The 72,089-nt window shown below is 28.0% G+C and overlaps 2 protein-coding genes across 3 annotated transcripts; both read right to left on the reverse strand.

Moving 5' to 3' along the window:
* Positions 1 to 21,672: 21,672 nt before the first annotated feature.
* Positions 21,673 to 50,494, reverse strand: LOC100202906 (heterogeneous nuclear ribonucleoprotein A/B). Of its 2 annotated transcripts, XR_010638154.1 has the most exons (12): positions 50,212 to 50,494; positions 47,567 to 47,607; positions 33,387 to 33,471; positions 29,650 to 29,737; positions 29,540 to 29,572; positions 28,994 to 29,089; positions 27,591 to 27,642; positions 24,465 to 24,547; positions 24,162 to 24,210; positions 23,310 to 23,573; positions 22,395 to 23,170; positions 21,673 to 22,063 (listed from the first exon to the last, which is right to left on the reverse strand). XR_010638154.1 is itself a non-coding variant. In XM_065795926.1 (11 exons), the coding sequence occupies exons 1-11, from the start codon at positions 50,310 to 50,312 to the stop codon at positions 21,993 to 21,995; spliced, it is 963 nt and encodes a 320-aa protein (XP_065651998.1). In that variant the 5' UTR covers positions 50,313 to 50,443; the 3' UTR covers positions 21,673 to 21,992. The 2 variants fall into 2 exon arrangements, 1 of the variants encoding a protein (XP_065651998.1); XM_065795926.1 differs by lacking the exon at positions 22,395 to 23,170 and having other exon boundaries at positions 50,212 to 50,443.
* Positions 50,495 to 53,275: 2,781 nt separating this feature from the next.
* On the reverse strand, positions 53,276 to 58,352 carry LOC136079308 (uncharacterized). The gene is made up of 2 exons (XM_065795042.1): positions 57,927 to 58,352; positions 53,276 to 53,413 (listed from the first exon to the last, which is right to left on the reverse strand). The coding sequence occupies exons 1-2, from the start codon at positions 58,350 to 58,352 to the stop codon at positions 53,276 to 53,278; spliced, it is 564 nt and encodes a 187-aa protein (XP_065651114.1).
* Positions 58,353 to 72,089: the final 13,737 nt, after the last annotated feature.

Here is a 72,089-nt window from a genome sequence, read left to right on the forward strand (position 1 = left end):
GGTGGCGAACGAAGCCACAGCCATGGGCGGCAAATTAGCAAGGCGGCAAATTTCAAAATTTAATAAACATTTTTTAATACATGAAATGTTTTAAAGACGTTTCAAAACCAAAATAATTTTAGTTTGCGTTTCAAAATCTTTGGACACGCCTCATCATTTTTTTCGCACCTTCATGCAAATTAAAATAATTTCCAATGTGAAATTAAAACATTAATTAAAAAAAATTAAATAATTAAAACAAAATCTGAAAGGCAGTGGAATATATATTAACGAAGATTTCACTAAAGAAACTATTGAAGAGAGGAAGAAACTATGGGAAGAAGTAAAAAAACTGCGCAATCAAGGTAAATACGCAACGACTAAATATAACTAAATTAATTGTCGCGAATTTAAAAAATAACTTAATTTTTTTTTTAAGCGTAAGAATTAATTACTCTTACAAATGGCTAAACAAACAATAGATTTTGGAACGCAACTCTTAAATGTTTTCAAAACTACAAATAATGTTTTACTTAATGACTTTTACGACCCAGATTTTTGTAATGAAAATAATTTTAATTCGCAATTTTTTGACTTGAGAACTTTTAAAAAAGAAATCGAGGCAAAATAATTGCATTTGTATTTAGTGATTACACCTAGTTGCACACAGAAACTTTCATTCTTTCTTTGTCAAGAAAAGTAAAATATTTTGAAATAAAAGTTTTAAAATCTATTATGTCACCATCAAAAAAAAGAATAAAGCTATCTGGTTCAGCTTTCAAAAAATTGAAAAATCAACGACTTGAAAGTGACAAAAAATTACAAAAGGTGTTTGCAAAATGGATTAAAAAAAGCGAAGATCAAACAGAACAACCAGGTAAAAATATTTTTATTGATGGATTTTCAAGTCAAAATCACAAATAAATTTAATTTGTTTATTATCGAGGCAGTTTATATGTGTTGGACATATTCGCTCTAAGATTATAGCTATCATTTTTATTTATTTTAAACTTGTTATTAAAGCTTATAGGAGAGATATTGTGATTATAACGATACATGAAAATTAAATGCTGGTAGATATTAATTTCAAACACATTCATCATTTTCATATCTTTCATTAAGGGCTTAGCGTGTTCACGCCTATTTTTTGAGTAAATGATTCTGCAGGCATGTTTTTGTAGACTATAAATTTTTTTAATCTTTGCCGCTTGAGTACTTGCCCATGAAATGTTTGCATAGCTGATGAAGCTATGAATTAGCCCAAAGTAGATTAATTTAAGACTATTTTTATTGACGTAGGAGCGAACTCGATACATCAAACCTATTATTTTGGTGATTTTTGACTGGATATATATTATATGTGGAAGCCAGGATAATTTTTCATCAACAATGATTCCTAAGAATTTTATATTGGATTGCTTATTTACTAGTTTATCTAGTTTAATTAAAAGACTAGTTTAATTAAAAAACTTAGCATACTAAACCATGTCATTTGCAATATTACAATGAAAAAAATGTTGATAAAGTTTATTTTTATTTTTACAGCGCAAGAAAGTCCAGTTTTTATTCGATGTGATGATGAACAGTTACTGCAAAACAATGAAGTCAACCAAAATGCAGTTACAACAAATCTGTTAGAATTCAAGTTTGATAATCCACCAACTTGGCCTAAAATTAATGACAGTCTAAGATGTTCTTTGGTTGAACATGGTGCTAAACAAGACAAGAGAGAAGTCTATCCTACCACATCAACATCATCAGAAAACAGACATTTCAGTTCTAGTTGGTTTGAAAAAAATCTTCCTATTGGGGAAAAAGTTAATCTTCAATGGCTGTTATACAGTGCATCAAAAAATTCTTTGTTTTGCTTTCCATGTATCCTTTTTTCAAACACAAAGACAAGCAAGTTTGCAGATACATCAAAAGGTTTTTCAGAATGGAAACAACTAAACCTTCGAATCCCTGAACACGAGAATAGCTGTAAACATAGAAAGTGTTTCACTTCATGGAAAGAAATAGAAAAAAAATCTGAGAGGGGGAAGATCTTTAGACAAGGACATTCAAAATGCCATCCAAACTGAAAAAGAAAAGTGGTGAAATATTCTAAAAGTTGTTATAGATTCAATTATGTTCTGCGCTAAGAACAATTTGGCTTTTCGAGGCAGTTCCAATATTATTGGTGACCCAAACAGTGGAATCTTTCACAACACATTTGAACTAATAGCACGCTATTATTATCCTTTAGCAGAACATATAACGAATGTTAAACTTAAGCAGAAATCTGTTAGTTACTTTCCCCACAAATTCAGAATGAACTAATTGAACTTCTTGGCAGAAAGGTGAAAAGCGAGATAATCACGAGAATTAAAAAGCCAAATATTATTCCACTTTATTTGATTGCACTCCTGATCTCTCCCACAAAGAACAAATGTCAGAAATAATCCGATATGTTTGTGTCACTGATGGAGAATGTTCTATTGAAGAGAGTTTTCTGGATTTCATTGAGTCTCATCAAAAAACCGGAGTTGGTCTGGCTTCAGAAATATTATTAAGCTTAAATAAAGATGATTTAAACATCGAAGATTGCCGAGGTCAGGGTTATGACAATGGAGCTAACATGTCTGAAAATATTCTGGTGTTCAAGCCCAAATAACTGCAAAAAATGATTTAGCACGGTATGTGCCTTGCGCAGCTCACACTCTAAATCTTGTAGGAGTCCATTCAGCAGAAGTTTCCCCATTTATGATTACATTTTTTGGAAAGGTTCAAAAAATATTCAATTTCTTCTCAAGTTTTACTACCAGATGGGACAAACTGATGAAACAACTTGAAATCACCCTAAAAGGTCAAAATGAAACACGCTGGTCTGCCAAAAAGGAGGCTATCCATTCACTAAATAATCAAATCACGAATGTTTGCAATGTTTTACAAGAAATTAGTAATGATTCTCTGCTAAATGCTGAAACAAGGTCCGGAGCTAGAGAGATTTTGATTCAAGTTGATTTTGAGTTTCTTTGCTGGCTTGACCTTTGGAACATGATACTTACATTAATTGACAAAGAGAATCGCAGCTTACAATCAAAAAATATAACAATTGATATTGCATCAAAAAAAATTGTTGGTCTGATTGTTTCTATACAAAATCTTCGAAAGCAAAAAGGATGTTTGATGATGAAACAAAGGAAGAAAGTTCACACATACCTCCAGAAAAAGATTTTGAAATTAATTATAGTATAGTCTTTGACAGTATAATTACACAATTACACAGGAGATTTGAAACAATGGCTGAGATTTCATCAGATTTTGAGTTTCTAAATGGTAACTCTCTTGCAAGTATGTCAGTTGAAGATCTGAAGAAATGTGGAGATAAGCTTTAAGTTTTAAGCCAGTGTCCTGATTCCAGTCTTAAAAAACGCAAATCCATTGAAAATCTTGCAATTTATGCACACCTATTCTTTGACTGAGGCATACCCTTTTATTGAAATTGCTCTTAGAATCTTTCTCACTCTACCCGTCACTGTGGCATCATGTGAACGTAGCTTTAGCAAACTTAAGCTTTTGAAAAATTATCTAAGATCCTCCATGGGTCAAGAACGTTTGACTAATCTTGCCATTTTGTCAATTGAAAATCCCCAGGCAAAATTCTCTGTGTTACAATGAAATTATTGATAACTTTGCATCATTGAAAGCTAGAAAAATAAGTTTTGTTTGAATTTGTCCAATTTTAATATTTATTAAAAATACTAATGTCTGGTAATTTTTTCAATGACTTTCAACCACAAAACACTATTTAAAGTTGATTTTAAATGTGCTTTAAGTAGGTTTATTCAAATTTGAATCAAGTTAAACATTAAAAAAATTATTGAATTTTAGGCAGCATTTTTTCTCCATGCCTGAAAGAATTTTTGATCTCACTACGGCCCTGATTATGATATCTGAATAACTCTGCATATTTGTTATATTAGACGCTACTGCTGTTTCCCCCCCCCCCCCCCTAAATTTTTTTTTTTCATTTCAGAATATGATATAGAATTTTATGCTGATTAAGAATCGTATAAAAATATTGATCTGAAAACCAACAAAAAGTGCTCTAAATCGCTGTTGAAGTTTAAAAAATTACACTAAAAAAACGCTAATTTCGCCATTTTTTCATACTCGGTTATAAATAAAATTCTTTTCAACGATGAATTTTAAAAAGCCTGGTTTCTATCAAATATATAAAGCAAAACTGTTAAAAAATGCTGAGCGCATCATTTTCTGATTTATCTCTGGCCCAAACCAAACCCTGTCTCAAATCATGTACTTTTAATCGCGCCAATCCCTATTTGTCAGTCGATGTATGTACATTCAATTGCGCCAATCCCTATTTTTCAGTCGATGCATTTACATTTAATTGCGCCAATCACTATTTGTCAGTCGATTTATGTACATTTAAAAAGCAAAATCTTAAATTGATTTTTAAAAAATTAATTAAAAATATATAAAATATATTAATAAAAACATTTAACTTAATTTAAATGTAATTTAATTTTGAAGACAATAAAAACCGGGTTGTGGAATTAAAAAAAGATTTTCTAAGCGATTGATTTCAAAATGTAACTTCGATGTAAAACGTTTTAAAAAAATGACGAAAATTAGCGTTATTTAGTGTAATTTTTTAAACTTCAACAGCGATTTAGAGCACTTTTTGTTGGTTTTCAGACCTATGTTTTTATACGATTCTTAATCAGCATAAAATTCTCTATCATAATCAGCAATAAAAAAAAAAAAAATGGGGGGGGGGGGAGTTATTAGTTTTTTTATTAAATTTATGTTATTAAAGTTATGTTTATTAAATTTTAAATTTGTCTGGTTTTTATTCTGCATTTTTTTTTGAATACTCGTATTGTAACTTCATAAAATATTTTTATGAAGGATAAATTTTTTACTTGGTTACATATTAATAACTTATTATTAAGTTACTATTAAATTGATAAACATTTTTATTATTGAATTTTATTATTGATTACGACAGTTTTATTATTGAAAGACCTTCAGGAATGTTAAAACTGGTACTACTGTGAATAAAATGTATAAACAGCTACAAAAAAGTATTTTAGGAATTATAATTAATATATTCAAACGGCTATTTGAATATGTTACATTATATGAGTAATGAACTGAAGTGTTCACAAATTTTCTATTTTTACAGATTTAAATGTTTTATATTAATAATTTTTCTTACAAGCGTTGATGAATATCTTAAAAAAATGTATTTTTCTCATTTATATTCACTAATATCCATTTATATGTTGCATGTTCAAAAACAAAAACTATTTGTAGTTTTTTTTTCAAAGTTGATAAACATCTGACACAAGGTATCAGATATACTTTGTATGAAGTTATAGTAATCTGATACAAGGTATCAGATTATTAAAAACCTTGATGTTTGTGTTAAGGTTATCTAAGTAAAGCCATGATCCAAGCAGGGATTTGGAGTCCCAAAAGGACTCCATATTTGTATGTCACAAAAAGATTACTTCAAGTATTGTGAATTTCAAAATAGGTATCACAGATGTAGTAACTTGCAAGGCTGCTCAGTCTTATGGTTTTTTATCAAAAATTTTGTGCTGGCAAACATCAAAAAGAATGTACAAACAATAAATTTTTTGGTTTCAATTTATTTCTAAAAATCCTTTTGCATTTTGATTATATCTAATATTATCTTAATATATATAAAGGGCAATGTGTGTGTGTTTGTTTGTTTGTTCTCTATAGAAATCCAAACCGCCGGACCGATCTCGATGAAATTTGGCATGGGGTAGTCCTCGAGGGGAAGAAGGTTCTTAGCTGGGTTTTGACCCCGTACCCCAACCCCCAGGGTCAAGGGGTCCAAAAATGGGCCACTCTGACCCCTGGGTCAGGGGGGACCATTTTTTGGGCCCATTTTTGGGCCCATTTTTGTGTACAGATATCAGGTAAGCCAGTTTAAATATTGGCCCGGGCAACTCCGGGTAACTCCAGCTATCTTATCTTCTTATCTTATCTTAATCTTCTTAGTATATATAAAGGGCAATGTGTGTTTGTGTGAGTGTTTGTTTGTTTGTTCTCTATAGAAATCCACCGATCTCGATGAAATTTGGCATGGGGGTAGTCCTCGAGGGGGAGAAGATTCTTAGCTGGGTTTTGACCCCGTACCCCGACCCCCAGGGTCAGGGGGGACCATTTTTTGGGCCCATTTTTGTGTACAGATATCAGGTTAGCCAGTTTAAATATTGGCCCGGGCAACGCCGGGTAACTCCAGCTAGTCTGTTATAAAAATATCAATTAAACACCTTTCTTAAAGTTAAGCTTTTCATTATTATTTTTTTAATAAATTAAGGTGTAGATATAGATAATAGTTCTATTGGTTTAAGGTTAAGTTTTTATATTGGTTTAAGAATAAATTATTCTATTGGTTTAAGATTAAGTTAAGGTTAGCTATTTAATCCACAACATATCTAAAGCTAGACTGTTCAACAAGCAAATTACAGTGTGTGTAAATTTATGAAATAGAGTTTAAAAATTGAATGAAAATAGCACAATGAATGATAAATTAATGGAACAGTAGTCATTTTTTGTTATTTAGGTATTGGCAGGCTGTACTTTCCTGCAACGAAATCATAAGAAACTTCAATTGCAAACCAATTTAAAATAATTTTTATAGCAGCATTTTCTAAGAAGAATTTTCCCTTAATTTTATTTGCTAGATTACTTATATTTCATAATTTCTTTAAATTATTTTAGGAGATTGTTTAATTCTCGTGTTCTACAAATTTTAAGTTTAAAAAATTATTTTACATAAAGATTTTTAGTTTTTTATTACTTAATTTTATTTAGAAGTACAATTATAATTGTCCAATTTTTGTAATACTTTTTCTGCAAATATCAATTTGATATTATGTTATCAATGTAAAAGTATAATCTCAAGATATAAATTTAAAATATGTTAGGATGAGGTACATAAACAAACGCTTTGTTTTCTTATAAATAAAATTCAAGTTTAGCGCAAAATGTCTGTACCGATAGAAACCACTCGCAAAACCTTTCGATTTTGGTCTATTAAATTTTACTGTTATTACACGGTTTCCATTTACTACGACTGTGATAAAGTGTGATAACACGCGCAAACTGGCAATCGGGAGATTTTTGAACAAAAATTAACGCCGCGTACAGATATGTGAATAAATACAAGTTACGACGAAAAACCATGCGGCAAAACATGATAAAAATGATAAAGAGAACTTTTGAATAGATTTTAACTATAATTTGTTTTTGCCCCAAACTTAACCTGTTTTAAAGTTTCATGTGCTAACTTTTTTTTATTTGCATTTTTTCAAATTAGTCTTTTTTCACACGTTGGCCATTATATCTCAAGAACCATTTTACTGATTTTGAGGAGTGGTTTCTCTCTTGGAGGAGTGGTTTCTCTCATTATAAACTACGTTTTAATAGAACTTTTTAATTTAGAATTTTTTAATCTGAGGTTTAATTTGTTATTTTTAATATTCTTATATTTAAAATATTTTTGACATCTTTAAATGTGCACATAGCGCTTAGATTTTTAGTTACGGGAAAATATTGAAAAATAGGGATGGCTTATTTGCTCACTTTTTTTTTACTTACGCGAGTAAGTTAATTTTTATCAAAAAGTAAATTACATAAGTAATTTTAAAAGTTTAATGTAAGTTTACATTTCCGTATGAGTAACTAATTTTTTTGAAACGACTTTTACTTTATAATGTAAGCTTTTTCACTTTCAAAAATAAGTTATGTAAAAGAAGATTACATCAAAAAGAAAGTCACATGAAAAAGCTGTTTACTTTCACATTTAAAATTTAATTAGGGGAGAGTTGCCTTAATTGGAACACTTTAGGAAAAAATACTTATTAACCAAAGATGGCTTAACTATGAAAACATTTATGAATTAAATAATATAGATATACAACCCTACTATGCTTTTATTAATGATTCGACTCTATTGATCGCACCCTTATTGGATATAAACTTTGATTTTTCAAGGCACCATTTTGTTCCAATAAAGGCAACTGGTCTCCTTGAATGGAACACATATATTCTTTAATTAGAACAGTTCTAATATTTGAATAAATTACAGCTATAAAACTTATGGCTCAAAGGAAAAATTAATTGATTAGCTTTTTAATAAAAGATATTTAAAAGATATAATAACAAATAAAAATTACAACAAATATTTAATCCTTTTTTTGCAATTCATAAGTCTTTTTTTCTTGCAGCTTCTGCACTTGGGATGGTAGTGGTGATATGTGGTGTGCTGTGGTGGCGATGGTGATTTTATTTGATGTGCTCAATTTCATTTGGTCCATGGTGATTGAGTCAACTGCTACTTTGCTTTCCTGTGGTTTTTGCAATAGTTTGGCAGTTATTGGATTTAGTGTGAGCTTTTTTTTTGTAGATTTTTTAATTTGTTTGGAAGCTATTTGATTTAATGTGTGCTTTTGATTTCTTGGTGTAATTTCTAGAGCATGTCTATATGGGGAGCTTGTAAGATCAGCTGCCTGAGTTGTTCGTGATCTTCTTTTTTTGTTTTTTAATTCAAGTGAAACCACTGGCAAAAGAGACAAAGTTGAAACTGAAACATGACATTTTAATTTTTTTTCACTTGATTTATCTGTAGATAGTTTTGTCATCCCATCTATACTTTCAGATGACTGAAGATTGTTTGAAGGACCAACATCAGTAAATGAAGAGGCTGTAAAATCAGTGAATACATTTATGTCCAAAGGCCACAACCCACTAGCCTGAAATCCTTTCATAGCAATTCTCAATGATGCTGCCTGACTATATGCGTCACCAAATAATTCTGCAACTTGCCAAGTTGTTACTGGTTGTGATATATGTGACCGCATCCATTTTCGCATAGCTTCATCATAGTATGTACCAAGTGGTCCAAAGAACGCAACGTCTAATGGTTGCAGTCTGTGTGTAGTATGGGGAGGTAGTGATACCATACGCACTCCAGCATTTCATGCTAGATATATCGCTGCCAAATTTTTTGAATGTGTAACATGACCATCAAGTATCAACAAAACTTTTGATTGTTTTAAAGGTTTAACAACTTTAATGAAATGATTGAGCCAATCTAAAAAACCTTCATTTAACATCCATCCTTTCTCTTGAGTACTAAATACAGTTCCTGGAGGTGCACCATTTGTTATTTCTGGCTTCATTCTTTTGCGTTTATATATTAACATTGGTGGAACATAAAATCCTGCTGCAGATACACAAACTACAGCTGTTACTGAATTTCCTCGTTCACTACTAGTCATAATTCCAACTCGTTTTTTGCCCCTTGCACTAATAATTTTTATCTGACCATCTTGTACTGTTGATAAACTAGTTTCATTCATATTATTTTTTCCTGCGATTCGTGTTTGTTTGTTAAAATTATGTGTGATGTTGTTAGCTTCCGCAATATCAAATGCTAGACGACGAAGATCATCAATCCTTAATCCAAAGTACATCGATTCTAATAATAAACAGTGATCAGCTAGTTCTGTTTCAATTTCATTAGGTAAGGTGGTAAGTCGACCATGAAATTTCACATTTGCAACAGCAACTTTGTTTTTTTCATTTATATGCCTTGACAAAGTTGCTTTTGGAATACAAAATTCATAAGCGGCTTCATTTAAGCTGATTTCTCCTTGTTTTATTGCTTCAACAGCCTTTTTCAAGTTTTCTACTTTTCATTTTCCATATTTTCGTGGTGTTTGCATCTAAAATAAAAGCAAATTACTATGAAGATACATAAGGAGAGTTTTATAATCTTATTACAGGCTTATTTTTTCATATATTTATTTGTTATTCATATATGATTAAGTTAATTATATACTCATTATATAATCATTATTTTTCATCATTTTTGTTTAGTTAATCATTAACTATATAAATCAAAATCTATATAAACTATATAAAGTTTGCAACTTTATATATTAACTTCTATATAAAGTAAAAAAATTATGCTGGGTATATACTTTATGTTGTCTTACAAGTTTATCCGTTAAATAGAAATGTATAACTTTTGTAAAACTTTTACATTTTATTTTTTACTAAAAGATAAAATGATTTGTTAATTAAAGTATACGATGTTTACAATCAACTTTATATCCTTAGACTATGATTAGACTTTAGACTATGAAAAAAATTTTGTGAAAAATCATTTCATACTATAAAGCAAGACTAAATACCAATTCCAAAAAAGCAACAAATGTCTAACTATAATACTATGTCTTTAAAAGAAATTCGCTTTAAAAAATATTATACAGTCGGACAAATGAAATTTTCTGATAATTCGGACGTCAAGTAGCGTGTTATGAGATGACATCGTTTCAATTACGGCAACTTTTAAAGTTCCATTCTGGGCAACATAGGACCATGGTGTTGTAGCAAAATATTTACATACAAGTAACAACTTACGATATAAGCTCTTAATATCACATAGACTTGAAACCCTTAAAATTTAAAATTTAAAAAAAACTATCATCAAACTCAATATCGTTAAGCTTCTGTAATCGTTTAAATGCAACGATAAAATTAGATCGCAAAAAAATTTTTCTTTAAAAAAAAGTAATTTTATTCACATACGTGCAGTTTTTAAGTTTAAATACTAGAAGTTTCAAAAAATAAAGAAAATTATTTTCTTTACAAGAAAAAATATTCATGAAAGTAGAATAAGTTCCAGTTTCTAAATAAAGCTAAGTGTTCCAATTAAGGAGCTGTTCCAATTTCGGCAGCTCTTCCCTACTTTTGAAAATTACATTACATGATATAAAAGTTCCTCAAACTGTAATTGGCAATTATCTAAAAAAGTAACTAATTAAAAAAAAATTATATTAAATAAAAAATCCATATGAAAGTAAATTACGTAAAAGTAATATGCTACCAAATGTAAACTAAATTTACAAATAAAATAATATTTTTTAAGTAGGATTTTTTATTCTAAAAGTAATAACAAATCTTTATTAAAAATAAATTATATAAAAAAAAAATTTAAATTACATAAGCTTAAATTGTATATAATTTTTAAAGTAAATTAAAAATAATTTATGTAAAGTAAGTAAATTTACTTATATTCTACAATAACTTTGAAAGGACCTTGTACAACAGTAATGCAAAAAAGTTCTAGAATTCAGACAAAGTAATCTTGAGGATCTTATACAATAGTAATGCAAAAAAGTAATAGAATTCAGACTAAGTAATCTTCAGGATTTTGTACAAAAGTTATGCAAAAAAAGTCTAAAATTAAGACAAAGCTGAAACATGGCAGTGAGAAAGCGATATACCCAAGAGAGACTCAGAAAGGGTAGACTATTTGAAAGGCATAATAAACATAATTGTTAGTTCTTTTTACAGGTTTTTTGCATAAAAGTTTTTATTATTGAAAAGGAAGGAAAATTTAACTATTTCTGGATTATGGGGGCTGCAACCGTATGTCCCGCAGATTTAGGAGCTCCGAAATTTTTAAGAGGATGTTTTTTTTTTTGTAAGATTTTATTGCCACTTCAATAAGAATAATAGCCACTTGTTCGAAAATATCCCCAGAATCTGCAAGTTTTAATTCAACACTGGTTATAAGAACTAAGGTTTTTTATGGGCGTGAAAAATTTAGAACTATTTATGTAAATATCTTTATCTGCGTGAAGTATCAGTGGCCTAATGACAGCTAGGCCAGTGTAAGCAATACTTACTGTCCCTCAAACAACTAGGCCCAGGGCCGCGAGGTTTAGGAGCCTTAAGATGTATTAAAGAGGTTTTTTTTGTTTTTTTAGTAAAAGATATGGTTCCTGAGAAACAGAAATTGGGCACCTGGATTAGTATGCCTACTGACCAAAAGTATTTTTCTACGCCACTGTGTAATATACACATAACCCGAGCAGTAGCCAAGCAATAATTTATACGCAGATTAAGAAATAAAGCTTGTGATGATGGGAGATTTAAAAAAAAAAAAACCTAAAATATTTGCCATCCTTACCCCAAATGTGAGGGCAACAAATTAGTATCTTTTATATTTTATTTTCTAACACTAAACTTAAGTCGACAGGTTTTAAAATACAGAATTAAAAGCTTATGATTATATAAAGTTTACATCCGAACCGAATAAGGTGGTTTTTTTAACATTTTCCTAAAAATTCTTATGTGATATAAATAAAAACATACTTAAGTTTGGTACTTAAGTTTGTTTAATTTACCTAAAGTATATTTATTAACCAAATCATTGGTTTTTCATAGTTATATTAATATTACATCTCAAAATTTACGCAAGTAGACATCGTTATATTATTGGTTAACATAAAGTCTTAAATGAGTTTAATATGGTTTTTAACAACACATTAAAAGACTTCATTTGTACGTAACTACTAATAATACTATTAGTTAAAAATGCTGTTGATTAAGCAATTCTAATCGGTATGGTGAAAAAGGGAATCGCTGCATTTTTAAATTTTGAAACCTTTTTACATTGCTTTTGACGTAGTATAATACCACGCAGTACTTGTATTTAAATCAATTTAAAATTAAATCTTGTATTTGTGTAATTTACATTTTAATGGATAATATTTTTTTAAACCATTTTATTTAAATGTTAAAAAAATATTTTAAATTTGTGTTATTTATGCAATATTTCTTCTGTTTTAGTATGTTATTTTAGAAAAAGGTTTCACTTTTTTTTAGATAACATGCTAAAAATACAGGAAAGTTTGGTATTTCAACAATTTATATATTAATTTTTTAGGTATATTCTCAAAAAATACAAAACTATAATTGTCAACTAAAATAATCTTATTAAACTCGAACTTCAGAAAAACACACGATCAATTTTTAATGACAAGTTTTTAATGACTTTATTATGTACGATATTTAGGGGCTTGGCGATAAGACTATTTTTGTCTTCTTCTTGCCCCGCCATTTGTATATTTTACAAAAGAAAAGTAATTAACTATTACGGCAAATTTAGCAAAATTAAAATTATAAAAATTAAAAATCAGCCACTGCATTAAAGAATGTCTTTATGTAATAAAAAAAAAAATAATCAACTTGAAAAATAAATTAAAACACCTCATACTTAATATCAACAATTATATTGACATGTATTAAACTTAGCAACAAAATTTATACTAAAATATTTATGTGTATCACTGACTGTATACTGTTTAACCACTTCTGATTATATATAAATATAAAATAGACTTTATTTAACCACTTAAAGAGGTACTCGATGATAAGTCTTCTAAGACTTCTACGAGTTTTCCTTTACAACAACATGTTTTTATGATAAGAAACACTATTAGTTTACGTTATACTTAGTTATATTTGTTAAACCACTTTTTATTATGATACGTGGTAATATTATGTTATATATAATTTTATTTTTTACGTTGCATTATATTATATTATGTAATTGTAACGTAACGATGTGTAAATATATTGAAGTTGTATTTAAATTGTGTAAAAATATTGAAGTTGTATAAAAAATAAAAAATAAAAATAAAATAATCAATGCCCTAATAAATTTGAAAAAAAAATGAATTTGATAATATTGTTTGAAAAATACAAATAATCTTTTACATCAAAGCGACTTATAAAAACTTAATTTTCTTCCTTATTCTTCGACAAATTTTAACGATGAAGTCCGCGTTGTTTGATTATTTATTCACGAAAAAAGAGTTAAATTAATTTTCACTCCGAACTTTTGAATAAGGAACAGAATTTGATAGTCATACGAACTTATAACTTGATTAAAGATAATATTTTGAATCCCCTAAATCATTTAGGATGTTGCTCAAAATTTATATGATCATAGTTTTTGAATACTAAGAGATTGTTGCATGACAAAGTAGACTTGTTAATGAACTTAAATTTAGTTTTAAATGTTAAAAAAAATGTATAGATAAATGATATAAACTCGTCGCTCTCACGCTAATGGCATGAAAGAGAGGTAAACATTTTAGGGGTTTATCGTTAACAGAATCCGATTATCGCAAAACTTTTGAAAAGCTTTACATAAACATGAATATATAAATGTTTGGAGTTTGCTCCATGTCGTTACATAAAGTTAAATTCTCAATCAAAAACAAATAGCCTGCTACGGGCCTGATTTTAAATATGTGATTTGAATCTGGTTATTTAAATATTGTTATTTACACTTTTGTTAATTTTTTAACTTTTAAATTTTTGAAAATTTAAAGAAAAAAAAGTAACAAAAATTTACTGAAAAATAGAAGAACTTGATATTATTTCATCTATATAATGAAATAACATCAAGACAATTTTCTACACAATCGACCATAATATTTTAAATTTGAAAGTGTGCTTTTTTGAACCACCCTAATAAACTTGCTTTATTAAATTAAAAAAGCGGCTATTGTCGTTATGAAAATTTTTTTTAAGTATATTACTTTTACGTTATTTAACTTCAGCTTTTTTTTTCTTTTTAATTATTCTTGATGTTATTTAAATCAATTATTTAAAAACCAATCTAACAAAAATGAAAGTTATTTCTGGAAAGAACTAACTTGAATAATTGTTTTCTGGAATAGACTAATTGAAATTAGTTAATTCCAGACATTAATAGCTATTAATAAATAAACAAACAAACAAAAAATTAATTTTCATTTCTGTTAGAGTGGTTGCTGGGGTGGAGGAGGTATTCCCTTCCCCCAAGCTGTTATATATGCATTTGAGTTAGCACATTTGTACCTTTTAGCATTTTAAGTGCGTAAATAAATTAAAAAAATAAAGGTATGACAAACCTTGCCCAGGAAACAAATTTACTCGCATGTTCATCGGGACTTAACAAATGCTGTCAAGATAAAGTAAAATCAAAGTAAAGTCTGAAAGATAAAGTAAAATCAAAAAAAAAAAAAAAAGATTCAAAAAAGTGGAGTTCTCCAGTTGGCTCTGAAAACAATTTTAAGATGTACTTTTATTAAATTTACACAAATGCTGGAAGTCTCAGAGCTCTTGCTAGTCTGAAAGGTAGTGAAAAATTAATCGCAAGATTCTGGGACAACTGATAGCCTACAATCAACTTGTGAAGTCAAACTAACGTTTGAAAAAATATTACAAGTTTATTCTAAAGCACTATTTTAATTGAATAAGATTTTATTTTTCTAATCATCTTTCTTTATTTTCTAATCATCTAATCAACAAAAAGAAGGTTATCAGGGTGCCCACAATCTATAGTAGAAGATTGAACAGTTTTCCTTACCATCTTTTTTCAAACAGATTATATATGGTAAAACGCAATAAAGGATTATATCTGATAAACACTCCTTTAATCATATAAACTATATCAGATAGTTTAAATGACTTATAATTTTTTGAAAACTGTTTTAGCAGTCAATGTCTTTGCGGATTCCAAAAATGTTATATTGCGTCATATTACCATAACAAACTACTTAATTGAAAAGGCAAATACCAACAAAAAAACTGGAGAAAAAGCGCGCTCTAACGAGCAGTGACCTGGTCAAGGTTTACACATGCATGAATAACCTATAGCTTAGAAATTAAGCCCCCTAACCCCTCTTCCCTCTTCCCCGCCAAATTTTCATTACGGTTACTAACCTATTACTGCTCAACAAAAAAAAAATTAATTATTAATTAGCAGCCCCTATTAGCACTCATTCGGCAGGGAGCCTGCTTCTACACTACTGGTATACCCGCATGATGACTATTTTTGTCCCTAATTATAATAGAACTACCCTATATGATGTACCTGAAAAAAATTCTTTCCCGATGTCCCACCACAAATACTGCTCATATACTTCAAAGTATTACCTGAAGTATTGCCCATAAGTGCCCTCAAACAGGAAATGGATTTGAATACGCTACCTATATCAAAATTTATGTTAAATCAACATGAAATAACTGTTCTTTTACTTACTCACAAAGTAAAGTATAAAATTTCAAAGAAAAAAATTAATTTTTATTTGTAATTGTAAATAACAATTTTTTTCAAATTACTTTTATGTAAGCTGTTTTTGTTAATTAGTTACTTTCACACGTAAAATTAATTTGCTGTTAGGATGTAGTTTTATTTTACATACGTGTTATGTCTTTTAAATATTATATTACGTAAGTTTACTTTATAAATAATCTTATGAAGTAAACTTAAAAAAATTTACATCGAAAAGTAAATTACATTTCGATGTAAATTTTTTACATAATTATAACCATAATTACTTTTCAAAGTAATTTACTTTCCACGACATACCATTAAAAGTAAGTTACATTAACAAGTAAAAGTAAAAATGCAAATAATTGTTACTTGAAAAAGTAAATTACTTTTTCAAGTAAAAGTTACTCATTTAATAACTTAACTTACGGAATTAAGTTTTACACGTTATATAATTTATGTAAAAAAAAATGAAGTACCCCTATTACAATTGGTTACAATTGGTTACAATTGGTAACAAGGTTACTTTCTCTGACTTTTAATTAAATATTAAGCAAATAAACTTGATAATGCAGTATATGTTTGTTTATCGTTACCGTATTGCTAAATACTGTCCTATATTTTATTTTTATTGTAAAATAGCTTCGTTACAATTGGTTACCTTGTCACGAAAAAAATATAAAGTCTCAATATGCAACGTTGCGTCTCAAATATTTTTTTTTTGAACTTTATAAAGTGTAACTAATTGAGACTTAACGCAACGTAACTAAATATAGATTTGAGACGTAACTAAAATATGTCTCAAACATAGATTTTTTTATTTTCATATATCTTATTTTTTTATATTTTATATTTGTGACGTATTTTATTTGCGTTAACGTAATTAAAATAAGTCAGTTAAATGCATTTAAGAATTAAAACGTTGTAATTCTAAAATGTTTTACGTTACGTTACATCCGATAGGTTATACTTTTAAAGGTAATAAGTACCTTAGATTGCTTAACCGATACGTAAGTTATTTTAAAATTTAAAGGTACTTTCTTCTTTTTTTGTTTTTCGTTACGTTACTTTTAAAGCTTTAAAAGTTGTATTTACCTTTAATAAGCATTTTTTTTTTTTTTAAAACACAAGCATGGATTAATTTTTTTAAATACTTTTTTAATTACAATATTTTTGAGAAACGTGTTTTCAAAAATCAAATACATAAATTATCAAATACCTAAATAATTAAAGTAAATTTTGTAAAATACCGTAATTCATGATCATGAATTACGGTATTTAACAATGCGTTTGTCGAGACATTTGTAACTAAAAATATTTTTTTTTAAACTGCTAAATATTATTGTTTATTTTAATTGTAAAATAGATTCGTCTTCATTAGTTAATATTTTTTTTGTAACTAATTTGTCGCGAAAAAAAAGAAAGTTTCAACTCGCAAAGTTACGTTTCTTTAACTGAAACGTAAATTAACATTGAAAAAGACTATATTTTAGGCGTATTTGAACTACGTCTCATATCTAGATTTTGTTACGTTGCGTTTTTTTTTTTTTGATCAATAATACAAGCGTAACACTTTACGAGTTTTTATAAACCCACAAGCAAAAATATGTATAAAATTTAACCTTTCTTTTGAATTCGTGTTCATATAATGAACGTATTAGGCATAAGCCAGTATCGTGTATAGTGGCACAATGAAATATTTCTACACTATCTGACTTGGCTTCACTTTTTTCTCTATGTTCAAATAGGTCTCTGCATATAGTAGCGTTCTCTCTACACCTGTACAGTTTACAGGAAAAAAAAAATTATATGGATAGATACTATAGATTACAGTGCTACGTGTCAATAAGTCTAAATGCTACTTGTTGTTACGCAACACTATTCACGTAGCGTTATGTTACAATATTACGTCTCGGTTACGTAAAAAAAACGGACATTTTGCAAGTAACGTTACGTTACAGTGTTACGTATTGTTACGCAAAATGTTACGTCTCGGTTACGTAAAAAGTAACGGACATTTTGCACGTAACGTAACGAATCCCGTTTACGTTACAATACGTAACGTAACTTTAAAATGTTATAGGGGTTACTTTTAAATGTAAGTAAATTATATATTTTTATACGAGTCATGTAAAGTAATTTACGCTTAAAAGAAATTTTTTGTTTTCATATCAAAATAAGTTTAAGTGCCATTCCTATTTGTTAAAAGGTTATTAAGGCCTCCTTGGTTATTAAGGTTATTATAAGGACCCTCAATAATTTAAAAAAAGTTTTAATTTTTTTTCAAAAAATTAAAAAACAAAAATTTTAAAAACTATTATTGTTTTTAAATCAAAATTTAACGTAGGTTCCAAATTTCGACAATTTAAAACTTATATTTATGTAGTTTTCTCTCTTTATATTTATGTAGAATTCTTTTACGAGAGTAATCACCAATATTTGCTTCACTGCTCGAAAATCCCTATAAAAATGAATAAAGTTTATAACTGAAAAATAGGGTTCACTTATTAAGGTTTATGATTGCAAAATATTTTGAAAATTTTACTATGGGAAAGAGAGCAAACAAACTAAAAGACGTTTATGTATTTGTAAAAGAAAATTCAATAGAAATATGTATACAAAATCGTTTGAAACAACTGCTGAAAGTCTATTTGAACAGCAACAAAATGCCAGTGTTGCTCCTTATCAAGGCTCTTTGTTTCTGAGGCAAGTGCGCTGCCATTGCGCCACGGCTGCTAATTACTTATGCATTGCGCACTATTGATTCAGACAATGCCTAAACCTACAACGATTTATAGCAATGACGAATATGCCTAAAACAATTAAAAAAAAAATATTTATGATAAACTTTCAAAACTTTGTGGAAAAGCATGTGAAACTATTGCTGAAAAGCCAATGACTGCTGTAGCTGAAAAAATAAAATCTCAGGTTGGTACCAAAATTGGGGAATCAAATGGTGGATCATGGCAGCGTAGAGGCTAATCTTCTCTTAACGGTGTTATCACTGCCATATCTGTTGATTCTGAAAAAATTTTAGGTGTTGATCAGCATGAAGTAATGTCTAAAACATGCAAGCCGTGTGAGTTTTATAAGAAAATTAAAGGAATTGAACATGTTAAATATGACTCCTCGAAAGCTACTTATGTTTGCGTCATCAATTATTGTGGTTTCGGGCCTGCTTTGGAACCTGAAGGTACTAAAAATATATTTGAGCGGTCAATGGTCTCGAATACACAAAAAACATGGTCTCAAATACACAAAATTTTATGGTAATGGAGACAGCGAATCTCATAAATTAATTGAAAATGGTCATGGATCGGATATAAAAACTGAGCGTCTGCATTGTGTAAGCCACATTCAGAAAAGAGTAGGGAATTGACTTCGCAATCTATGCAAAAAGGTTAAAGGAATTAGCGGTAAATACCAACTAACATTGAGTATGATAGATCGTTTACAAATCTATTATGGTATTGATAAGGCAAAATATAGGTGACTTAATAGGCATGAAAAAAGCTATATTTGCTGGCTTGTTCCATGTAGCATTATCCAAAATAAACCAGTGGTCCGATCATTGCTCTAAAAACAAAAACAGCTGGTGCTCATTTCAGCGAGATAAAATAAACAAAACAACAATATACAAACTGGGTTATGGATTGCCTCTGTCTATAATAAGTTAAGTAAAACCTATTTACAAAGATCTTAGTGATGACAGTCTTTTATCGACGTATCTTTATGGATTAACACAGAATGCCAATGAGTCTTTCAATTCTTTGATTTAGGAACGTGCCCCTAAGAGTCGATTTGTTGGTTTTGAAAAGCTAAAATTTGGAGTTTTTGATGCTGTGGCCAGCTTTAACATTGGTAGTAAAGCATCTTTACAAATTATGCAGATATTGAACCTGACCCCTTATAATTATACAACAAAAGGATGCATCAATATTAGCAAATGCAGACTTTGTCAAGCACAGCACAAAAGTACTGACAATGCTAAGTGTCGTAGAAAAATCATCCAAGGGAAGAAAAAGTTGTTTGATGACAAAAATATTCAAAAAGAGGGACTACTTTTGAGTCTGGAGCTTTTATATAACATTTTTCTTTATATATGAATATTTTTGTATGTTATGTTTAAAGCCGAAGTGGTTTTACACACAATTTTAAGTTCTTTTACTCAAAATGAGTGCTTTTTTGGCGACCCAGTTTTAGCAAAAGATATCTTTTAAACTATAGATGGTAGAGTGATCAAATCTTCAGGGTATGTTTATATAAATTTTTCTTTGAGCGGTGAATTAAATGGGAAAAAATGTATTTGCAACTAAAGCTAAAAATATTAGAGTTTTAACTTTTAAATCAAGAAGTATTCGTGCTTGAATTTTACTAAAATTTTCGATCGAATATTTGAGATATTCGAGCCAAAAATTATGTTTTTTTCTTGTAACTTGTAGACCTTGCTTTTAAGAGTCTTGCACCAAAGTTTAGTTTGGAAATATATAACAGTTCTTAAATTATCATCTGCTAAAATCATAGACTTTTTCCTCAATTGCTGCCATTGTAGATATTTGCCATGAATTTTTTTTTTTTTAATTCATTTGCAGAAATTTTTTAAGATCTCTTAGAAAATATATAGTTTTATTACATGCAATACGGAATTATTTACTTTTACTGCATGTAACACATTTTTTGTCCTCTACTATTTTTTTTGTAGTTGCTATGGCATTTAAAAACTTTTTAATGGATTTTGTTTATTCATATTATGTTGATATTTTAAATTCCTGATTTAGTTTTAAATGTTTAATTCCTCTGTCTAGGGGAGGGGCGGACTTACCCCCTGAATAAAATTCAGGCATTTGTACAAACTCTGGGTATGATATCGTATAACACACACGTGCTATACGATTTATATCAGGTATAAATTGCAACTATTGAAACATTTCTTTTAGAAATTTCATTGTCATCCATTTCTAGATTATTTGAGAATCTACAAAACGCGGTAAGTCACAAAAATAAAAATTATGAGTTAATTTCATTCCCACATTCTAAAAAGTGACATCTAATTAAAAATTTGAGCAATTGGAAGATTTTGTCCTAAAAATAGACAAAGAAAATATCAATTTCTGTCGATGTACAAATCAGTTTACTGAGACTTAGCGCATTTCTAAGTTTTGACTCGCAGATGGTAGAAGTATTAGCTTATAAGGAGTCATCCATAAATAACGCCAGGCTATAAATAAGGGTTGGGGTTTAGCGGTTTTGTGACGATTCATACGAAAATTATTACGTTAAGGAGGAGGAGCGGGAGTCAAAACAGGTCAAAAATTAAAAAAGCGTGACGTAAATTTGTGGACTATTCGGAAATTGATTAATTTAACCGATTAATATGAACACATACTTTGTTTGAGAAAACAGATTAAAAGTGATCTTTCGCTTTTTGGAATCTTTGGTATACAAAACTTTGTTTTTTCTCATCGATCAGCCGTTTCACGTTAAAGTGTTTAATTTCAATCATTTGCCTAGTATTACTATGTAAATTAAAGCACAACTTTTGATTTTCAACATAGATAGATATGGTTTTAGAATAATTATAGTTCGAAGATAGTAGTTTTTTTTTTAATTTTTACAGCCCAAGCGTTTAACAAGACTTGAAAACGAAAATGACATATAATAACTTACGAATTTAATTTGGATGGATAACTGTCTTTCTTTATTTAATCTTAGAATATTTCGGAAAAATATAAACAAAACATCTATCGCTTCACAACTTTTTCTTCGCAATATAAAATGATAAAGCAATTAGATCAATAAAACATTACACATGTTTTCTACAATAAATAGATCACTATATGAAAAAACCTAAAAGCTCTTTGACATTTTGTTTTGAAAGCAAAAAAAAAAAAAAAAAAAAAAAGCATAAAAAGCACTCAGCTTTTTTAAATCTAAGTACAAAACATCTTTTATGAGCAGTAAAAGTCTATACTTAAAAGAATATAACTCTTTTAAGTAGGAAAAAAAAACGCCGAGAAGTTATTATGTAATAAAAATGCTAGCTAATCAAGTAAGCCATATAAATTTAAAACTTTCTTGGATAGGGTTCAGGTCTTTTAGCGTAAGCTGATGGTACTGTGCCACGTGCTGGTTGCCCTTAATATATAAAAATATATATCAAAATCAAATTAAATCTTGGTAGATAATTTATGAATACTGTATTTACATTACTTTTTATAAACTAATTTTTATTCACTATTACATTACTTCTTTTTATTAACATGATACACAGATATGCATAAATACCCTTTAAAAAATCCTAATGTACGGGATATTGCAAGAATTATTTGATGAAAATTAATTCTAATTTAAAAATAAACTAGATTATTGCACAACTTTAAATATTTATGTGAGGAATTAATATAACTTATTTATATTTAAATAAAACACAAAAGCTCTCTACTTCAATTTTGCTTTCGTTACTTACCACTGAACTTAAGTAGCCAATCCTATGCCAATACTCGAGTAATGCATCGTCCATTATTCGTCGAATATTTTTAGGGAAAAAGGGTAGAATTGAGGGATATTTAGCGGATATTTAAAATTATAACTTTTATGACACATTAATAATTTACCATTTAAATTATTATTTGTATAATATACATGTAGAAAAATAGCCATATGTACAGGAATTTTATGTAAAAACAGTCGCAATTAAATAATTCTCAACGTATATATGTATACTTTATACACATAAATCTTACAAAGTTATAAAGCTTTATATTTTTTGGAGTTGATTTCTCTATGCAAACATTATGTTGCATATATACAGATTTGCTAGAAAAGGTCCATAAAACCGAAACCCATCAGAGAAAAATATTTTATTCGTTAACGATATATAAAAAGCATCATTGAAATATTTTGTGGATTTCAGCTTTTTGGACATGTAATAAATAGATTAAATTTACACCTATAACTTAAAAAAAAAAGGAGATTATAAATGTACAACTCACAATATTATCTACAGGAAAAAAAAAAAAATTAATATTAAGTACACACAAATGGGTTATTAAACAGCAATTAACTATTACATAAACCCACATTTTATAGTTGTATATAACTATATAGTGCATTTATATGAAGAAATTAAGTACGTTATTTTTTATAGTGTAAAGGGGGAAAGGATTGATATAAAAAAAGGTCGCTAAGAGTAGGACCCTTTGGAAAGGCGTGGCGGATGAAATCTCCACACAGGATAACCAACTAAAATAACGAAACAAATATAAAAAAAACAAAATCAGGAGATTTTTTACCCAAACAGAAAACAAAAATAAATGATTCTTAGAAAATGCAAGATACCCATGAAAATGATAATACGGCCACTTTAAGATAATAAACTTACCATGTCTAACATCTCGTCCTCCATAGGGTGTATATAATGATTCCATAGGTGATTGCGTGTATCCACCTTGAAGATGGGGGTAAGCTCCAGTCATACCTGATATACCACCAAGAGCAGCACTTGGATAAGCAGTAGAAAGACTATCAGGGTGAATGTAAATGACAGGTTGAGCATATGGTGATGGATATGGAGGCACAGACATACCAGGATAACCAGGTATTGCAGGATTTCCACCTCTGTAACGACTGCCAAGTAAGCCAGCATCTAATTTAAAAGAGATGTTAGGATTTAAAAAACATGTTCCAAAATCTCTCTAGATGCCGCAAGATTGTTCTTAAAAATGGTATTGAATTAAACATAAATACCAATAAGAACCAATAACATAAAACATAAGTACCAATAAGAAGCCTTAAACATATAGAAAATTTTAACAGGCTTGTAAGATGCAGATTTTTCGAAAACTTACAACTATAATTTTTATAATGATATTGAATTACCTTTGAAAGATTGCATACTTCACTCCTTTTAATACCCAAGATTTTGAAATGCTTTAGGTTATATGGAATTTAAGAGGAAAAAAAGGTAACAAAAAATGTCCCTTAAATCATTTATAAAAAATTAATGGGTGTACAAACTCATCTTTTTGTTTATTTCGAAATTTTCAAGATATACTTAATCGAGTAGGAAAAATTTGAACCATTTTCTGGCTGAAATATATCCAGGATCTTGGTTGCCTGAAATTAAGTCATAAATGACCCCACATTTTTGGTTGCGCAACTAGTTAAAATAGTTTTACTTATGTTCTTATTTGATTTTAATTATTGAAAACATCATTTTTTATTAAAAAAATACCTTTCATTTCCTCCTGCTGCTGTTTACTAAGAGCACGTTTTGTTTCAAGCTAATAAAAAACATAACAAACACCAGTTTTAAAAAACATATTTATTAGGTTTAACACAACTTTTTCATTTTACATTTCTCCTTTTTTTTTTATAATACATATCTTAGATGTTTTTAACACAACTTTTAAATTTCTTTTTGAGATAGATATATGCTCTTTAACCCTTAAACATGTTACATCAAAAAACCATTTCAAATTTATAGTGTCATTTTTATCTCGCACAAACATAAAGATAAAAAAATAAATTAACTAACTCTTCTTCCGGCTATTTCATGGAATTTATCTTTAACAATTTTGTCAACAACACTTTCATTAGCAAACTCGATGAAGCAAAAACCTGTTTTAGAATAAATAATAATGATAATTTTATATATATATATATATATATATATATATATATATATATATATGAACTCAATCATTGCACTAAAACTGTTGTAGGTATATTTTAAGTAGTTAAAACTTTTAAATTAAACTTAGTTGTATTGAAAATGAAAAAATTAAATAATGGAGTAAAATTCATTAGTCAACTAGTCATTAAATTGTGGGCAAACTAAAAGACTTAATTTGCAGGTCTTTTTTAATTTTTCTTTTAATTAAGATGAATCTTTTGTAGTGACTTTTATTAGGAAAAAAATTTCCATCACTAATATTGCTTTTTATTACATTTATTTTGTTTGATAGGTTTAAATAAAAATTTATTTTACTAATGAAAAACAATATGTTCAACATTAATGATTTACATGCTTATTCAAGTGATTCAAAATGTGACTTTTAAAATAAGCATTTTGAATTGAAAGAAAATTATAGTGAATTTTGAAAAAATTTTTGATAATTATATTGAATTCAGAGAAAAGCACAATTCAAATTGCAACTGTAATGTTAAAGTTTTTTTTTTGCAATATTTTAAAAAACAGTATAGTTGTGACTTTGTGATAAAGCCTGTCACCTACTTAAGCAATCTCACAAGAAACACACACGTGTTTCTTGTGAGAAAACAAACAACAGAAAATTAAAGACTTCCGGGTATAAACAACACTTGCTAACCTAATAACAAATATAAAACCTAAATAAAAGCTTGTTTTAAGAATTTGAGAGAAAACTATTACTTGATTTCATATAAAGTTTTGATGAAGATAAAACTGTTTAATCAAGCAGTTATGTTTGCATATTATTATATATATATTTCAAGCCTTTCCAGAAAATGTGAGGTTTTTTGTCTTGTATGACCACACACGAGTATTTTATTTTAAACAACTTGGTCACGGCTGTTTGCAAGTTTCATTATATTAATCATTGTGTAAAAAACTGTTTCAAAATCAAAACAAGCAAAAAAAATAGGTAATAAAAATAAAATTAAATGGAAAAAAATAAAAATAAATTAATAATTTAAATAATTTGTGTACTGTTTTTATTTTTTGTTTCTTTAGAGTGGTTGTTATTTTTCAGTAAAAAAAATTAGATAAGGTAAAGCAAAAAAAAAAACTCATTAGTTTTAAGTCGACATTAAAAAGATGAAAGCGAAAATATAAATTGTCATCAGTTTCTAAAACATATTTGTATAACTTTAATGTAACAAGTATATATTATCCCTATATGAAAACATCTATGTAATGCAAGCATATACTTTTATGTAAAATTTTTGTATTATATAATTATACTTATCTATTAACATGTATACGAAAGCTTAGCTTGTTCAGATAAGACATTTCCCTTCATAAACAGAATGTCAGTGGTTCAAAACCTATCTATTTATACATCCCCCCCCACCACACACACATGCACAGAGCCAGCAATAAATAAACAAACTGAAAAGAAAGCAAGTTAATTAAAATAATGTAAAAACGATTGGGGATAAAAAATGTACAAGAAAAGAAAGGTAATATGAAACAATTAAGGCTATGTAAAAAATGTGTAGACAGTATGGCCTATTCGAAGCTTAAAAACTATGATATGTGTGGACCTTACTTAGAAAATATACTGAAAGGCTTAAATGGTATAAGAAAGATGAGGTGTGTATTATTCAAACACTTACAAATAAAGATTTTTATTATATACAAATAAGAAAAGATAAATGGTTACAAAGCAAACATATGACCAGCAGTATTTAAATAAAAAACAAAAAGAATTGAACAGTCATAGGAATCAATCAAAGACAATTTCCTCTATGAAGTTAACGCCTTATCCAAATAAGCTAAATGTGCTTATACTTAGTATCAAACAAATTATATAATACAATAAAGTATATGCATTAAAATTATACAAATATATTTTACAAACAGATAGCAATTCATATTTTCGCTTTCCTCCTTTAAAAAAAAAAAAAAAAAAAGAAACATAAAAAAATCATTCTTTTTAATGTCGACTTATAACTGTTTGCTTTTTTCGCTTTGACTTACCAGGTTTTGTTGCTCTCTAAAAAAACAAAAATAAAAACAGTACACAAATTATTTAAATTATCAAATTTTTATTCAAGTTTATTTTATTCTCCTATTTTGTTAGTTTTGCTTTCTTTGTTTTTGAAATTTTTTGCGCAACACTTAATATAATAAAACTTGCGAATAGCTGTGACCAAGTGTAAATATATCAGGGGTAAATATATCAAGACTGTTTTCGACAGCATCGATCATATTTGGGGGCTGCCCAATTTAAAGCTTAAGGACCTTTTTTTTCTTATGTTTCATAGAAAAGTTTATAAGTTTTACTAATGCTTTAATGGCGATAAAACATTAAACATGAATTTATTTCAAACAATTTAAATGTAATAATTTTAAAAAAGTCATTAAATAAAGAAATACTAAAGCAGTTAACTGTTACATAAGGTAACATGATTTTAAGAGTTCAAAACAATAACAAATAGTAAACAAAAGCAATTTTTTAACACCAATGTAATGTAATCATGAGAAGTATATTTATATTTTAAAAATTATTCTTAAAATATAATATTTATATATAATACCATACCAAAAACAATTTAAGAAAAAATTTAATAGTATGTTTCAATCTACAATTAACTATTTTATATATAAAGCTAAAAGAAATAATTACTAATAACAAGAAAGGATAAAACTTTTTACGACATTTTGATCATACACATTTTAATTTACAAATTGACCATAACTATTTGCATTAACAAAGTTGTCTACTTTATATACTACTATATATATACTTCACATACTTATGTATGCATAAGTATATATATATATGTATATATATATATATATATATATATATATATATATATATATATATATATATATATATATATATATATATATATATATATATATATACACACACACACACAAAAATAATTACCACTTATATTTACAATTTATATAACAATTTGTGACAATTATTAAATAAGTAATAATATATACCTCTTCGTTTTTTAGTATTATGGTCGACAGCAAATTCAATATTATTTTTAATCTTAAAAAAAAAAAAATACTAATAATAACAACAAAATTACAAATAATACAAATATTTATTTTCATTTTAAATAATATTTTAAACTGCAATATTTTAAAATAATTGCTAAATAATAATTTTGTTTTTATTTTCAATTTAAAACGGTATGTTAATTTAATGTTTAATTTTTATATATATTTTTAAAATTTATTCTTAATAAAGGTACAAGCAACCTTAATCTGGGAATTAAGTGGTTAACAGAAAGCAAAGGAGAGAGTAAAAAAGTTAAATAAAAAAGAATGCATTTTGGATGAATTCTGAATGATGAGTAACGTGAGACTGTGTATTAATTCATGGAACATAAGATTAAGAGAAAAACAATCAAAAGACATAAAAGACTAAAGAGCAAACTTAATAAGGAAAAAGATCAAAGATTTAGTGAAATCACAGCATGATCTGAACCACATAACTTTAAAAAAGCAGAAACTGAGCACAGTATAGGGTCAGACACAAGACGCAAAACATGGTAAGTGATAAGGACCGAGTCACAAAGTTAACTCTTAGTAAGAGACTAAGAAATACAAAAAATTTAAGCTTTAGTGGGAGCATAGTAATACAGACAAGCCATCCATTGTGAGAAGCAAGTCACCAAGAACAACAACATTGGCAAATAAATAAAGAGATAGGAATCTGTATCTAGTTATTTAATGATCAGAAAATAATTAGTTAACTAGATAATAATTAGTTAACTAAATACAGAATTAAAAATAAAATAAATAGATGCTACCTTATAAATGAATATAATAGAGCAAAATTTAATTGTATATTCAAGCAGCAAATTAATACTAAATTGTCACATTTCTTAGACTTTAATCTCTGGTTTCAACAAACAAATATAAATGTTGTTAACTGTCAAGCTATATGTATAAATGTTGTAACCTGTCAACACGGATTTCTGGATTATTTATAGATTTTAATAAATAGTTACACGCACAAAAATTTTGCCAGACATTTTTTCCAAATTAAATCATTTTTTAAAGAATCTTAAACATAAATAATGGTTGGGTTCTGAAGCAAATTTTCAAAAAGTAAATAAAAAATAAGTTTATAACTTAAATATATGTGATTAATATTTACAAACAAAAACTGGATTAGGATTTCACAGCTCTGACGGTCTAAAACAATTTTTTTCATTCATTGTGTACAAAAGTGGTAACAATAGTTTTTAAAATAAAGACAACTATTGCATGACAATTTAATGATTAACAAGGAAAGATAAAAATGATAAACTTTTCTGCTGACAAAAATTTTGATTTATTAATTGGCAAATGATTTAATTTTGTTAAAAAATAGGTCTGTGTAATAAGCTTACTTCACCAAATTGTGAGAAATATTCTCTAAGTTTTTCTTCTGTTGTTTCAGTTTGCAAGCCACCAACAAATATTTTTTTAGTTCGTTGTTCAGGTTTCTAAAATAGATAAAAAATAAAGTTTAACAAAAATTTTGTATTAATATTTATTATTAATATTTATTTATTTTATATTATTAATTTTTATTAATATTTATTATTAGGAAAAAAGATGAATTACAAGGCTAAAAGTAGAAAACCTATGAATACAGATTTTATAGGGATACCAAGATAAAAAAAATACACACAAAAGTTTTGTGTTGGCATAATATAAAACAGGCATTATATAAAAGGTATTATATAAAACAGGCATTATATAAAAGGTATTATATAACAGGCATTATATAAAAGGTATTATATAAAACAGACATTATATAAAATGTATTATATAAAACAGGCATTATATAAACAGGTATTATATGAAACAGGTATATATATTGGCATTATATAAAACAGACCAACTTGTGAAAGAAGAGACGAGCAATGAATTAAGAAAAATCCTTTACTTACAACTCCCATTGGACATGCAGACTTTGGATCAATCTAAAAATTTTTGATTAAAAGTTTAAATGCTCATCCAAATTTATTTATTAATAGCAAAAATTAAAAGAAATCCTCACTTTTGATCCATCTAATATATGGGGTTCAGCTTGGTTAAGAACTTCATCAGCAGATTCTTGTGTAACAAATTTTACAAATGCAAAACCTCTAATTGTATAAAAAATATAAAAACAGTTTACCACACACAGTGTAAGAAAAAAAACCTATCAAAAATAAATTTAAAACAGTAGGTAGTAGTAAATTTCTTAAGCACGAAACAATATTACTCTATTTTAAAATCATTCAAACTGTTTTTTAAAAACTCATTTAAACTCTTTCTGTTTAATATTATGTTCTTTTATCATCATCATCATCATCATCATCATCATCATCATCATCATCATCATCATCATCATCATCATCATCATCATCATCATCATCAACAACCATTATTATTATTATCACATATATACGAAGCTATAAAAGTATGACTTATGTCATGAACTTCTATGTAACTTTAACATCTGTTTGTAGTTTCAAAATATACTCTTTAGAACTATTTATGAGTAGAGCAAAGTTGATACTTTGCCTGTAAAAAAAAAAAAAAAAAAGGACTAAAAATGAACACTTGGAGGGGTTATATTGGACCATAAACATTTTAAACAGTAATTAAGAGCTTTGTTAGGTAAATTTAAAAAAATGAAATGCCATAAAAGTTATCAAAACAGAATAGATAGGTAGGCAATTTAAATCTTTTGGGAATGAAAGTAGTGGCATACAGGATGCTTTTTTCATAAGAAAATAAAACCGCAAAAAAAAAAACATTTTTACCCTAATTTTTTATAACTACCACCTTAAATTACAAGACTTTAAATCAAATATGATTTTTAAAATTAAAAATTTTAATTTAGTTTTGAAGTAATGTAAAATAGTAAAACCTAGAATGTAAAACTTAGTTTCAAAAGAATGTAAATTAGTTTTGCAATATTAATAAAAAAGAAATTTTTTTGCTAACTAATTCATTGTCTGCTAACTAATTCGTTAAGTAAAAGTAAATGTTTTTAAAAAGCTTAGGTATTTGTAAAAGTTCCTAAAGTTTTTAATAATATTTAAATACTTACTTTATATTTTCTAGATGCTTATCTACTTTTGTTAAAGTTTGGAATTAATTTTGTTTGAACAAAGAACGAACTTTAAAAGTTACTTTTGCAGTTAGTAACTAGAATGTTGTTACTTTTGCAGTCATAGGTTTATTGTTTTATTTTTTATAGCTTTTTCTCTTACAAACTTATAATTATTTGCTCCTTATAAATTAAGTATACAGCTTTGCATAAACTAAAATTAAAAAAAATCATTAGTTTCTCCCAAGAAAAAAAAAAAAAAAAAAGCTTTTACACTGGATTTTAAATTGGAAAAACATGCATGGAGTATGCATACATCAAGGTTAGGGTTAAAATAAAATTACTAATTCTAACTAAAGTCTTTAGTCAGTGTGTGTTCACTCTATATGTTCTCCCTATTTAAGTCATTTACTGTATGTACACACCTTGCACATTCCCTATTTATATTCATGTATGTATATTCTATGTATCTAGAAATACTCTGTGAATGTCTGTGGTGCACCCATCAGTGTTTTCCCAGTCGCCCTGTGGGCGACTGAAACAGTTTTTATTTCTCATTTGAATTGTCCGCTATGATAATCCAGAAAGGGAGTCAATGTATGAACACTCAATGGTGATAATTTATTCGGTTCAAAACATCAATTAAAAATTAAAAATATCATAGTTGATATTACCACACAGTAAAAAATCATCAAAAAAACTTTGATTTTTGTCACTGCAAAAATATCAGGCAACAAAATATCAAAACTCATGCAGCTCAATAAAGATGAAAACTATTATTAACTAAAAATAACAAACAAAAAAAACTGTAATAACTGTATATGTAAAGAAAATCATGTTAAGTTTACCTTTGGTAATTCTTTTGTAACAAACAAAAATCTAAACTAACTTGTCAACAATCAAAAAGGGGTCAGTCAGAGAAAAATAGGTATTAAATTCGGTGTAAATCAATCGACAATTGGTCGTCAGTTAAAAAAAATGAATATTAAATATAGAAAGCATGAAAAGACTCAAAAATACACTATAGAACAATAAATAAAGGCAAAGAAAAGAAGCAGGAAACTAGTTAACCAACTCTATAACACAAAACCGCTTCTAGTCATCGATGACGAAAAATACTTTTGTTTTGCAGGGGACAACATGCCTGGTAATTCTGGATACTACACAAATAACAAAAAGACATGCCCAGAAAGTGTTTTTTTTATAGGAAAAGAGAAATTTCCAAAAAAGTTATTAAAAAGCTATTTCACAAAAAGCGATATCCTAAACTAACTGTTTATGTAAAATAAGCGTAATTGTACAAATACTCTGATTCTTAAAAGAAAATACTTGTGTTTTTTAATACTAAATACTTACAAACTTTCACAATACTTATTTTGGAAACTAAAAATTTCATAAATTTATATTGACATGAAAAAAAGATCCCATCAAAAATCAGAAGAAAAAAGAACTAAAGATAACGTTTATAAAGATGAAGAAAATTTTTCATAATAAAAGATAAACCAGAGATTTTTGTAATTTTAATGTAAGGATAAAAGTTAATATATATATATATATATATATATATATATATATATATATATATATATATATATATATATATATATATATGTATTAACTTTAATTATTCTTACATTAAAATTCGTTAAAAAGACTTTCGTTGTCATAGAATGTCATCGTTTATAAAAATGAAACAATTTTTTATTTTTAATAACGTTTATTATAAAAAATGCACACTTAAACAATTTATATATCATAAATTAAAAAAAATATATACAACTGCCAATTATACATAAAAAAAACAAACCATTATCAGTAAATTGTTACTTTATTTAAAAGTATTTTACTAATATAAAAACATTTGTTCAAAGTTTTGACTTTTATTTTACTTGAGGTATAATTCAGAATATTTTTCATTCTGCGCGTTTTTAAAATGTTTTTTGAAATTGCAGCGGTCAAATAGTCAAAGCAAAATATAATTTGCCTGGTCATATTAAGACGCGCGATTGCACATCTTCCTGTGAAAGACTAATGTATATATTCATAGAAAAGGTCAAAACTTAGATCTTAAAGGGAAGCTTATTTTGATGAAGATTACAGCCTCTGGTGTAAAAAAATTGTCCGAGTTTTTTTTTAACTTTTACAATTCTGTATTCACAAGAGAGCTAAAACTTTGACAAAATATGTTTCTCGTGATATTAGGTGTTTTATTCTTGTTTGAAACTCTCTCTTTAATCTTTTAAAACTTTATTCATTTCATTATAAATATAGCTATCGTGGCATTCTTCAACTTGGTGTGAAAATATTGTTGGCGTTAAAAAAACTTATCTATTCTTAAAATTACATTAACTTAAAATAAACTTCTTAAAAACAAGGCCAATAATGTTTTCTTACTTAATAAACAAATCAATATATTACAAAAGATTTCAAAATCAAACTGCCCTAATAACCAATAAATTGAATAATAACTAGTAACCAATATCTGTTGATAGAAGATTAACAAAAATATGTTAATATTTCATAAAATAATTTAACATCACAAATATTATATACTCACAAATATACATCATCTACCCATAAGTGCTTAATTTTTTACCTTCAATAAAAAATTAACTACTATTCAAAAGAAATATCCTATTTCCTGAAAAATAAATAAAAAACAAAAAATTTTTAAAAAAACTTGCTGAAATTTTTACCTATGTTTGTTTAAATCTTCTTTGTTTCGTTTTAAATTGACGCTTTCAACCTCACCGAACTTTTCAAAATAGTTTCGAAGAGACTCTAAAGAAAATAAAAAAAAGGCTTGTTGATAAGATAGTATATTAAATATAGAATTAAAAGAATATCCATATAGAGTATTTATCAAATAGTCACTTTATTATAGAAAGAATTAGAAAAAGTCCTCATCATTTTTTAAAAGGGGATAAATAAATTGAATGCCTGTATACCATAAAGCAAAAAACTTAAACAAAAATTATATATAGGGATCAAAAGCCGCAAATGGGCTTTTGATCCCCATCAAAAGCCCATTTTGATCAAAATCCGGCTTCAAATCTGTTTATTCCTGGTTTCTGATGTCCAGGAACTCTAAAATATTGGGTGACTTACGATCTGCAATAATAATAAAAAATCACAAGGTTTAATGATTTAGAACTTATTTTAAGCATGGAGTGCTAGAGTCTTTACCACCATTATATACAAGGTTTCCAGGTTCAAAAATTATTCAATATAAAATTATTATTCAATAAACAATGGGTTCCTTAACAAATTCAAAACATGTTATATATATATTGCCTTATAATAGGCAAATTTATTTTGTTAATTAAAAGTTAATATAAATTACAAATTAATTAAACTAAATGCAATTACTATGCATTTATTAAAAAATCTTTGGATAGATAACTAGTAGATAAAGAAATATTGAAAAATGAAATAAACGAATATTACCTTAGATAAATGGATGTAATATATTTAATATTTAAAATGTTTATACACAGTGACAAGTTTGTGTTCTTGTCAATTAAGCAACAAATTATCTATCAGTCTCAATCTTACAGCTTAAATATTCAACAAACTTGAACAAATGTTAAACAAATATAACTTTATAAAATAATATTTGAAAAAACTTAATATTAGTAAATTTGTATTGCACTCATTTGATACCAGTTATATGGATTCACCAATTAAAAAAGATTTGTTTCAAGCAAAGTAAAAGATTGCTTTTATAAATATCATTTTTATATTTACGCTTTGAAAGAGAATGTAATTTTAAATGGATATCTTTTTCCTTTAATTAAACTTTCTTCCTCCTCCTCATATTTATCAATGAATATATTTAAAAAAGTTTATTTAACTATTTTAAATTTAAATTTCAACTATAAAAATAAAATACAATTTTTATGTCATAATTTTTAATAAGAGAATATTGTACAAAATTTAAAACCCATGGATAAATATAACTTTATTTTAAAATACTTTATCAGCTTGTTGCTCTCACACTTGGGGCAGGACAAAATTTTTTTCGATCCTTGGCTTCAATGGTTGCAATTTTTTGCAAAGCATCCTTATTTGAACTATTAACATATATTTTTTTGGACATTGTTTTATGTCTGTATGTTAATCCTTATAGCTATATGACTGCGCGTAAAATAACAAACTAGGATCATGATCAATTAAAAGAGTATAAAATAAAAACTACTAGTCAGAATTTTACAAATAAGACCTTTCTTTTTTGTTAAAGAAGTGACTTTCAGAATATTAAAAAATTCAAAAATTTTTATATTATCTTAGTAATCAAAAATGTCAAAATTAACAAAAATAGTTTAATTATGTAACCATAAACAAATAAGTAAGAATACATAAACATATCATTTTCGATATAAAATAAATGAGGAACTTATAGTGGTGATCAAACAAAAAAAAATCTCCACCACTATCATTGAAAAAATATCAAGGATCTCATTTATATCAGTATAATTTAATCTATTTTTAATAATTTTTTAAAATTGATTTTTGAGCGATTGATAAAAGCAATTAACAATCGGTTTGATGCATTAGCTTAAGAAATTATTTTCATTTCAAAGATAAGTTAAAAGTTTTCCCCTATTGCTATAGATCTTTTTAAATATTTAAAATTGTTTATGAAACACCACGCAGGTCACTCACCATTTAATAACAAATTTTATGAACTGCCGAACAAGTCACTTGTCATGAAAGGGTCAACATTTCAAAACACAGATAGAACAGCATAGTGACAACCAGTTAAAAAAGCACTAAATGGCTTTTAACTCTCTAGAGCTGTTTAACGATATTCATGTTTCAGTTTTGAAAAATATTTTGATTGCTTTTTAACCAATCAAAATAGATGTGGAAGCATTAGGTGATGGAAATTTGCTAACTGCTGATGCAATTTTAAATTTTTTATTTGATTTTTTGTTTCATGATGCAATTTCAAAGGAGCATTTGATCGATATACCTATTATCATTCAAGAACAAAGAAATCAAGAACTTGCGATTTTGATTAAATACCTCTAAATGCCAAAACCTGATTTCCCAGAACATTTAATAAAATTCTGGCCGTAACGTGAAATATATTTATGTAATTTTTCCTCTTCAAGATTAAATCTGAAAGTTTGCACCACAGCATCGTGGCTACATAATATTATTTATAACCTACAATATAAATATATATATATATATATAAATATATATATCTATATATCTATATACAGGGCTTGTGATGAAGAAAATCGTCAAGCGTGTTATATCGCGCTTGTAAAATTAGAATACGTTTTCATTGAGCGTGATTATGTGTGCTTGAAATAACGTCGGCGAGCGCGATCATGAAAATTGCTGAAGATGATGCTCATAAAAAGCTTTTTATTTTTTTATATCTTTTTTTATTTGTTACATAATTCTTTCGTCAAAAAATGTTTGAATTAGTATCACACTCATGAAACTACTTCAACGAATTATATTTTTATACTTCCAAACTTCTTGTATATTGTCAGATCGCGATTTTATTTTTAACTATTTATGTTATAAAAAAATAATATCAAACAAAAACGCAACTTCTTATTGATTTAGTATTCAAGTATAATTTAATGATTTAGTTTTGCTTCGTTGTTTTGATATATGTATTTTAAAATGTTAGGCTGTAAACTTAATTAACGGTTAATGGTTTTTATATTTCTTGATATTTTTTATTCAAATTATTTATTTGATTTTTTTCTAAAATTTCTTTTTTAAATTACATTTTTTTTATCTTAAAAAAATAACACAAGAAATATTTGAAATAATAATAAATTAGAATAATAATAACTTTCCATTTAATTAATGTTGACGTCATTACTTTGTTTCCTTTTCGAATGTGATTGCGAACATTTTAAACAACAGAATTGTTTTAAATTTGAGTTAAAATAAATAATAGTTAATAAAAAACCTATTCTATAAACAAAAACTAATTTAAAAATTACTCTATTATTATTATTTATTTTTATTATAAACGATGTGTGGAATATTACAAACAATAAATCAAATAAATCTTACTTGATATTTTCACAAGATTAATAATACTCTGCAGTTTCAATTTTCTTATAGCGGTTTTCTAATTGTCTATTCTTATTTTATTTGCGCATTTTTGTATTCACATTGTGTTACCACGTGCACATTCCATAATTGAAATTAGTGACTATTAACGACTTCAAACTGCTCATTCATTACGTTAGTGCAAAAGAGAACGACGTAGTGCTTTTTATATTTTATATCTTTAATAAAAAATCTTTTTTTAATATTTTATGAAAATAAAAAAATGATCCCGAACTATTGGACGAGCGTTATTTTATACGCTCATTATAAGCTGAACGAGCGTTGTTTATCGCGCCTAGAACGTTCGAAGATACCGTTTACGGGCGCGTTTTACGAGCGGAGCGCGATCGTGCTCGCTTCATCATAAGCCCTGTATATATATATATATATATATATATATATATATATATATATATATATATATATATATATATATATATATATAGTTATATATATATATATATATAGTTCGATACTTATTATGCCCCAAGTTTGATCCCTATCATGTCCCTGGTAGTACCGTGCTCAACTTGTTTCTCCGTACAGCGGCCTTGTTCAGCCTCCTCATCTGTAGTGGTCTTCTCGGCCTTAAGGAGGTGAATAACAAAAAATATATATATTCATATATATATACACACTGGCAAACAAAAAAAAGTGAACAGCGACTGCTTACGCATAAAATGAAAGAGCTCTGGACAGAAACTCATACAAGCTTGTTTATTTTTGATCGTACTATCAAAGAATTTACGTTTATCTTTCAAAGAAAATATAAACAAACTTCTAAACATTAGATATGAATACAGTGAACGTTGTCAGCAAAATCTGTAGTATCTGTCTGATATTAGAGCGTGGGTGAAATAGGACGTATTATCGCTATATTATTATTATAAAAAATAAAAGGAACAAAATGTCTCCAAATAAAAGGTTATTTTTTTTATTTTTATTTTGGTTATTATTTATGCCTCTAACTTATTTAAAATGAAAAATCCCCTTTAATTTTGATGTTATTGGATTTTTATGAAGAAAAAAAAAATTCATTTAGAATACATAGTTTATCATTAAATAAATATTTTCTTCATATATTAATCTAAAAATTGTATCATTTTTCTTTCTCAGAGGACCTCATTTAACAATGGAACAAAAAGGAATCATTGTTGGAATGAGTGCGTCCGGTAAATCGATACGCCAAATTATTCAAATTATGAAAGCTCAAGGTGTAAACATTAGTGTTGGTGGAGTTCACAAGATACTTTCACGTCAAAAAAACAATAAAACAACAGCTAGAAAAAAAGGTTCTAGCAAACCAAGAAAAATGACGGAAAGAGAATGTCACAAGTTAAAACTGAATGTTTTAAAAAATTGAAAAACCACTATGACGCATATTGCAGAAACTTTTACGTGTTCTGATGATAAAAAGGTTAGCCGATGGACAATTTCGAGGCGTCTTAAAGATCAGGGATTCAAAATACACCCATGTAAAAAAGTACCTCTTCTTACAGCACGCCATAAAAAGGCAAGGTTAGCTTGGGTAAAATATAATGAAAACACAGACTGGACAAAAATATTATGGTCAGATGGATCACGATTTATTTGCATTCAGATCATCCACAGATGTGCATTAGACGTAAGAACGAACAATTAAATCCAGATTGTATTCACCAAACGGTAAAGGGTAATCTTGGAATTATGGTTTGGGGTTGTTTATCTGCCAAAGGTGTAGGCAGATTGCATAGAGTCGAAGATGGATTACGAATAAATTCCTAAGAATACATTAGTATTCTACAAAAATCTTTGCTGCCCACACTGGAAGAATTAGAAGAGGATGAAATTAAATTTCAACATGACAATGCTCCTTGCCATACGTCTAAACAAGTTAAAAAATGGCTTAAGGATAACAATATCTTCCTTTTTGAAAATTAGCCTGCCCAAAGTCCAGACCTTAATCCCATTGAAAATTTGTGGGACTATATGGATAAAGAGGTCCATAAAAATAATATTTCATCTTTGGATGATCTTTGGGCAGCCATAAATTAAGTTTGGGTTACAAACCTGACCGTTTGATAGCAAATTTAATTAAATTGATGACGCGTCGATTAAATGAAGTGATGAAAAATGGTGGTGGCCACAAAAAATATTAATTTTTTTTTCTAAAATGAGTCATATATATGTGAATGTATATGTATTTAACATAAGTGATATGTTATATTTTATGCATTATATTTTTAATTGAATAAGAATACATAATTTACTGAAAAATTGTACTGCTCACTTATTTTTGGTCGCCAGTGTGTGTGTGTGTGTATATATATATATATATATATATATATATATATATATATATATATATATGTATATATATATATATATATATATATATATATACATACACACACACATATATATGTAATTGATATGGATTTCAATCTTCTCGTTCTACAGCTGATTTGCTAACAGTAATAACTGACAGGTTTTATTGTGCATTAGATGAAGGTGGAGAGGTTAAGGCAATCGCTCTTGACATTTCAAAAGCTTTTGATAAAGTTTAGCATGCTGGTCTTCTCCATAAGCTTTCTTCTTATGGTGTATCCGGCAACATCTTTAAGATCATTAAATTCTTCCGTTCCAATCGTAGCATAAAAGTTGTCCTCGATGGAAAACACTCTTCCTCTTATTCTGTAACTTTAGGGGTTCCTCATGGTTCTACCCTTGGCCCTATACTCTTTTTAATTTACATCAACGATCTTCCAGATATTCTGACATCTAAGGTTCTGACATTCCAGATATTCTGACATCTATTGTTTGCTGATGATACTACCATTTATTCTTGTCGTGATAAGAAACCAACACTCTCTGATTGCTTGGAGGGGGCATTTAAGCTTGAAAAGGATCTCACTTCTGCTACAGCATGGGGCTCACAGTGGATGGTGAACTTTAATTCAGATAAAACTCAATTTTTTTCAGCCGATCGTTATCGCAATAATTTAGATCTTCCTATATTTATGAACGGTGATGTACTCAAAAAAAAATTCTGCCCTGAAATATTGTAAATTGGGCCGGAACCGGAATGACCTAAAAGTCACAAATTCCAATCAGAATTCCAGCCGGAACTGAATTCTGTTACAACCCTAGTTACAAGAAAGACTCAAAAAAGATATCAAAAAGAAATTTTAAATGTATGATAATATGGAAAACATAAGTAATTTAAAAAATCTGCTAGATGCCAAAACTTGCATACAACTAACCACAATAGAAAGCAAGAAAGTGTTTTCATTGTTGTCTAATTTCTGTACAAGATAAAGAATGTCACTTAGCAATTTATCTCTAGACTGCCTCACAATTTTATAAAGTTGCTTCTTAACTAAATAAGTTCAAAAAACGTTTATTAGTTCAAAGAAATTATTTTTTCTCAAAATAGTATATATAGAGTAAAGCCGGGTCAAATTGCACACCATCTCATTCCATACACTGATGGAATTTATCAAATAAAAACTAAATTGATATGGCTATGAAAAAAATAAAAATAGATTCAAATACAGAACTATCTTCTCTATTCGAATTGATAAAATTATATGCCAACTCAACTCCATTTTTTTCTATTTTTATACAACTTTAACAGGGAGTCAAATATTTTTATATACTTTTTATCGTTGCAAACAAAATAGCACTTGAACCAAAACTGATATGAAAATAACTTTAGCACTATCTTGTTGAAATTTAATTTTAACTCTGATAGTATCATTTTTATGCAGCTAGAACAAAAAGTTGAATAAATAATCAAAAAAGTAAAAAAAAAACTTTTTTTCTGATAAAACCGCACACTCGATAAATTATTTAGTTGAGTTTTTCGCAAGTGACTGAGCGCCTATCTTTATCTTATTAACTTAGTGTTAATTCAGAATTAATTAAAAATGAACTATAATGTTATTTGTTAACATAATCATCTCTTACTCATTAAAAACCAATTATTATATTATTTCTCAATATAATCATTACTCACTCGATTCAATTTAACTCACTCACTTTAACATGTCAACTAAAAAACAAATGCATAAAAGAAAGACGATATACTAGCCACATTAACTGATATGAAAGTAAAACATCACTGAGAAAAGCTGCATTCAAACATGGCGTTCCAGTCTCAACGCTCAAAGATCGCAAAAATAACAACAACAAAAGCTTCCATGGCTCAGGTACAACAACGGTACTCTCAAACAAAACAGAAAGATTTATGGTGCATGCATTCCAATTACTTGGTAACTAGGGTTATGGTTTACCCCAAATGAAATCCTAGAATTTGTAGAATTTGTACCTTAAACACAAAGATCAATTGCACTTATTCAAAAATGGCAAGCCTGGTAAAGTTTTAAGCCTTTATGAAGAGATGGTCACTAGAAATTTCAACAAGAAAAGCGTATAACTTAGCATCTAAAAGAGCCGCTTCTTGTACGCCAGAAATAATTGATCGTTATTTTGAATGAGTCGCCAAGCAATATCAACACCCTGGTACAACTTCTGGGTTGCATATTTGGAACTTTGATAAAACAGGTTTTTTGGGTGATCAAGGCAAAGCAACCATAGCGTGTTGAAAAGTGCATTTAAACTTATTGGCAACAATGAAAAAATTCATTATACTGTAAACAATTGCTGCAACGCTGATGGGCATTTTGCACCACCATTTGTGATACACAAAGGCAAAAGAAGCTTTTGTCCTGACTGGGCGAGAGGTGGTCCAGTTGGCACCAGATATTCAATTTCAAAATCAGGTTGGATGAGGCACAACACGTTTATCGAATGGCAGAAAGAAGTATTCATACCCGAAACTCAGCAAATTGGTGGCATTCATATTTTAGTATGAGATGGGAATACAACTCACATAACTTTGGAAGTGGTATTGCTGTGCAAAAAACACGATATAATCTTGATTTGTCTACCAGAGCATTCTTCACATATTCTACAACCATTGGACAGAGGTGTCTATTGTCATGTCAAACAAGCATGGAAAGAAATTCTTACAAAGTATTACAAAGACTCAAAATGTAAGAATTTAGATAAACAAAATTTTCCACCATTGCTCAAACTGCTGTACGAGAGTGGTAAATGTTTTACGCGCTTGCATGCAATTGCTGGTTTCCAGTACACTAGCTTATTTCCACTTAATAAAAACAATATAAATCATAAGACATTAGCAATCACACAAACATTCAATCCACCTTCATCAATTTTAGCAGCCTCTGCAGCATCTACACCATCTTGCTCAGACACAGCTTTATCATTTTCAACAGCCGCCGTAGCACCTACTCCAACTACACACCGATTACCATCTTTTTTAACTACACCAGTTTCGAGGTTTGATAGGTATCAAGCATATGTTAAGCGTTGCAAAAACAGTATCAAGATAGAGTTGAAGCAGTTTTTTCAAGCCAGAAATCAATTGCATGTTAAGAAATCAAAGCAGTGAAACATGTCAAATTTTGGCGGAAAATGTATTACCGAAGAAAATGTGATAGAGTTCCTCAAACAAAAAGAAGAAAAAGCAACAAAGGAAGCCATGAAAGTTGCTAAACTTAACGCAAAGCATAGACCTTCTATGCCAAGTACTCAAATGCCTGAGCATAACAATGCTGAGGAACCAAAAACAATAAAAAAAAAACAAAAATGAAGCAAAACAATAATGAAGTACGAGCAGCTAAACAATTAAAAGTAGCAAAATTCCTAGTAAACCAAGAAATACCTTTAAATTTCCTGTTTCTGGGATCAAAAAAATTTCAGAAATTAATACCCTGTAGTCCTTTTATTTTTATATATATACTTATACCTCTTTTATTTTATATATATTTATCTCTCCATATACTTTATATACCTCCTTTATTGTATATATATATCTTCCTTATTATATATATATATATTCAGGGCTTGTGATGAAGCGAGCGCGATCGCGCTCCGCTCGTAAAACGCGCCCGTAAACGGTATTTTCAAATGTTCTAGGCGCGATAAACAACGCTCGTTCAGCTTATAACGAGCGTATAAAATAACGCTCGTCCAATAGGGATTATTTTTTTATTTTCATAAAATATTTAAAAAAGATTTTTTATTAAAGATATTCTATTATCAAAGCACTAATATAAAATATAAAAAGCACAACGTCGTTCTCTTTTGCACTAACGCAATGAATGAGCAGTTTGAAGTCGTTAATAGTCACTAATTTCAATAATAGAATGTGCACGTGGAAACACAACGTGAATACAAAAATGCGCAAATAAAATAAGAATAGAAAATTAGAAAACCACTATAAGAAAATTGAAACTGCAGAGTATTTTTAATCTTATGAAAATATCAAGTAAGATTTATTTCATTTATTGTTTGTAATATTCCACACATAGTTTATAATAAAAATAAATATTAATAATAGAGCAATTTTTAAAATTAGTTTTTGTTTATATTAGGTAACCAAAAAAGTTCGTGCGGTTTTTGGTAATTGAATTGTTTTTAGCATTTTTTACAACACCCACATCGCACAAGGCAAGTAGCTTTGTTGCGTAATAGAACGTGTGTGTCATGCGCAGTTGCTGCATATATAGTGTAGGCTTGTAACGAGCTTACAGGAAAGGTTTTGTGTAAAGAAAGGATGGCAACCCAACCAACGATTATTCGATCTTGCTTACTTTACGAGTTCAAACTTGGAAGGAATGCAACACAAACGGCCAAAAACATCTGCACAGCATTTGGAGAAGGTACAGTAAGTGAACGCACAGCACAGAAGTGGTTTCAGCGATTCTCTTCGGGAGATGAGTCCATTGAAGACCTGCCGCGTTCTGGACGCCCATTGTTGGTTGATGAGGATGAACTGAAGGACGCTGTCGAGTCTGACTCTAGCCAAACTTGCCAAGAACTTGCAGTGAGGTTTGCTGTGAGTGTTGAAACCATCCGCCTGCATCTGCATGCGATTGGGAAAGCGTGGAAGCTGAGTCGGTGGGTTCCGCACAAATTGTCGATCGACAACAAGAAGCAACGGCTTACGATCTGCACATCACTCTTATCACGCCACAATGTTGAGCCTTTTCTTGATCGTTTATTGACATGCGACGAAAAATGGATTGTGTACAACAATACCAAGCGTTGCTACCATTGGTTGTCCCCCGATGACCCCATCCCAGAGACACCCAAGCCCAATCTCCACGAGTGGAAGGTTTTGCTCTACATTTGGTGGACTACAGCTGGTGTGGTGCATTACGAGCTGCTCCCAACAGGCCAAACCATTACTGGACTGGTCTACTCAGCACAGCTGCAACGAGTTCACAACCTGTTGCTTGTAAAGCAGCCTGCACTGGAGCACAGGAGAGGAGTTCTGCTTCTCCACGACAACGCGAGACCGCACACCGCTCACGTGACTCAGGACAAGCTCCAAAGCCTTGATTGGGAGAGTTTGCCTCATCCACCATACTCGCCAGACCTCTCCCCTACTGATTTCCATTTTTTCCTTTCCCTGGGAAATCATTTAAAAGGACAGCAGTTCCGAGACCAGGACGCGGTTGAAATGGAGTTGAAAGCTTTTATAGACTCAAGGGACCGAGAATTTTTTAGAAGTGGAATAAATAAGCTTGTTTTACGTTGGGAAAAGGTTTTAGATGCTAATGGTGACTATTTTGATGAATAAATGTACTTACTTTTGTCGTTTTGTGTGTTTTTATTATATACGGAAAAACCGCACGAACTTTTTTGGTTACCTGATAGTATAGGTTTTTTATTAACTATTATTTATTTTAACTCAAATTTAAAACGATTCTGTTGTTTAGAATGGTCGCAATCGCATTCGAAAAGGAAACGAAGTAATGACGTCAACATTTATTAAATGGAAAGTTATTATTCTAATTTATTATTATTTCAAATTATTCTTGTGTTATTTTTTTAAGATAAAAAAAAAAACGTAATTTAAAAAAGAAATTTTAGAAAAAAATTAAATAATTAATTTGAATAAAAAATATCAAGAAATATAAAAACCATTTTATATTTAACCGTTAATTAAGTTTACAGCGTAACATTTTAAAATACATATATCAAAACAACGAATCAAAACCAAAAGCCACTAAATTATACTTTAATACAAAATCAGTAAGAAGTTGCGTTTTTGTTTGATATTATTTTTTTATAACAAATAGTTAAAAATAAAATCGTGATCTGACAATATACAAGAAGTTTGGAAGTATAAAAATCTACTTCGTTGAAGTAGTTTCATGAGTGTGATACTAATTCAAACATTTTTTGACGAAAGAATTATGTAACAAATAAAAAAAGATGTAAAAAAATAAAAAGCTTTTTATGAGCATCGCCTTTGGCAATTTTCATGATCGCGCTCGTCGACGTTATTTCGAGCGCATATAATCACTCTCGATGAAAACTTATTCTAATTTTACGAGCGCGATATAACACGTTTGACAATTTTCTTCATCACAAGCCCTGTATGTTTATATCTCCTTTTTAACAAATAATATAGTATAAGATATATATTATTCGCTTACACTTAAGAAATGAACTTATGGAAGAAAATTATATTTATGTATGAAAATTAATTTTAAAATATTGCAAGTTGGAGTTTAGGCACCCAAATAGGAATAATGTAAAACCTTTTTTCTTTTTTGATTTTAAAGGATGCAGTCTAATACAAAATTATTAAAATTTATTGAAAACACATTTTGAAATTCTAGTAATTAACTTATAAGAAAAGAATTAGGAAAATTGAGGTCTGTAAATTATTAGACCTCAATTTGATGTTGACCTAAATCTTTTAGAGGTCGGCATCAGGCCAGCATAAAAAAATTTGATACAAAGATCTTAAGACTGAGTAACACCATCTACAATTGTATTATTTGACTGCTCTATTTTTAGTTAGTGAATAAAACAGAGCAGGCCTTGTTTTAAAGCGTTAAGCTGTGGGCAATTTTATGTACGCATTAAGCAATTTTACGTACACCTAGAGCAATTTCCATTTAGCAACTTTTTATTATTTTTCAACTTTTAAATTATTCTATAAGCGGTAAGATAAAAGAAGTAAATAATTTTATAAAAAACCACATTAACGATTATGTAAAAAGTTTGTTAGAAAAGTTTGAATGACAATTATATTAGATATAAACACTATTGACTAACAAAAAAAAACTCAAGTAAAATTATAAACTAGGAAAACCTAATTTAATTAAGCTAATTTATTAATATATTAAGCTAAATTATTTTATCGAAACATTTAGTAACAGAAAACAAATTTGTTTATAGTTAATGACAATATTTTTTTGTATACGAAGATATTAAACAAAACCTTTAAAAAAAAAACCATAAAAGAAATAAAAACTTTTATTTATAATCTCGCTATTGCAAATAAAATAAAAAAATTCTATTTAATAACAAAAAATAAATTAATAATAAAAAAAGTTAAATTTTATTATATCTTTATTTTATATTATGATATTTTATTATTATTATTTTTTATTGTAATGATTGATTTGCTTGTAAAATGATTGAAGCAAAAATTATAATTGCATAATTTAATTCTCATAAAAAATATATGATATATAAATATATGATACATTTAATTTAAAACTAATTAAATAAAAATATGTAATTTTTTCAGATAAAAATATATATTTGATTATGATTTAAAAAATCTATAACTTAATTTTGATTAAAAATATATATCTAAGTTTATTAGAATTAAAGTTAATGCTTGGGTTTAACTTAACTGTCAAATTTATTTTAAAATATTACTAAATATTGTTCAATATTTAAATTTTATTTATTCTCAAAAAAAAATTAGCTCCCTTTTATCGCTTCTCTAAACTCAAAATTAAATTTTAAATGAACGTGTTTCGAGGCTGCATCAAAAACGTTAAACTTTTTTTCATAACACAAGTTATAGCGCAGCGATTTTTGATAAATGATATACATGATATAATTTTATTAAATGGTATTGCGAAAAATAACCTTTGCTTTCATAACAAAATTGCTGATAAAATAATAAACTTATTTAAAGTAAATAAATAAATTAACTTTAAATTAAGTAAATAAATAGCTATAATTTTTTTATTTGTTACTTGCTAATTTTTAAAAAATTATTTTTAGTTGTAAAGCCACAATTAGAAATTTAAGAATTAATCATTTTTAAAAAATTTAACATATTTTAATTCATTTATATAAATATCAAGAAAAAAAAAGAAATTTGTTTATATGAAACAATTTTTTAAATGTAATATTAGATTCAATTATTCAATATAAATAAAAAATTGAAAGAAAATAAACATTCATAAATAGTCATAATAAAAAACTAAAAAGTTAAATAATATTTAACTTGTTTTGCAGTAAATCAAAAAAAAAATGTCTTTAAAAAATTACAAAATAAAGACAATTTTATGACATCAAATTCACTCTAAAGAAATGCATTAAGCATTTTTTATATAAAACAAGGCCTGCAGTGTATACAAAGAAATACATAATTTTTTTTTTGCTGGTAAGAAAAATAGTGAGGACCTAATAATTAACTACTTAAGAGATAAAAACTACAGTAAGCGATGAGTTATAATTATGAAGTAAAAAATAACAGAAATAAACAATAACTTTTAATTTGATAAAATATATTTTACCAATCAACTACTATTTGAAAATTCTAAACCAAAGAAAGTTTTGAAAAAACAAATATAAAGCTAAAAATAATGCACATGATATTTTCTCTAGAATAACTGCTGGATATGTCACTAACATCACTTAATTATAAAAACAGAAAATATTTATCAAGTAATGCTACCTTCAGTTGTGTCCCAGGCTAATCCACCAACAAACAATTTTCTGAGAAATAAAAAAATTTCATACAATTATATTGAAAAAATAATCAAACTCTTTATTTAGAATCTCACACACACACAAATATACAAACCATAAACTAATTTTGATCAGCACCAGGTTGGCACAAAATTTTAACACAAACATTTCACCATAACAACATAGAAACAAGGTTAGCAAAAAATCGCTAACCTCAGACGCTTTTAGGTCAGCAGTTAAGTCATCATTCCTAAATGCCAACTCTTGTTCCTGTATAAGTGATAAGTTTTTTCATTATTCTTTGTTTAAATAAAGCAACCATGAATTTTTTTCTTTCCGCAGAGTAAAGAAAATCTATATAAAGCTATTTCAGCTGCTACAAGTAAGAAGCTTGGGCATCAACTTTTATAATAAAGAAACTGGTTATATTAGCAATATTTGATAACTCAGCAATATTTGATAACTTAGTCACATGATTCAAAGAGACTTGCTATGATAGAAAAAATAGCACCTAATAATCCTCCAAAAATTATAAGCATTTTGTAGTATCCAAGGTACCAAAACTGCAAAGAGCAAGAAAAACTGCACTAGTTTGGTCTTTAACGTGTTTTTCAGGAATGATAGAAAGAGTTGATTCAATTGATTCAAGAGAATTTAGAAAAAATTCTTTGCAATTAGTTGTATTTTTTTATTGGGAGAATTAAAAAAAATAACATTTCATATCCCATACGTGGATTAGATCCAGGGATGGAATGTTTAATTTATCTTTGTTAATATAGTGTTTTCATTAAGTCTGTAGAACCCAACTTCTGAGATGAAAACAAAAACTTAATTACTGAGAATAACACACACACATAAGCATTATCTATGGATCGGATTGTCATTAGTACTTGTTTAAGTAAATAATACCTTTTTGTATTGATTTCTTGCATGATTAAGACATACTCCCGAGTTCTTAATAAAATGTTTATATCTTAAAACTAAAAAAAAAACCAATGAAAATCGGCCTTTCCTTTCAAAATTAGAAAATAATTATTTCAGTCACTAATAAAAACAAAAACTTTCAGTATAAACAGGCTTTAAATAACGTCGAACTAGTAAATCTTGATTTGTCGAAAATGAGCTTTTGGTTTATTTCTCATCAAAGTACAAAACTTAGCGGATGTGTATTTCAGGCACCCCCTTTAAAAGTCTGTAAAAAACGAGTAATGTTTTACGCATAACATTTATTGAAGATTATATTTTAACCCTGAACCCAAAAATAAAGTTTATTCTATTAAAAGCCATACCCAAACCAAACCCGGAGAATAACTTTAAGTTTCAAGGTTGGGGTTTGGTTAGGGTATGGCTTTCAACAATACTCGTTTTATATAAGTTTTTTACAGACTTACTAAAGGGGGGTGCCTGAAATACACGTCCGCCCTAAACTTTTATCAACATTATAAATCCTATTGCCATGCTAGAATTAAATAGTTTTATGCACATTTTGTAAAAAGTATTAGTTTGGATAATTAAACTGAAATTATTAATAAAAAAAAAAAAACTTATATTAAAACATAAAAAAATCCCTCCTTCCCTGTTTATTAGATCTTGACTAAAATTCCCACCCCCTACCTTGTATTAAAGTCAAGACTTATACCTTGTATTGTCTCAAGAGTTATTCTAGTAAAAAAACACTATAAAAATGATTCCTTAGAAATAGTAAACTCAAAAAGAAGAAAATCCATAGGGTAGAGTGAAACTTGGGGTAGTTTAGTATCTACAAGGATAAGATGAACCAATACAGTATCTATTTTGTATCTACAAGTATAAAATGGAGACACACAGAACTAATTAACTACACAGAGCATTCATGCAATATGTTGTCAGTAATGCAATACTGACACAACATATTGTATGAATAATTTCAGGTAATGCAGTGTTGTGATTTTAGGTGATTTTAGAAACATTATTGGGTTACAACGAAACTTTGTTAGCCTGGTAATTTACAACTATATTGGGTATTTTAAAAATCCCAAATACATTTTAAAAGAATTTGCTTTTTCAAAAACATATTGAAAAGGGCTTAAACTACTTATTGTTTTGTAAAAGCAAAATCAAGAATACTTAGTTACCAGACGTCCTCCTCATGTATAGAAGAGTGTGCTAAAATACCAGTTTAGTGTTTTTTAATTGATTTAAATTTACTACGATGTCAGGGATCAACTTAGCAGCATTAAGTAGAGATAGATATGAAAAAATTAGTTATTATAATTATAGAATTGTTTACAGCCACCAAATATATTGTTAAAAAAAAAGTGATATATACGTCGAGTTATTTACACTAGTATTTCAATTATCCATCCTTCTTGCAATATGGAAAGTTTCTTTACAAAAAGTTTCAAGTTATTTAAAGTTGTAATTAAATTTTAGTGAATGCCTAAAAAACAAACCCAATATACAATTAGTATTTCTTAAGAACTTTCTAACAGAAATTGAGGAAACAGAAATTTGGAATTTAATATAATGATTTATTTACAACAAAGTATAAAACCAATTAATAAAATACTTAATAATATTAATATAACACATAAATATGTATTTATTTATGCATATTTATGTAGAAAAAAACAATTATAAAACTGCATCTACCCTTCATTATTATCACTACTTGGGGGAACTGGATAACTCATATTTGGTCTGGAAAATGTTGTATTGTTGGTGTTGTTGTACTCTGTGTTATAGCCGGCCATGTTGTTTGGTTCTTCGGATCGTGTGGTGAAGTTTTATCGACCAGAATGCACTGCAGAGTCGATGCGATGGAGAAAGGTTTCAAGCTGGGTATGATGCAACCAAACGCGATCGACTGACTAACGGTTCGGTTTTAGATCCGGATAAAAACCAAAATTATGGACTTGGTAAGATTAAAATACTTGATTTGTGTTTCAATTTTTTTCAAAAAATTTTAAAATTGTAAAATATTATAAAGTAAAAAGCAATCGTTTTATAAACGAATTTTTATAATAAAAATTTAAAATCGTTCAAATATCAACTACCTCTTCTTCATCAAAACATTTTATGAAGTTTACGACATCAGTTTCAAAGTAAATTATAAACTTAAATGAACAAAATCGCCATGGATTACAAAGAATTTTCAAAAATCTTCTAAAATTAAACAAAAACTTTATATTAAATATTTAAAATTAAAAACAATTGAGAGTTGAACCAATTTCAAAAGTTTCTAGATTCTTTGAATGTCTGAAGAAAAATTAAAAGAAAAAAATACATGTATTCATTTTAAGAATATAAATCAAAACACATTTGAAAATTAATTAAAAAAAAATACTAGTAACATCAAAATACTTGCTCGAAATTATTAAAGGAAATAATGATTTTCTTCTTAATCAAGAAGATATTTCTACTGAATTTAATAAATTTTTTGTGAAGGAACAAACCTAGCAAAAGTAATATCAAAAAATAAAAGTTCAATAAACAATTTTTTTCTTTTGTCTAAACTGTTTTGAATAATCTTTTAAATAAAAAGAGTTTGAATTTCAAAATTTTAAGGTCAAATAAGCAGTTGGTCCAGATGGTATTAACAAGTTATTTTGATTTTTTAAAAGAATTTTAAAGATTTTTTCAAGAATTTTAAATTTTCTATTAGACAGATAGATTTTTCCCGATGACCTAAATTAGAAAAAGTTATTCGAGTATTTAGAGAAAAAAAAATAAACTAACATGAGAAACCATCTGTCGGTATCCAACCGCACTTAATTTTAAATGTTTAAAAAAATATATTTGTACAACAGAATATATACCTGACAAAAAAATTTAACGTGGGCTTCATTTGTCTTTAAATTAATGTCGCACTTGATTTATGGGATGGTGTAAATTTTGGTCGAGTGTGGCTATGGTATTTGTACCACTTATTTGGCAAATATGTAATAAAAATAATAGATCGATCGTAGTAAGATTTCTTAACTACAAAGACAAAGCTACGATATTAAGAAAATATACGACGATGAAATTATGGACTCAAAAGGTTTACATAAATGAAGATTATAGTGAACATACGCTGGAATTGCGGAAAAAACTCCTGAATGAGGCAAAATATTTAATGGCGAAGGGTAAGTACACTAAAGTTGTATATAATAAATTAATCAAAAGGGATTTATAAAAGAAATTCTTTGATCTCATTTCGAATATGAAAAAACAAAAATTAAATGGATTCTAATAAAACTTTAAATTTTGAGTCTAGTTTTTATGATTTTTTTTTGAACTAATGATTTCTTATTTGACGAGGAATCTGATCCTGATCTTAATTATTTTACTGATTCTGATGTTTTGCAAAATAAATGCAATAACTTTTATACCCATAAAATTAAAGGATTTCTTGATCAAAATAATATTAACACAATTCACAATAATATTTGAAGTTTAAAAAAAAATTTTGAAATCTTTAGTAATTTTATTGAAGAAACTAGTAATCTTTTTAATATAATCTGCTTAACAGAAACATGGTGCAGTTCAGATGACGTAAATTCTTTTACCAATTTTGAACTGCCAGGTTTTAATGTAATTTCATTGACACGAAAAACAAATAAGCGTGGCGGAGGCGTTCTTATTTATGTTAAAAATAACTTACAATATTTTATCCGGCATGACACGAGCATCACTGATGCTGATAAAGAGGTTTTAACGATTGAAGTTTTAACCAATAAATTGAAAAATAAAATTCTAAGTTGATATTATCGCCAACCTTCAGGTGAAATTAAAAATTTTAATTCTTTTTTATGTAATGACGTTATTAAAAAAAGTAACCGCGAAAATAAATTCATCTACTTATTGGGTGATCTGAATTTAGATTGTTTTCAATACACGTCAATAATAACATTAAAAAGTTTTATAATGGCATTCTCGAAAATGGTGCGACTCCTTTGATTACAAACCGACAAGAATTACTCAATCAAGCATTTCTTTAATTGATAATATTTTAACCACTGATGTTTTTAACGTATCCTTAAAAAAAGGCATAATTAAAAATGACATATCTGATCATTTTCCTGTTTTCTTTTCTATAAATATAGATAATAAATTACTTCCTAATGAAAAACGAGTTTTCAAAAAGCGATTTTTTACAAATAAAAACCTTGAATCTTTTAAAGAACAATTATCTTTACTTGATTGGAACTTTATTAACGCCTCTGATAATACAAACTTAGTTTATAACTCCTTTTTTAAAACTTTCTATGATATTGACGACACAAATTTCCCTGAAGTTAATTTAAATCTCAAAACTAAAAGTATTAAATCGCCTTGGATTACAAAGGGTTTGCGTAAGTCTTCAAAAATTAAACAAAAATTATACATTAATTAATTAAAATGTAAAACAATGAAAATAAATTATATATAAAAATTACGGTAAACTTTTTGAAAGCCTCAAAAAAAAAATATATATATATATTATTTAAATTTTGACTAGATAAATATAAATTAAATTTTAAGCTCACTTGGTTAATAATAAGAGAAATTACTGGCAGCAAAAAAAGTACATCTCAGCCTTTGCCAAACATGGTTAAACATAATAATGAATTTTTATATGATAAAAGACAAATTACGGAAGAGTTTAATAAATATTTTGTGTCTGTAGGACCAAATCTTGCAAAAAACATTCCTATAGCAAACAGCTTAATGATTGATGTTTCCCTCTAAACTCTTACTTAAACTCTTTTGAATTATCTTTTGAAGAGTTTGAAATTGCATTTAAAATGTTGAAATCTAACAAAGCAGTAGGCCCTGATGGTATTAACGGAAACATTTTTATAAGTTCATTTGATGTTTTAAAAAATATACTCTTTAAGATTTTTTCGCTATCAATTAAACAGGGAATTTTTCCACAAGCTCTAAAATTAGCAAAAGTCATACCAAAATTAAAAGGTGGTGACGTTGAGAATTGAAGTAACTATCGTCCAATTTCACTACTTTCTGTATTCTCTAAAGTTTTAGAAAGAATTTTGTACAATAAAATTTATAATCATCTTACTATAAACAATTTATTATACAGCAATCAATATGGATTCTAAAAAAACAATTCCACTGAACATGCCATTTTACAATTTACAAGAAATATATCTGACTCATTTGAAAATTCTCAATTTCAGATTCTTTCCATCCTTATGGTAAAAAGCACCAGCTGCCAAGCAACTTACCCTTTCTTTTTATCGATAACATAATTATTAAAAGAGTTCTAGTGACAAGATTTTTAGGTGTATATATCGATGAAAATCTTAATTGGAAAAGCCACATTGCTAACTTGTGCAATAAAATTTCAAAGACTATAGGCATTTTATACAAAATAAGAAACTTTCTAGATAAACATACCTTAATTCATTTATATTATTCGTTAATTCATTGCCATATTAATTATGCAAACATTGCTTGGGGTAGCACTTATAAAAGTAAACTTAAACCTCTCTATCGGCAACAGAAACATGTAGCACACCTTATAAATTTCAAGGACCGTTTTGCTCACGCCAAACCTCTTTTATATGATATGAAAGCACTCAATATATATGAGTTAAATGTTTTTAATATTCTTTGTTTTATGTATAAATGCAAGACCCACCTATCACCCGTTTCTTTTCGTAACTTGTATTTACAAAGAGATAGAAATAAATATATTTTAAGGAACAATAATTTAATTCGACAACCATTTTCTCAAACTAATTTTGGAAAATTTTTTATTTCATTTCGCGGACCATTTTTATGGAATAGTATAGTTCTAAATACTTCTAAAGATTTTTCTCAAGAATGTAATTTTGATTCTTTAAAACAAAATCTTAAAAAACTCATTTTATCAACTGATAATATACTAATCTACTTTTAAATTTTAAAATTTTTTGAAAATCCCTTATCTATATTAATATATGTATATATTCTTTTTTTATTTATTTTTTTGTTTGTTTTTTTATCCACAAGCAATTAGCGGTTTCTCTGTGACAAGACCTGATGGTCTTCTTTGAGTAATCCGCGTTATTAATATTTATTTTCTTAATGATATCTTGACTTGTTAACTTTTATTATTGTAACAAAGTTTTATTTATTTAATTGTAATAAATATTGTAATAAAGAAAAAAAAAAAAAAAAATGTTAAACACCACTTATTAGCAGATCTGTCACATATGACCCACATGTTATTTAGCTGTTTTTTTTATGAAGCACATTTAATGTTGATCCAATGTGTTTAGCAATGATATTATATTAAATAGATTAATACCAACGGGTATTAATCTTTACAAAATGATGTAAAAAAATGCTGGCAACTGATATTTGTCAACTCGCAATATTGTTCTAACGTATTGTGCTAGCTAAGCGAAAATTCTTTGTATAGAGGGTTAACAATTTATATTTTATTAGATAAAGTTATATCTGAAATTTATTTTTGATTAATACCTGTGATGATAGAGCTTAATAAAGAAACCGTTTGATATTTAAACGACGAAGAAGACCTTTTGGCTTTACATCAACCGATTGGATCAAAGGTTTCAACTAGGATTTTTTGGTTCATCAGCTAATTAAAAAAAAATTGCTTTATAAGACACAAATTTAAAAAATCACCTTTAATAAATTTTGCTGATTTTCTGCTAATATTTATCTTTTAGTAAAAACGAAAAAATGACGTCATAAATAAATGCATAAATAATATAAATTTTGTACAACATATATACTGATATAATTTCTCTTTTGTTGCAATTTTATTTCACTTTAATTTTTTTTGAAAAACTTTAAACTTTGTTGTTAGTCTTTAATTTATTGCGTGTAATTAACCGTGTTTAAAACTTTTTGACGACGATAACAATGATAGTAGCGAGCTTAACAGCACTTCTTCCAGGGAGTCAATGAATAATGAGAATAGTATTTCTCATGTTCATGCAAATAAGGTACTGTGAAATGTTGAGTTGGTGCAAAAGATTTGTGTTATTTAGTTGAAAATGGGGTTATGGATTTTATTGTTATATGTCAAGATCTAGGCTTCCAATGCAAATTTTATTAAATATCTGCACTTGAATATTTCTTAACTTATTTTATTTTCCTTTATTTTTTTGTTATATTATTTTGTTGTCTAAAGACGGGTAAATCATTCGGGTTATAGGGCGGGTTAATCATTCACTATGGACTTTTTTTTTTTGGTTCACATTTGTTGCCATAGTAACTAAATTACTTTTACAAAAACAGTCAAGAAGATAGTACTGATCTTATCGTCAGAACCTTTTAAAAGCGTGTGGATATAAATCACACCAATAAATAATCAACAAATAAAGAGGAATTTTACAAAGCATGAAACATTAAAAACATAAAGTTCATATATATTGAGAATTTTAATTTTAAAAAATGGTTTTGAATGAGTATATCAATCTGCAAAATTAATTAAGAGAATTGCATGTTTCTTTTTTTTTTTTTTTTTTCTATACATGTTTATTTTAAAAATACAAAGTAATTACAAGTTACCAATCACTGATTGGCAGTAAAGATATACAAATTTAAATCATAAATATAAAGTTCAAAATATACGTGGTAAATAAAAATATAGTTGCTTACAACTCCGAGACATGAATAAAATAAATACCAATTACAACAAGATAATAACGTGTAAGTAAAAATAATCCGAGAAATATATCTCTATTTTACTCCAAATAAAATAAAAAATGCAATAAATAAAAATAATTTGCTGATTTTTTGGAGGAGAGTTTAGAAGTTTCACTATAAGTTAATTTACCACATTTCAAGATAATGTTAGTGTATAAAATATGATAAAAACAAAATTTGTGTAAGATTGATAAGAAGAAATACTTATTTGTAGTCATAGGAAGCTCGCAGAAGACTTAAGTCAGTCTTGTCATCGAGTACCTATTTCTTAGACGCGTAATACACATAAAAAATCAGTTGCATACGCGGTATATATGTACGTGTTACATATATACCTTGTTATTAATATTATATTTATTATCGAATTGTATTAAAAGTTAAGTTACATTTATTTATTTATTCAAGTTTAAAAAAATTCCTTACAGTTGTTTAATTTAATTATTGTAAATTTTAGCTTTTTTTTCAGAGAGCGTTCGTTGTTTAAGTTTAGTAGTGATTCGTTTCTGGAAACTAATTTGTTAAATAAATAGGGACCACGATATGTAACTGAGAATTTTGAGAGTCTTGTTGTTTCAAAAGGTATCTTAAAGTTGCCTGTTGCTCTTGTATTGTATTTATTTATATTGTTTTTAAAAAAGTGTGTTGTAAAATGTTCTGGAACCAGACTTAGTTTATATTTAAACATAAAGAGTATATTTAAAAAAAATATTAATTTGGAATATATTTAGTGCGTTCATTTGTTCCAGTAAGGGTTGAGCATGAGTAAATTTGCTTTTGTTGTATACTAGTCTTGAAGCGTGTTTTTGACGCAAGTAAAATGGCTGTAATTTAGATTTGCGGGTACTGCCCCATGCTATATTGGCATACATGAGATAGCTATGTATGAATGAGAAGTAGATAAGTTTGAGACTTTTTTGTGACAAAAATGGTCTTGCCTTGTAAAGTAAACCTATGTTCTTTGATATTCTTGTGTTTATGTAGTTTATGTGGGGTTTCCAGGAGATGTGTTTATCAATTAGAACTCCTAAAAACTTTGTATTCAGAGCTCTTTTGATGGATATATTTTCTATACTAATTGTTGGTAGGTTCAGGGGTATTTTTTTAATTTGTTGATTAGAGTGAAATAGTATATACTTAGTTTTTTCTATATTGAGTGACAGTTTGTTTGATTTAAACCAAATGTTAACTTTTTTTAGTTCAGCATTTGTTTTTTCATAGAGGTCTTCGATTGTCTTTGACGAGTAAAATAAGTTTGTATCGTCGGCAAACATTATAGTTTTAAAGATATTAGAGGCGTTTGGAAGATCGTTTATATAAATAAGAAACAAAAGAGGAGCAAGAATGGAGCCTTGGGGTACACCACATTTTGTTTTTAGTAAATTTGAGTTGCTTTTTCTATCTATAATAACACACTGTTGTCTGTTATCAAGGTAGTTTTTAAACCAATTTAAAGCTTGATTTTTTATACCATAGTTTTTCATTTTCGTTAGTAAAATCTTATGGTTGACGGTGTCAAATGCCTTTGACCAATCAATAAAGATCCCTAATGTGAATTTTTTTTTTTTAAATGATCTACTTATCCTATTTGAGAGGTCAAGGATTGCATGCTCAGTTGAGTGTAGCTTTTGAAAACCATATTGACCTTTATTGATAATTTTGTTAGTTTTTAAATATTCATTTAATTTATTATAGATTATTCGTTCTAGGAGTTTTGAGAATACCGAAAGAATAGAGATTGGTCTATAATTGTTTAAAGAACTGGTTTCTCCTGATTTATAGATTGGTATAATTTTAGAGATTTTTATTTTATCAGGTACAATACCTGTTGAAATTGATGAATTAAATATTTGGTAAATTGGATTACGCATCTCCTCAAAAACATCTGAGACTACTTTGCAAGAGATATCATCGATTCCTGGGGACTTAATTTTAAGTGATTTAATAGCTATTTCAAGTTCAACTTGATTTATTTCATTGAAATTTAAAGAGCAGTGTGAGCCTGTTAAGTAACTTTTAAATGTATTATTTGGGCATTGAATTTTCGATGCAAGATCAGTACCAATGTTGGCAAAGTATTTATTAAATTCATTTGAAATATCTCGCTTGTTGTTTGATTCACTTTCATTAATTATTACTCTAGAAGGCATTTTGTTAACATTAAATTTACTTTTACCAATAATTTCCTTCATAATGTCCCATGTCTTTTTTAGATCACCATTAAATTTTTGTATTTGATTAGAATAGTATAAAATTTTGTGTTTTTTTTTTATTTTTTCAAATAGGTTTTTGTATTGCTTGTAAAGGGAAAAGTTTGCTTCGCTTCTATTTTTTAAGTATTTTACGTATAGTTTTTGTTTTTGTTTTGAGGATTTTCTTATTTTTTTTGTTATCCATGGACAATTTAAATATTTTGTTTTTATTTCTTTTTCTTGAATTGGAAAACTTTTATTATATTGTAGGATAAATAAATTTATAAAGTTAATGTACGCAGAGTTTGTGTTTCCTTGGTCACATTCTTGGTAGACAGTTTGCCAATTTGTTGCCGATAGCAAGTCCTTAAATTTTTGAGTAGACGTTTCATCGATAATTCTTTTATAACATAAGATTTTTGAATTATCAATTTTTTTGGAATTTTGTGACAGAGGGAAGTATATTGGAAAGTGATCTGAAATATCTGTTTTTATTATTCCTGATTTTAGAGAAGGATCTTGTATTGAGTTTGTTAATATATTGTCAATAGCAGTAATTGATTTGGACGTTACCCTGGTAGGTTTGTTGATAATTGGGAAGATATTAAGTTGAAACATGTTGTCAAAGAAATTTTTAGTAATAGCATGCTTGTTGTACATTAAAATATTTATGTTTATATCTCCAATTATAAATAACTTTTTCTGTTCTCTATTTTTTGTAATTATATGTTTAATATAATTTGAAAATTCACAAGGTTTTGAGGTTAAAGAATACATACAACACATGAATTGAAATTGAAGAATACATAGAGCTCATAAATTGTAACAGCTCATAAAAATTGAAAATATCTCTTAAAATTTTAAAAATAAAGGTTTAGAATTTCAAAATAAAAAACAGAAAAGAAATATCTAATTATAATTGACCGATTACTTAAACAAATCCAAAAGTATAAACTACAATGTAAACTTTATATCTTTCGCTTTAGAACTTAAGAACACCTTGTTATTGTTACAATGCATATAATGCGTAACTATTTAGTACTTAAGAACATCTTGTGGTTGTTACAATGCATAATTATTTAAAAATTTCTTGTATAAAAGCACGAAGTCTTCGTGTATATAATGCATATAACTAAAAATAAAACTAAGTTCTGCACTAATACATAAAAATTATAGACATATATTAAAACTTGAATTTAAAAAATATACCCTTAGGGGAAACTACTGCCCCCTTTTAACACCCTCTACCTTAAAACCACTTCTGTTTAAAGAGACCTTGATATATTGATATTAACCTTGATGATTGATATATATATATATATATATATATATATATATATATATATATATACCAAAAAAGAATGGCTGCTCCATCAAATGTATCATTTAAAAATGCATAAAAATTCGAAAATGTTGATGACATACCGTAATTCGGGGCAACTTCGTCAAGCAGTACAACTTTGTCAGCTGCTGTAAAATTAAAATATTTTTTGAATTCAGTGTTTCGAAGTTCAACAGTCAAGTAAATTGATGGCTTCAATCGCTAATTGATTGAATGACAGTAATAGATTATTCTGTGCACGTAATAGATCATTTTAGGTATTTATAAAAAGCGTAAACGTTGGTGTAAAATTGTTTTTCCAGTTTATATCAAAATATCTACAAAATATCTACTACTGTTGTTTTAAGAGGGACAAAGCGAGTCGAACGTGTTATGGAACATTCAAAAGTAGCAATATCTCTTATGTTGTGTATTTCTGCTTCTGGTGACATTCTTCCTCCCTTTGTGGTCTATAAAGCAGAAAACCTCTATGGAAATTGGTGCAATGGTAGACCAACAGGTTCCAGGTATGATGTAACAAAAACTCGGTGGTTTGATTCTCGTACTTTTGAATTGTGGTCATGTTTTCCTTCCACATGTAGAAAACATTCCTGGAGAAAAAGTTGTAATTGCAAATAATCTTGCCTCTCATTTTACATCTACTGTTGTATCACTGTGCAAAGAAAACAACATTTATTTTACCACTATTCCCCCAAATTCAACTCACCTGATGCAGCTATTAGACGTTGCTTTTTTCAACCACTTAAAAGTTACTGGCGAAGCGTTTTAGAAACATGGAGAAAAGAAAGTCGTGTAAGGGGAACATTTCCAAAGCAACATTTTCCTATTCTGCTCACAAAGCTCTACTCAAAACTGCATGCAACTGGGAAGGATATCTCAAAATCAGGATTCAAAAAAACTGATCTGCACCCATTTGATCCAGACTAGGTTCTAAGAGTTATTCCAGGCAGAGCCGTAGTGAAGGGGTGGCGAACGAGGCCACAGCCATGGGCGGCAAATTAGCAAGGCGGCAAATTTCAAAATTTAGTAAACATTTTTTAATATAAGAAATGCTTTAAAGACGCCTCAAAACCAAAATAATTTTAATTTGCGTTTCAAAATCTTTGGACACGCCTCATCATTTTTTTCGCACCGTCATGTGAAATTAAAACATAAATTAAAAAAAAAATTAAATAATTAAAACAAAATCTGAAAGGCAGTGGAATATATATTAACGAAGATTTCGCTAAAGAAACTATGGAAGAGAGGAAGAAACTATGGGAAGAAGTAAAAAAACTGCGCAATCAAGGTAAATACGCAACGACTAAATATAACTAAATTGTCGCGAATTTAAAAAATAACTTAATTTTTTTTTTTAAGCGTAAGAATTAATTACTCTTACAAATGGCTAAACAAACAATAGATTTTGGAACGCAACACTTTAATGTTTTCAAAACTACAAATAATGTTTTACTTTAATGACTTTTACGACCCAGATTTGCAATTTTTTTTTAAAAAAAAACGACTTGAAAGTGACAAAAAATTACAAAAGGTGTTTGCAAAATGGATTAAAAAAAAGCGAAGATCAAACAGAACAACCAGGTAAAAATATTTTTATTGATGGGTTTTCAAGTCAAAATCACAAATAAATTTAATTAAAAAACTTAGCATACTAAGCCATGTCATTTGCAATATTACAATGGAAAAAATGTTGATAAAGTTTATTTTTTATTTTTACAGCGCAAAAAAGTCCAGTTTTTTTTCGATGTGATGATGAACAGATACTGCAAAACAATGAAGTCAACCAAAATGCAGTTACAACAAATCTGTTAGAATTCAAGTTTGATGATCCACCAAATTGGCCCAAAATTAATGACAGTCTAAGATGTTCTTTGGTTGAACATGGTGCTAAACAAGACAAGAGAGAAGTCTATCCTACCACATCAACATCATCAGAAAACAGACATTTCAGTTCTACACTCTAAGCCCGAATGGTTCTTTAAAGAACTCTTAAAGGTTCTTCACGCTTCTGCCAATGGAGCACCCGTAAAGGTTCTTTGAAGAACTATTAAAAAGGGTTTTTCGTAAGAACCCCATATAGCCGTTCTTTAAAGAACCATTAAAGGGTTCTTGATACAACCGTAAAGGTTCTTTAAAGAACTGTCTATTCGATTGTGTACGGTACAAATCGTACAGAGGGTTCTTTAAAGAACCGTCTGTACGATTTATGATTTTTTCAATATATAAAAATGGTCAAAAAATACTACTTTTTCAAATTTCAAGTTCAGTTTATTCCAGGAGACGATTAAATCAACAAATTATAAATATTATAAAATTATATATATAATCTTCAATAATAATTTGTTTACTTTTGGCGCCTATTTTCACTTATTCAAATATATATATATATATATACATATATATATATATATATATATATATATATATATATATATATATATATATATATATATATATATATATATATATATATATATATATATATGCGATGAGCACCAATAGGATTGCAAACCTCGAATTCATCAATATAAAAATGAAGTCTTAAAGCATATTTGTCATTTTTAAAAACATAATGATTATTGCAAATAAAACCATCTGAATATGAAAAAAGTAAATTTGTTTTATTAGAATGGTCATTTTCTAATTTTCGTTTAATAGAACTCCATACTTCTTCTTTTTTAATTAACTTTTTAAGCGATGGTAATATAGGAACATACTGAAAAGTTTCTTATTTTGTATTTTGTTTTTCACTGAAAGTTTCATTACTAATGACATTTTCAATATTAGCTGAGTTTTTTTCAATATTATTCATACAACACAAATTTATTTCAATTGGTAAAATAAGGCCTAATTTAGACTTACTAAAAGCAATAATTTTCTTTCAAGAATTGACAACAGATAAAGCTTGATCTAAAAGCAAATGACTGTTCAATAGTTCATCTAAATTGTTAGTAGATACAAAGTTTTTGCATAATTGCTCTTTTAATATTGTACAGAAACTGTTATTGTTAAAAAAGATTGAACTTCATTTGCCACATCAACTTGGACAACAGATGGTATGGAGTGTTTCTCTGCTATTCCAACAATAAACATAGCAAAATGATTCTGCAAACTGCTTAGTAACTTGTCTAATGGGGAAATAGATAAATTAGCTTGAAATATATCTAAATTATCGTTAGCTATATCAACTACTAAATCATCAGAGTTGCTTTCGTCAATAAAATTTTCTGAAATTTGGCTTTCCAATACTTCAAAAGTGGAAACATTAAACTCATTTATAGTTGCTTGAGAATCATAATAAGTAAAACTATGCTTATTTTGCATGTGCTCACGTAAACATTTGACAGAAGCAGGACAGTCATCAATATTACAAACTACAACATAGCCAGCTGTATGTTCATGCATAATATGCATATGTTCTAAATACTTTTGCATTGAATATTTACAAACACCACATGTAGAACATGTAAAGCAAACAACATTATTTTTTGCTGCCATATTTATTGAATTCAAAAAACTAAATTAGGGAGCAAAAGAAATAATAGTTATTAAAAGGTTCATAGTATTAGAATTGACTGACAAAAAAATGAAAATTATTTTATTTTATTTTACCAATTATTTTATTTCTAAGTTCTGGGAGTCCTTTTACTTCTAAGTATAAGCAAACATCTTCAACGCTCCAATTCAAATATTTTCCCATTTAATAAATGTAACAAGGGATTCTATAATATAGACTGTATATGTTGATGTGTATGCTATATTAGTTATATAAATATATGTATATAACAAAAAATAACTTTCTTGAGGAAATCAAACCTAATTTTTTTAAAAAGCTTAAAAACTCTACTTTTTTCAAAAAAACAAACATGCGGATATCAAAATATCATGGTGTATTAAATAAAAATTGAAGAACCTTAAATGAGGGTTCTTTAATCTCTTACTTTGAGGGTTCTTTTTACTACTTTGTAAATAACCCGCCGGTTCTTCAAAGAACTAGTAAATAATATTTAAAACCCGCGAGTTCTTCAAAGAACCTTAAGTTTTCTCCAAGAACTTAGAGGTTCTTCAAAGAACCGCGAAGAACCTTTTAGATTAACAGTGTAGTTGGTTTGAAAAAAATCTTCCTAATGGGGAAAAAGTTAATCTTCAATGGTTGTTATACAGTGCATCAAAAAATTCTTTGTTTTGCTTTCCATGTATCCTTTTTTCAAACACAAAGACAAGCAAGTTTGCAGATACATCAAAATTTTTTTCAGAATGGAAACAACTAAACCTTCGAATCCCTGAACACGAGAATAGCTGTGAACATAGAAAGTGTTTCACTTCATGGAAAGAAATAGAAATAATCTGAGAGGGGGAAGATCTTTAGGCAAGGACATTCAAAATACCATCCAAACTGAAAAAGAAAAGTGGTGAAATATTTTAAAAGTTGTTATAGATTCAATTATGTTCTGCGCTAAGAACAATTTGGCTTTTCGAGGCAGTTCCAATATTATTGGTGACCCAAACAGTGGAATCTTTCACAACACATTTGAACTAATAGCACGCTATTATTATCCTTTAGCAGAACATATAACGAATGTTAAACTTAAGCAGAAATCTGTTAGTTACTTTCCCCACAAATTCAGAATGAACTAATTGAACTTCTTGGCAGAAAGGTGAAAAGCGAGATAATCACGAGAATTAAAAAGCCAAATATTATTCCACTTTATTTGATTGCACTCCTGATCTCTCCCACAAAGAACAAATGTCAGAAATAATCCGATATGTTTGTGTCACTGATGGAGAATGTTCTATTGAAGAGAGTTTTCTGGATTTCATTGAGTCTCATCAAAAAACCGGAGTTGGTCTGGCTTCAGAAATATTATTAAGCTTAAATAAAGATGAATTAAGCATCGAAGATTGCCGAGGTCAGGGTTATGACAATGGAGCCAACATGTCTGAAAAATATTCTGGTGTTCAAGCCCAAATAACTGCAAAAAATGATTTAGCACGGTACGTGCCTTGCGCAACTCACACTCTAAATCTTGTAGGAGTCCATTCAGCAGAAGTTTCCCCATTTATGATTACATTTTTTGGAAAGGTTCAAAAAATATTCAATTTCTTCTCAAGTTTTACTACCAGATGGGACAAACTGATGAAAATACTTGAAGTCACCCTAAAAAGTCAAAGTGAAACACGCTGGTCTGCCAAAAAGGAGGCTATCCATTCACTAAATAATCAAATCACGAATGTTTGCAATGTTTTACAAGAAATTAGTAATGATTCTCTGCTAAATGCTGAAACAAGGTCCGGAGCTAGAGAGATTTTGATTCAAGTTGATTTTGAGTTTCTTTGCTGGCTTGACCTTTGGAACATGATACTTACATTAATTGACAGAGAGAATCGCAACTTACAATCAAAAAATATAACAATTGATATTGCATCAAAAAAAATTGTTGGTCTGATTGCTTCTATACAAAACCTTCGAGACAGGGGCATTTATAACAGCAAGAAAAAAGCTGAAATAATATCAAAAGATCTTGACATTGAAGCTAGCTTTTACAATCAAAAGAAAACGAAAAGCAAAAAGGATGTTTGATGATGAAACAAGGGAAGAAAGTTCACACATACCTCCAGAAAAAGATTTTGAAATTATTTATAGTATAGTCTTTGACAGTATAATTACACAACTACACTGGAGATTTAAAACAATGTCTGAGATTTTATCAGATTTTGAGTTTCTAAATGGTAACTCTCTTGCAAGTATGTCAGTTGAAGATCTGAAGAAATGTGGAGATAAACTTTTCTATCTGAAATTGAAAGCTTTAAGTTTTAAGCCAGTGCACAGTGGGCCAGGTGGTGGACAAAACCTCAAAAATGAAAGTTTATTATTTCAAAAATCATATTATAAAACATAATCGCAATACTCTACTGACTAATTAAAACATTTGTTTGAGTTTAATAGTATCTTTCAAAACCACAAAAATCAATTACGGTTCCATGTATAATAATTTTATTTATTTTTTTAAAAAAGCGCGAGTTTTTTTTATTTTTGTGTATATCTTTTGTTAACAGTAACTTTAAAAAAAATACGTGTATGCGCAATTAGTTTATTTATTTTAACTATTAAATTGTATAGCTTTATGGAAAAAATAAATAGAAAAAATCATTGTTTATAAAACATTTGTAAACTGGCTTTATTATAACAAGGTAAGTTTATAACATTTAATACTTTTATTTCGTACAAAAAGTGTCAGATAAGTTAGGGAACCTACGAGAACCTATATCGAGTGCTTAAGCTAGTAAATGCTATATGTCTATAACCTATTAGAACTGTATACATCGCCCATTATATCCCATTTTGAGTTTATTTGATACTTTAAAAATACGAGTTTCAAATCGTATTATTTGCTTGAAATCGAAATACTTACTTGAAACGTCATGTTTTTTATTCAACCAAACAATAACAGATGTTATTTTTCTCCAATACAATTCAATGCACATTGTACTGTTTGAATAATACTTTTTTTGTTTTTTACTTTAGTTATAATATGAAAATTGGTGAGATTCACACACTTATAAGACAAAACAAACTACTTCCTAATGATAAATCATTTTTTTCATCAGTATTAACTCTCCTATCTTCAGTAGATATTACACTAAACGATTGTGAGTGTAAAAACTTTATAAAAGTATATCGTAAAAAGTGGATAGCTGCAAATAATGATGCAAATTACTTTGAAAAAAGCAATGAAAAATGGTTAGCTCAAGATTTTCAGTTTACGTACATTACGCTAAATTCTACAGTTAATGACGTTGGAAGACCTTGTTGCTCTTTTAAAAACTCATGCAACAAAACAAAAAAGAGAAAGCTTAACAATGTTATTAACAGTTTATCTGACTCTGAATTACTTCATGCAACAAAATTAAAACTTAGAAATGAGTTTAAGTACGAGACTGCTAGAAAAATTGCCGAAATTTCAGATGAAAAACCAGTTAAAAATCTTATGAAGTACACACCGGATGAAGGTCTAGCATTGGTTGTTGATGGTGGTTTATCAAAATCAACATACCAGCTTTTACGAAATGGCGCAGAAGAAAAAGGCTGCCACATTTATCCTTTATATAATGATATACGGTTTTCAAAATCTAAATGTTATCCCAAAAACGTTTATGTAGATGAGTATGCCGTAAACATACCGCTAAAAGACCTTCTTATGCACACTCTTGAAAGACTGTGTGACGTACAAGCTCCTGTGCTAATAACAATGTTAGAAGAACTAACTAAACTGACATTTAGATGCAAAGCTGGGTTTGATGGTGCTACAGGGCAAAGCGTTTACAAGCAGGTTAGCCATAATGAAAACATTGAACGAAATCTAAAAAATGAAGAGTGCTTATTTATGACTTGCATAGTACCATTAGAACTCAGCGGATTTTATAATAATAAAAACGTAGTAGTGTGGAGAAACGAAAAGCCGTCATCAACTGCATATTGTCGACCCGTTAGATTTTCTTTTCAAAAGGAAACTAAGAATGTTGTGGAAGAAGAAAAAAAAACTATTAATTCCGAAATTGAGAACTGTGATGTTATTAACATTACTTTTGCTGGGAAAGAATAAGCTGTAAAATGTTTTATTGAGCTGACCATGGTAGATGGTAAAATTCAAACAATTTTATCAACTATGACAAACTCGACACAGTGTTGCCCAGTTTGTGGTTTATCTCCAAAAAACATGAATAACTTGAAGAAAGTTATGAATTTAGACACCAATAATTTAGAGTTTAAATATGGTTTATCTAGTTTACACGCTTGGATAAACTTTTTTGAACTAATTCTTCATGTTGGATATAAAAAGGAAACTGGAAAATGGCAGGCTAGAGCCGTAGCTGATAAATTAGCGGTAGAGCAAGTAAAGTGCCGAATTCAGACCGATTTTATGAGCCAATTAGGATTGGTTGTGGATTTTCCGAAAAGTGGAGGTTCGGGTAAGTCAAATTTTGTATTATATAAAATATATATTATATATCCATATAATATATTAAATATAAGATATAATTTTCTAATTTTTAAGGTACTAGTAACGTTGGAAATACTTCCCGCAGAGCTTTTGCCAACTATAAATTAACCGCCGAGATATTAAAAGTTGATGAAACTCTTATATATTATTTTTATATTATTTTAGTCACTTTGTCATCAGGATATGAAATAGATACTATAAAGTTTAAAGTTTTTTGCATAACCGCTCTAAAACTTTATAAATCCAGTTATTCATGGTACTATATGTCACAATCTGTCCACAAAATTTTGGTTCATGGTCATGCTATAATTGAAAGACAATTTCTACCAATCGGAATAATGTCTGAAGATGCCCTTGAGGCGCGAAATAAAGACTTCAAGAACTTTCGGGAACATTTTAGCATAAAGACTTCAAGAAAAGATACAAACCAAGATTTGATTAATAGGCTTCTTGTATCCAGTGATCCCGTTTTAACATCTCTTAAAAAACTAAAGTTAAATAACAATCAAAGTTTGCATAAATTTCCCAGTGAAGTTCTAGAGTTGTTGAAAGAATCAGCTCCGTAATTGAATGATTTGTAATATATAAATTAGTACAAGCTTTGTTTTCTTTTTCCTACAAGTAGCCTTTTTTCTATATAGTATAAAAAAACTTAAAATAATGTTATTCAGTATTTGGGGGTAATAGATTTAAAAATTAAAAAATGTAATTCTTTAGACTAGAATTTTACTAATTACTACCATAATTAATCAATAGAATTTATATTTCATCATAAAATATAATTAAAACCTCATAAGCATTTTATGAGAACTCCAATATAAAAAATTACAAACCCGCGTTTTTTAGTTTTTTCTATTATTTTCAGTATATTCAATAATTTAACTAAAATTTATAGTAAAAGCGAATATTTTTTATTATAATGTGTTTATTTAGACATTTAAAGGACTTTAGTAAAAAAAAATTATCAAAATAATTTTGTCCACCATAAGTCTAATATCCGGCCCACTGTGCAGTGTCCTGATTCCAGATTTAAAAAACGCAAATCCATTGAAAATCTTGCAATTTATGCACACCTATTCTTTGACTGAGGCATACCCTTTTATTGAAATTGCTCTTAGAATCTTTCTCACACTACCCGTCACTGTGGCATCATGTGAACGTAGCTTTAGCAAACTTAAGCTTTTGAAAAATTATCTAAGATCCTCCATGGGTCAAGAACGTTTGACTAATCTTGCCATTTTGTCAATTGAAAATCCCCTGGCAAAATCTCTGTGCAAAAATGAAATTAACTTTGCATCATTGAAAGCTAGAAAAATAAATTTTGTTTGAATTTGTCTAATTTTAATATTTATTAAAAAAACTAATGCCTGGTAATTTTTCCAATGACTTTCAACCACAAAGCACGATTTAAAGTTGATTTTAAATGTGCTTTAAGTAGGTTTATTCAAATTTGAATCAAATTAAACATTAAAAAATTATAGAATTTGAGGCGGCATTTTTCTCCTTGCCCGAATGGATTTTTGATCTCACTACGGCCCTGATTCCAGGAGGTTCTTTTCAACAAAGGGTCGAAACCTTGATGCTACAGTCATCGACATGTAAAAGGAACACAAGGGTCAAACGGAGCAAAATAAACGATCCAGAGGGAAGAAAATTAATCCTGGCAGTGCAATTTTGCCTGAAATACAACAACCTGGTCCATCTAGACAGCATGCATATGACGAAAATATGTGTGGAATTTGTAAATGTGAATATAACGGTTACGAGGTCCATTTTGAATACAATGTGTTTCATGCCACCAGTGGATATGCGGAGTTTGCAACAGTTCTTCTGAGGAGCCGCAGTACATTTGTTTGCGGTGTTTAGAGGACTAAATTTGAATACTGTTTACTGGAACATTATGTAATAGTAATACGTTATTGTAAATGTTGTTGTATGTTCACTGATTATAATTAGAAATGTTTTAAATCCAGAGCCTTTTATTTAATACACATAAGACTGTTTGTCAAGTTTAAAATTATGTAAATTAATTTCACTTATATGATCGCAACAGAATCAACATAAATTAAGGAGATTTCCTCATCTTTTATTATTTTTGATATCTCTACAGTGTCATAAATACTGAATTATACTTTAAAAAATGCCGAAGTTGCACAAGAGCTGTCCAACTCCATAATAAATTAATATTTCGGCACATGACGAAGTTGCCCCTAAGTCAGGGCAACTTCGTCACTCTTCATAATGATATTTCAATTACTTTATTATGCAATGGGAAATGTAAAAATAGGTGGAACGTTAACGAGCATGCTGCATTGTAACAAAACTAACAGGCTCATTTTCATTTTCCATTCTGAGATCATTACAAAGAAAAAAAAAGTTCCAAAATTGACGAAGTTGCCCCGAACTACGGTATCTTGGACATATTTAATTGATATATCTAATCGTAAAGATTTAGCTCCACCAAGGAACGCATGGCGAATATTTGGGGCATTGGTAAGGATAGAGGCGTATTCTTTTTTGCAAAATGATTCTGCGGTGCTCTGTAAAAAAACCATAACAACTTCTTAGAGCACCTTTAAATGATTTTTTTAATTTTTGCAGCTATCATAATTTTATCTGTTGAAAAATAACATGATGCTTTGGTATGTGGAATAAATTCAAATTATTTACATTAATTTCAAAAGATAATGATCTTTGTATAGACAAAGACAAACAATTGTTAAACCACGTCTGTTTGAAAAATTGCCACCTAAATTATGCAAACGTTGTAGAATTAACGGGATTAAAATAAATAAACTGCTAATTAAACATGCTTTAAGAAATAAACTACTCAGTAAAACATGTCTTAAGAATTATTAAAAATCTAGATTATTACTTGTCCACTATTCATTTTGTTTTACAAACATAAAATACTGAATGTGTTTCACCTTTATCAAGTTTTTATTTTATATTTAAAGATGATTTAAAAAATGTTAAACCAATCTTATTTAACTTAGTTTTGAAAAAAATACTCAACACGGTCTTCAGATAATGTATAAATAATTTTAATAATGCTAGCTGTAATCATTTCATTTTTATTGGTCTTGTTTTATATAAGAATTTTTTTATTTTAAACTCAAAATATTATTAAAATAAAACAAGTTAAGAATAATATCATTAAAAGTCTTTTCAAACGTGAACTTATATAAGTATTTTTTTATATATCTTACACTGTGATATTGCATAAAAAGTGTTTTTTAATTTAACAAAGTTACGTCATTTTTGTAATATTAATACAAATATTACAAAAACAACAAAAAATTCTTTTTGGTTTTTTTAGGGGCTTCGCGATAAGACTGAATTTTTATTCTTCCTGCCCCAGTTAAGCATTTGTATATTTGTGGATGTTTATTTTGTAAACTTTTTTAACGACTAAATATGTAATAATGAATAATAATAATAAATATTAATGCATTTCTAGAACAGAAACAAAGCTTTTAATACCAATAAAGTAAATAAAAAAGTAAATTAAACTATTTTACTTTCAAAATAAAATAAAAGTTTATATAAAATTATAACTAAGAACGCAAAAATTTAGTTTTACAACACAGAAACCAAGCACACTATGAAAAAAGAGCCACAGGTTTTTACATTAAAATTAATATCGTAAAAGCCAGATACGCCACCCACTTATGATATTTGGTTAGAGAGTTTCACCACAAGCTAAGTAACATTTTCTAGTTGTTTTTCTACTACTTTAATTTACTTAAATATTCTACCGCCATCTGGCAAAATTAGTTCAGTATAGTAAATATATACAGAATAAATATTCATCACCATGGTATAGAAAATATATATACTATATTTATTTATCGTCATGTGACACATTTATTTACATTTTTTATCTTTTTAATTTACAGTTACTCTACGTAGTTAAGGCGAATTAGTAAAAATTACGACTTAAGTAAATTTTAAAGTTGTAATTTTTTATAAAAATCTCAACTTTAAGTTTTAGCTCATTTCATTTAAAACCTAAGTTCTATAGCTTAGGTTTCATTTAAAACCTAAGTTCTATAGCTTAGGTTTCATTTAAAACCTAAGCTCTATAGCTTAGGTTTTAAATGAAATGAGCTAAAACTTAAATAAAGGCCTTAAGACCTTTGAACATTCAACTTGGTACTTAAAAAAGCGAAACCATGTAAAAGTTTTAAAAAATTGTTTTATAAAAAAAATTAAAAAAAAAATTCCTAATTTAAAATCGTTTTTACAAAAAAAATTTAAAATATTAGTTTTTATACAAAATAATTGATGTTTTGGAACTTTTTATACAACTTCGCTTTTTTCAAGTACCAGGTCAACTTTTGAAGAACG

The sequence above is a fragment of the Hydra vulgaris genome, chromosome 04 (genome assembly GCF_038396675.1).
Source record: "Hydra vulgaris chromosome 04, alternate assembly HydraT2T_AEP".
In the NCBI taxonomy this organism is placed as follows: domain Eukaryota; kingdom Metazoa; phylum Cnidaria; class Hydrozoa; order Anthoathecata; family Hydridae; genus Hydra; species Hydra vulgaris.

Excerpts from the sequence above, each read along its gene's own strand:
- LOC136079308 (XM_065795042.1), bottom strand. The coding sequence starts at position 58,352 with ATGCCTTCTAGAGTAATAATTAATGAAAGTGAATCAAACAACAAGCGA. Across the intron at positions 53,414-57,926 it reads GACCAATCTCTATTCTTTCG|AGTATATTTTTTAAAACATC; the intron begins GTATTCTCAAAA and ends AAAATCTTAAAG.
- LOC100202906 (XM_065795926.1), bottom strand. The coding sequence starts at position 50,312 with ATGGCCGGCTATAACACAGAGTACAACAACACCAACAATACAACATTT. Across the intron at positions 33,472-47,566 it reads AGCCTGGGACACAACTGAAG|AGTCTCTTCGAAACTATTTT; the intron begins GTAGCATTACTT and ends TATTTTCTTTAG. Across the intron at positions 22,064-23,309 it reads AGGACGAGATGTTAGACATG|GGCAACCAGCACGTGGCACA; the intron begins GTAAGTTTATTA and ends TTATATATTAAG.